Raw genomic sequence first — 71722 nt, forward strand, 5'->3', positions numbered from 1 at the left:
TTGTTTCAAACATCGTGCCACCATAGACCAACCCTCGAAAGGGTGTGCTAATGCCTCCCCGATTGCCTCAAGGGCGCACATGATTGTCCGACTTTCAGAGGGTATTCTCCACATCTTCTATCTCCTACGTAGCCTACATATGGAAACTAGGATCCGTGAGGAGGTCCACGACAACAACAACCTCCTTCCTTTAGTCAGTGGCGAAGCCACGTTAGGACCCGTGTGGTCAACTAACACTAGCTCAACTACGTCTCAAGATACGAGAGGACGCGCATCTTTAGCACCATCAACAGCTACAACCATGGATCGAGAAACTCATCAATGATGGTGTATGCTCCATTCAGCCCATTGGTTGGTAAATCATGAAAGTATGAAGAGAACGGATCTTCGTATGAGGTTGCCCATCGTCTCAACGAGAGATGAAGCCATCCTTGGACGATTGTGAAATATGGGTACACCTAGGTATCCTAGGATGCCACCACGACGACAAGATGACGCCCGAAATAATAGGCAATGGCTATCATTTCATGCATAAAAAAGCAAGCCAATGTATCTCATGTTGTTGGGCAGAGGATTGAAGATGGTTAGTCAATGTTGATAGTTGGCTAGCATGCGTATCGTTCTGGTTTTGCCGTAGCGCCTCATTGTCCCGCACCCGCCTTGGCTTGCATGCTCGCTACCGCTGGAGTTGTAGAGCTTGAGCTGGTAGTAGTAGAGCTCGCTTTCCAGGCCACCTTGCCCTGGTTGTTAGGAATATTGTTACATAAACTCATCAGACGGCTCATTTTACAATTATTTGTTTTTTAGGAAGGCCCACCATGGATCCATTGCCACCGCTGTGTGTTGTCACTGTCGCTTTCCATTGTCGATGCCTAAAGAATCCCACACGGAGGGCCAAGAACCATAGTGCATACATCGCCACGTCCGCCGTCATGTACATCCTCCCCCCCCCCCCTTGTCGTGCCGCCGCCGACAACCGCCTTGTCGCCCAACTCACGTATGTCTCCACCTCACCCTGCTCAAGCCACACCTACACACGCCCACCTCCCTCGTCCCTACCTTGATACCCGTAGAGGACGGACCTTTTATGCTAGTTGTCTTCATGGTTGAGAGACCTTTTATGCCCCGCCAGTGTTGATGGATTCCATACCTTGGGTTTGCGGTAATGGAATGGAGAGTGGGAGTCACACACAATAATGTTCATTGTGGCGATTGGTGGCTCCACTAGTCAACTTTCGGGGAATCATTGCTAGCAAAGGCTGAGGAGAAGGTGCCAGAGATTCTCCCCCTTGTTCCTTTTGGTCAAAGGCCATGATGGTGTCTCCTAAGGAAATGAGCAGCGTCCCGGTTATAAATGAGTCACGAACCAACTTGATATCATATGAACGGCATAATGGAGCTTGCTGATGCGCACCTTGGGGTGGTCCACGCTAGACTTGATCAAAAAGCAATGGAGTGGCACATAGCCATGTCGTGCCCAACAACATACGCTCCATCGGGCCCGGATACACCAAGGCGTACCTCACGGCCTCTCTCTCTGTGGTGCAGATAATCATCGGCTCTTCATCATCGTGAAAGTGTCGATGCTATTTGGCCTATCTAGCATATGTTCATGTTGTGGCCGAATCATAGGCTACCACCCCACCGTACGCATGCATGCATGAGGCACATACCTTTCGGAAAATTTCCGGCTCCAAAGAAGGTCATCTAGTCCCCATAAACTGACTTGTGAGTTTTATTGACATGCTAATCATGATTCACTAGATATTGGCAGACCCCTTTTAGGGTCCTTATTTTATGCCTGGAGATAGCTACTATCATTTCATGTGCCATCTCGTTGTCAGGGCATCATTACTTTACACATTACATATCATTTCGTGTGTCTTTCTTACATCTCATGTGATATAGCAACCAAGATACAACAAGCTTGCTGGGACCGCAGCACAACCAAGCCCAAACAAAAAGAAAAAGAAAGATAAGAGAAACAAATGCCGACTACGGCTGAGCAACGAACACGAAAACGACTCGCAACCTCTGCGCCCTCCGGAACAGTACCACCACGCTCCTAGCAGCCCGAATCGCCGCATACCAAGCAACACCTTCAACAAGGAAAACAACGATGACGTCGCTGCTGCCCGGACTAGTCCTAGGGTTTCCCCCGGTACGCGGAGGTGGTGGGGGAGAGGTACACGCGACACCCTTCAGGAAGGAAAGACGGCACCCGCAGGCGTCGCCGCGTCGGTGTCGGACAAGCCGACAAGGATTTCTCCCGACCCACAATCCGAACTGCTCCACCCCCTGTCGTCCACCAGCGTACGCCACGGTCTTGAAGCCATCGTCGTCATCGCTCAAAGGTCACCAACGCGAGGCCTAGAAACAGATAAGGCGAGCGCAAGGTCGGATATAGTAGCAGCACAACCACGCGGGAGGGAACAACCTCCACCGCCCGAACTGGCGGTAGTCGACCGGACGTAGTAGCGAGGCCAAGTCAGGCCCGTACTGGCCCGTCCAAGTACTCGCCGCCACGCTGCTACTGGCCGGATGTGTGCCACCGTCGCCAACCCCTGCCACCATACATCCGCTGCTTCCAGGGAAACGACGTTGAGCCAGGGGCCAGAGGCCCACCCCAGCCCAGATCGGGCCCAGATGGGCCCAGATCTGGGCAGAGCGAGCGTCGCCAGCCAACCGGCCAACCCCGCCGCCCCGCACCAACGGCAGCGCCGCCGCGTCACCTCCCAGCCGACCTGCGGAAACCATGCCGCCAGGTCGACCGCCGCCGGCCGAATTGCACCGCCGCTGGCACCGCACGGACAACGCCCGGCGGCCCACGCTGATGGCGTAGGCAGGAGAGAGCTGGGGGGAGGAGCTGAGGGAAGGGGCTAGGGTTTTCGCCTGTCGCCCACCGGGGGGAGCGAGCGAAGCGGGGGGGGGGAGGGGGACGATTGGTTCTGATTTCGACAATTCGGTGACCGGGCCGAACCTGACCCCTTGCATCTTGACTTAGGATTCACTCCACTACCACACCTTTTTTCTGATTTTTTGGCGTAACTCACTCCATTCCGCGTCAAGCCGTCAACGAGTTAAACAAACGACAGTTTTTTTGACAGCTTTTGGTGGTATTTCTGGGTGAAAAATAAACACTTGCCTTCATGCCCAGCCCAAACAACTGCAGACAAAAATTATCATCTCTCGGCGCACACTAAACCCAAGTGAACACGAGTTAGCCACGAAAGATGGAACCTCACTGGAAATCAGCCAACATAAGAAAGGGGTGTGTAGGTACCATGGTGCATAGCAGGATTCATCCGTCCAAAAGCAAATACGTACAAGTCTGGAAAACCAAACTTTCGGAGGGCTTTCAAACAACATCTTGATCGCCTCGGTCGAATGAAGAAGGTATGGCTCTCCCTAAACACTTCCGATCCATGAAATCTCCCGAGTAAAATGTAGGGCGCAAACATCCGTAAACTACGTGCGGGCTGAAACTTGGGCGGGACTATTGCTGAAAAGAGGTGGGAAAGCTCCCAAAACTTTAACCGCACGTCATAGCCTCACAGAAATAGGCCGATAGACTATGGAATCTTTGGACAACCGGAAACTCTAGCACGCGCGGCAAGATGTACACATGGAATTTCGTGCATGCAATAGTGACGGTCGCAACATTAAAAGGACTCATGAAATACGGTTAATAGCTACTTTAATACATTGTTCTAGATGACTGAGATCCCCTGCTGGGGTTGAGAGGCAGAGCGTCAACCTCTCCCTTAGCCATCATCCTTAGCCATCATCCGTCATCCATATATATGTTATCTAGAAACAATTTCATGATTGACAATGATCCTCTCAAGAGAGTGTGTTTCTACGTAGTGTTCCGTAGCATGTGTATTCTCCTCAAAATAGGCTTTCGCCCCGCTATATTAGCATAGCAACCAACCGATACAACAAGCACACTGGAGCTGCAGCACAACCAAGTCCGAAAAGAAACACAAGAGAAAACAAAGAGAAAACAAAGCCGTCACCGGCAGCTTGACAAGAAAAAAAAACGACTCGCAACCGCGGCGCCCTCCGGAGAATGCCACCACACTCCTAGCACGCCGAAGCGCCGCGTATCAAGCAACACCTTCAACAAGGAAAGTGACGATGACGCCACTGCTGCCTAGACTAGTCCTAGGGTTTCCCCCGATACGCGGAAGGGATTGGGGAGGAGGGACTACCGACGCCCTTCAGGAAGGCAAGGCGACACCCGTAGGTGTCACCGCGACAGTGTCGGGCCTGCCGACAAGATTTCTCCTGTCCACCAACCCACAAACCCGGACGATTCGACTTTCTCCACCAAACTTGCCGCCCACCAGCACACGCCACCGCGATCTTGAACCATCCTCGTTGTCTCGCTGTGGTCGTTGGAGCAGGGCCTAGACGTAGAGACGAGAGACAGCCGGGTCGGGGGTACCAGCACCTCAGCCGAGCGGGAGGGAACTACCTCCACCGCCTATGCGGTAGCCGACCGGACATGGCAGCAAGGTCAAACCCGCACAGCCAGACCCAAACAGGCCCGCAAAGACCCCACTACCATGTTACAGCAGGCCGACCGGAGCACCGCCGCCACCCAGCCACCGTCATCGCACCTACTCCACCTCCAGGGAGCACCACCGGCGCGCCATGCGCAGCCCGCCCGCCCAGCCCCTTCGGGTCCCGAACTGGGCCCAGATCTAGGTCGAGCAGGCCCTGCCATGGCCGTCCGCCTGCGCTGCTCCGCCGCCAACGGCCGCGCTGCCGCTCCTATACCCACCTGACGCACGGGTTCCACCTGCCGCGCTAGACCGCTGTCCGCCGAAGTGCACCGCCGCCCGCCAAGGTCCCCACGCCCCCAGCGCAGCGACGGGTAAAGACGACCCCGCCACCGCCGGCACCACCCAGGCAAGGCCTGGCGGCTCCTGCCGACGACGGCGGCAAGGGGGGAGCGCCGGTCAGGGAGAAGGCGCGGCCCGGCCGCCGCGGGAGGGGGCGGCGGCGTGGGTCGCGGGAGAGGGAGGGTTTTTTTTCTTCCTAGCATGTGTATTCTATGCGTGAGGGAGCGAGATTTGGTCTAAGATTTTTCTTTGGTGTGTTTTATTAATTGGGCATCCTTGTATTGGCTCATTCGAATCTCCACTGCACACTTAAAAAAAGATTGGACAATCCGAAACTTCTTAGTGTGGCGGGAGACGTACGCATTAGAGCTAGTACCATGCCGTACCTGATGCGCATGGGATACCCCTGCTTGTGAAGCAAGTGCCATTTCAAATATCTGTAATGCCTTCAATTATTCTCTAAGCATAATGTATTTAGTTTCGTAGGTGAGCCAATTGTTTTAGTTACACGCAAGAGGGAGAAAGAGAGACAAGAAAAAAAAGAGCAAGCTGGTATGTAGCTTGTGCCGGATCAATGTGGTTCAGTTTTACATGTATTATTATACGCGTCTGAGAAAGGAAGAAAAAAAGGCTGAGCAGGTGTACTACGTACGTACCTCTGAGAAAGGGAAAGAAATGCTGAGCAGGTATATGCATGCCACGATTGTTGTAGATGCACAGATTGGCGTGTGATCAAAACTTAGAGAAAACGAGAACAGTTGATGCCAATAGTTTAAGAGGTTAAAATTGTATTAATGAGGTAGCATAATAATTAGCAAGCATTTAAGGAAAAACAGTAGTAGGATAAGAGGTATTAGGCCGTTGAGAAGCGAGGCGCTTTTGCATTGATGGATTCCAGGAGTCAGACGAGACCTAGCCCAGTGAGAAGAAGTTCGATCACTTTAGTTTGTTTGGGCTGACCTGATCGATCCCGCTCCAGATTTGGCAAAATCAGGATCAGGGCCAGTGGTGCCTCGGCCTGTACGGCCGTTAGCTTCAATCCTTCATTCTCTTTTCAATAAGAAAACAATCTCCTCTAGCTTAATTAGCATGCAGAATTGAAAGGAGAAAACTTTGCCCACACATAATTTAGCTAACTCGTACGAAACAGAAGCATGGCGTAAGGATGGCCAAGTCCAAGAGCACAGAGGCAGTAGTTATGATAATTGATCAAGGGAAAATTTCGGCATAACCTTCCCCTTTTAGGAGGCTAACGTGACAGCAAGCAAATTCACAAATAAGAGGTTCACGTGACAGCAAAGCTAACGTGGCATTCCAAACAGACAGCCAAGCTTAACCAGACAGAAATACAACTCCAGGCCTTCTAAAGCTCTACAAAACTGAGCAATCTAAAGCAGACAGGGGCGCATAGACCAGTCAAAGAGGTTGTCCAAAGGAGCCGCGGGGGCTAGGCCAGGCCGCTCGCCCCTCCACTCCTCCGCACCATACATAAAGTGAAAGGATCCATCCTCAAGTCTCTCAATGGAGAGAACTGTGCCATATGTTCCCAGGCTTCTAAACCTTGCAAGTAAGAAACATCGTATATCAGCACAGGAAAGAAAATGCAGTAGCATTGCGAATTAAATCAGTACCACAAGAAGTGAAAGCATGATACAAATAGCAGTTGAATCCATAAAATCTGGCAGTATTAAAAAATGATCTAGATAATCCCAGGTATATCTGTACACAGCGGGGTGTTTGAGCGCATAAACATAGCATTTGAATTCAAATGACATTGCATTTGCATGGGATCATGAACCACTGACAAGTCAGGCCAGCAAAGCCGCACCCATCCAAAGAGCAGTGAAAAGGGTTACTTGGTTTCATAGACCAGTGCCTTTGTTCGCTGGTCTATAAATTTGGGGCCTGCCTCTACATGTCATAATCAAAGATGAAATGTGACAGAAAAAAGTGTCAGAGTGGACTGCCTGCCTATCATGACCAGCAGCAAACAGAAGGACATTGGCAAATTTAGATCAGGGGATTCATCCAAGTGAATAATGCATGGACTGGACCACAAGGTTACTCGTCACTGGACTACTGAACTGAAAATGCATTCGGTACAGTAAAAAAAAATTTACCATAGGCATGCGGAAAGAATTCGGTTCTATATCTGAGCGAAATGTCGATGTAAGAAATGTAAGTCTCCTTGCTGTTTCCCAACTGTGAAGCAAACATATCAGAATCTTAGTAATGGAGAATGCATGGTGCGCAGCATGGTAGTAAAAAAATGGAACCTTGATTTCGACGGAAGAATGGGAGAGGCCCCCAGTAGAAGAAGGGTGTGGCAGTAGGCCTTAGTGGACGCCAGCGGCAGCTCCAGATGACGGCAGCACCACCAGACTTGTTATTGGTCTTCTCATTGTCTAAAAGCCCCTGCAAAGCGAATTGGGCAACAACCATGAGAACATGTTGAGTAGTGCCGAATTTAGGAAATGAGAGCGAGTCTCCAACCTTGCTCTAAACTTGGCCAAGAACCTCACGTGCCTTGGCACCTTTGGCAGAGTGCGCACCACCCTGTAAGGCAGGGTGCTGACGCAGCGATGAGCTCCTTTATGTCAAGCTCGAAGCTTCCTCCGCGCGGCGTGGAGGAAGACGCGGGGAATTAATGGGATGTAGGAGAGGTCCGAGTTGAAGAAAACAGACAGGGGCAACTCGGACGCTGGCAGCGCCATGAGGAGCTGTGGTGGACAGCAGCAGCAGTAGCAGCACCGGGACAGCAGGGCCATCTCAATCTTCTTGTGTATTTGGTTGAAGTTGTAATGAAGCTACAGGGTGAACCTATTATCCAAGGAGCACTATTGTTGGTAGGTAATAAACGAAAGATTAAAGTGGAGGAGAAAGCAAAATGCAGATTGACATGGTCCGTACTGAGATGGTTAACTATAGCTAGGCATGTTGAGTGGAGCATCGGTGATGCAACAAGCTAGATGGCAAGGAAAAGCAGGATTTTATTCGGCAAGGAGGTGATGATTTTGCAAGCACATGTAGAAGCCGTCGCGAATCTGAAAGTGTCGTCCTAGCTAGGTTCCAAAATCGCAGTGCAGTGCAGCGTATTGGATTAGATTAGTTCTAGGGTTGGTTGGGGATGCAGTGGAGAGGAGAGGAGAGGTTCCTGACCGTCGGAGTCGGAGTTGGAGCGGCGTGGTGGAGGAAGACTTACGCGGGGAAGGGGATCCGGCGGGGGGTATGCAATATCCTCGTGGATGCGGCGGGCGGACCGCCATGGCCTGGTGCTTGGTGGTGGGCAACAGCCCCTCCGGAGCGAGCGCGAGGCGGTGGGCGAGCTCGACGGAGCGCCGCGCAGGGATGCGCGTGCGCGCGCGCCGGCGAGCCCGCCGCGACGGCGTCGGATGGCTAGGGTCTGCGGGAGAGGAAAGGAAAGGAAAGGGGATGAAGTCGATGGTTTGATTTGGATTTGGATTTTTGGGCTTCGTTTTGGTTTCCAGTCCATGTGCGCAGCGGAAGGAAGAAACAGGCGCTGACACGTACGCACGCACCGGCCGGCCCATGGGTCGTGTTCGCGTGCGTGCGTGCGTTTGAGGGTGGAATCGATCCGCGTCCTGTGTATGTGTTGCACTGGAACTTCTCACGTGAGCAGCCCAGTACTAGCTTGCCAGTACGTGCCCACTTCCCTTCATCTTCACTGCTGAATCGCAGCATACATACAGTTGGCATGAACCACCTACATCATTGCTTCATGGACCAAGCCAGATTGCTCAATCGTAGTCTACCAACACAGATCGACTTAAACAAACAACAATGTCTCTTCCAAAGGTTCCCACAATGGTGGTGGTGCTCCTACTGGCCAACCTGCTAAGGAGTCCGTGTATGCAAAACCGAGCAACGCCTTGAACACCTGGGCATCCATGTCGTGTATGTGCACCGTGTTGCCCTCCTTCATGCCGCCAAAGAGCATCGCGCTGAAGACCGGCGACCGGGCGGCGAGCACGCACCGGTGCGCTGCGAAGGTCTCGCCGGCAACCTCAAAAACCACGTCGGCGCCCTTCTCGCTCCTAAGGAGGTCGCCAAGGTGCTGGTGAAGGTCAGATGGTTCCACGGAGACGAAGGTTGGAGGAGTGCTCTCGGGCAGATCCTCAGCCTGGTAATCGCTGATGACGACGATATCGCATCTGACCGTGAAGGAATCATCATGGAGATGCTCCGACTCCTCCAGGTCTTCCCTTTTGACGAAACTACTAGTCCCCCAGCCCTGCAGACAAGTGTAGTTGTTTACCGTTACGGATGATCCTAGTGATGGAGCTTGGCCCTTGACCTCGCCGGCGAAAGAGAACTTCTGCTGCGCCTTCACCGCCTTGAAAACACTGTCCTCGAGAACAAGGAACAGGGATATGTAGTCCGCGTCCTCAGCGCTGCAGCCGTTGGGGTAGTAATCGATGTGCCATCGATGTCCGCCAAGGTCGAAAGAGCGGGATTCGATCTTCTGTCCGGTGGGGACGTCCTTGGTGAAGGAGTAGCCGTCGATCTTCAGCAGGTGGTGCCCGCTCCACGTAGGGGCGACGATGGCGGAGGCGGACGACATGGTGAGCCTACTGACGGAGATGGGATTTGTAGCTTGTCAGCCGCAGATCAGTCGCTAATTCCGGCGGCAGTGCTGCTATTAGTATGGTATGGCTAGCGCAGAATGGAGAAATGTTCCTTTTGTCTTTGAGATGAAGAATGGAGGCGACTGAACGATACTTGCTCCTACTGCAACTTGTTTATATTTGAGTAGAATCATCTCAAGCGATGACTTTCTTTTTTTTAAAGGGAAAATCATGTGGGAGGGAGGAGCATTAATGGGCCCATTACTCATACTGGAGAGGCAATCTAGCTGGCTACCATTAAGAAATGGTTTTGTTAGTTCTCAACTACTAGCAACTTGGTGCTTAATCAACTGCTACACCTTTCGATTACATCATGATTCTTGCATATGAGTTGCAAATTGAATTGCAACTATCTTTTTTTTGTTTGTGACTCCGCCTCGAAGAGCTCGATGCCGGCTGCCGAAATGTTTTGTTTCCTCTGTTTCCGAAATGGTGCTTCTGCTGAAAGAAAGTTTCGATCATGGCGGTGGTGCTCCTACTGGCTAGCCTCCTGATGGTGGAGGTGGTGGTGTCTAGCGTTGTCTAGCGTGGATCCTCTCGAGCCGGCCCAGTAAAACTTCAACATACTAGTCTTCTACTCATACATCCTTTTGAGCAGCGTTATGACTAATCTCACTATATCTCTGTCTCAGTTTCATCCTTTCCGGTACCAGCGAGGCAGCGACACCGCACCGGAGCGCACTGGCCACCTCCACCTGGCAGGCCGCGGCTCCGACAAGATCACCGTCGCCCTGCACGGTGACAACCTTCACGTCCCCCGGTTTGCCAGCCACGACGGAGCCTGGCATGCCTGGGCCGACGACCTCCACGTCCTGACGCCCCCGACGCCGAAGAGCGACGACGACGGCTACTACGCCAGCGTCGTCAGCGGCCACAAGCGCCTCAAGGACCTCCGCCGCCGCGACGGCCTGTTCCAACTCGCGGGGCAGGGGGCACACGGCGCGGACGAGGGACCACCGCTCCAGCATCATCTCCCTCATCCTCGATGGGCGCCGCGGGGAGCCCGCCGATATCTGGAAGACCATGTCCTGCGCGGTGCTCATCTCCACGCAGAACGGCGGCGCCTGGCGGAGCAAGGAGGCCGCGCAGCTGCGCTCCATGGGATACTTCACCAAGGAGGGCGTCCTCAAGGAGCTCCGCGTCATCGCCTGGCCTAACGACTGCAGTGAGCCCATCACTATCAAAAGGGATTCCCTCTGATTATGTATGTGCCTCGATCTGTCATCTCTTGCCATTGAGCCGATCACTATTCGTTCTGTTTTCTTCCGAGTATCTCTAATAGCTAGAGCTTGCTGTAGTTCACTACTCCACATGATTAGAATATTTGATGTTGAATCGATCCCCTTTAATTCTTCCCGCAATTATGTTGAAACGAATTCAGAAGTTACTTAACCGCTCCAATACTTGCATTTGTTCTCATACAAACAGCAGCCATGGCACAAATACAACAGCGCAAACTCCTGTCATGGGCCAACTGCTCCAGCCATGTGCAGCTGCTGGTCTTCAGTCAAGCTCAATTGTCCATGTTGTGACCAAGCAGCTGATGCAGAGCACAATTTTGGACAACAACCGTACAAAATTTGGAAGTAGAAAATCTGAAACAATTGTTAATAGTCAAATGCATACATTGGACATCAATCGAACAAAACAAAAGGTAATCCAGACTACGGTTAGTAGGTTGGTTGGTTGTGGGAATAGCTAATCCCTTCAGTCTTATTACCTATTGAGCATTGACATCAAAAAGAAGAAAACAAAAATAACATCAAAACATCCAAACAAAGTTCAATAAATATGGAGTTATTTTGTGGAACTCAAAAGAATCTGTGCTTTGTCTTATGAGTAAAACCATGAAGGATTAATATCATGAGAAGGTCAATAAGAGAGAAGAACTGAAGATATGGCTTCAATACAATATCAAAATGGACTCATATGTTGAGTTATGGTTGATCAAGGCTTAAAGCAAGCAATCGAGTGAAGAATTTATAGATCATGATAGAGCATGAAGATTACCATTTCATGACTCATGGTGAACCCCAACATTGGCCTTGAGAAAGTTGAGATTTCTGCGAGCATGGGATTGAGTGAAGAGCTCACTTTGTTTTCAAGACATCTTGTAATGAGAGGTGAAGTAAAGATACAAGGTTGCCCAAAACGGGGTGCAAAGGTTGGATTTGGGTTGATCAACACACAAAGCATAAATGATGTACCGTGTGGGATGAAATGTGATCTACTGGTACGATAAGGAATTGTGAATTGCACTTTACAAAGTAACTCATAATCTATGTGTTTGGTATTTCCACGTGAGTTAGGTATCTTTTCAAGGGTTTGCATCAAAATAAATATACTACCCACTATAACTAGTATCAGTTATTGCCTTAAAATTAGTATACTACCCTTATAAAAAAAACTGGGCTCAGGAGCCAAAACGCTGCACTAGGTCAACCCCCACTCTCTCTCCCTCACTGAATCATTCTATCTCTCCTCTGTGCTTCACACGAAAAACTGAGAAAGGTCCTATCTATATCTATCACTCAAAGTCAAAAGTTTATCACATGACCCCAAAGGAGATGTGAAAGCAGCCTCATACATGAGACGTCACGAAGCCATCCAGCAAAAAAATTGTCTCAAAAGAGAAAACATAACCAGGTAATTAAGTCAAACCAACAAAAGTCTTTTGCGTTTTGCGTTTTCGCGAGTACATATAACCTTTCTTTCTATCTATCAATGCATCGAAACGCAAGTCTTTTGCGTTTTCGCGAAAAAATTAAGTCAAACCAACAAAAGTGTGAAATGTAACATACCATTGGCTGGCTGCCAACAATTGGCATGATCTACAGGAACTTCTCTCGTGAGCAGCCCAGTACAAGCTTGCCAGTACTGCACCGTAGTGCCCACTTCCCTTCATCTTCACTGCTGAATCGCAGCATACAGTTGGCATGAACCACCTACATTATTACTTCATGGACTTATATAGCAAGCCAGAGTGCTCAATCGTAGTCTAGCAACACAGACTTAAACAATCAACAATGTCTCTTCCAAAGGTTCCGACAATGGTGGTGGTGCTCCTACTGGCCAACCTCCTGGCGGTGTCCAGTGCCGATCCTTCTGAGTCATCCGAGTAAGCGTCCGTCTTCAACTCATACATTCTTGTGAACAGGGTTGATAATCTAACAAACTCTCTCTTGTTTTCCTTCACTTCAAGTAGCAGCGACGGCGAGAGCGTGGGGCGGGCGACGTCAACAATAAACGACGCGATCAGTGAGGTCCAGAAGACCGATGACGGCGTGGGGGAGCCGCGGCGGGACATTCCTGAGCGCCCGCCATGTTGCGCTCATCGAAAACTATGACACCATGTGCTGTGCCGTGCTCATCGCGCGGCAGAACGGCGGTGCCTGGCGGAGCAAGGAGGCGGTGAAGCTGCGCTCGATCGGCTTGTTCAGCGAGGAGGAAGTCCTTAACGAGCTTGGCATCATCGCGTGGCCTAACAGCTGCAGTGAGCCAATCACTCTGGACAGGGATTCCCTCTGATTGTTATGTATGTCTGTGGCCACTGAGCCGATCATTGTTCGTTAGCATGCATCTCTCTTTTACTTGAAGCATCTTCAGTAGAGTTTGTAGTTCACTACTCCAATAACTAGAATATCATAGGAGATGAGATGATGAACCTATCACTTTCTTTCAATACGCCCGCGATTATGTCCAGCAAGGTGATCCCCAAATTTATAATCTTTGGCTTGCTGTGTCAGTTTGGTACTACATCATTGGCATCAACTGAATCCTGAATCACGAACTATAGAATGGCGGCTCCAGATTGTTGATATTTGCAGCATGTAGCCAGATATGCTGTATGCTTTAGTCTTTTGTTGCAGAACTACTGCTGTGACTTTTCTTTGAGATATTTGGACAAACAGTGGTACTCCGTACAATGAGAGTTGCCAGACATCACTGTAACATCTACCGTTTACTACTTCTCCAGCAGGTCAAACACCATCTCCTCGATTGGTTTTGATCAGCTTGTCGATTATGCTTTCAAGAGCCAGTGCAATGGCACTGCACCTCTGATCAACGAAGCATGACCTCCCTTCCTCGACTGCCTTGCACAGCTGCTGATCCATCGGCACCTTACCAAGAAAAGGGACTCCAATTTCAATGCACATCTTCTCCGCGCCAACCCTGCTGCTATCAAACACCTCGCTGCACGCGGCAACCGACAAAAGCTCGGGAGTGTCTCCTTGATATAGTTCATCACCAATTCTGTGGCGTCTGTCTCCCCTGCAGCACCTGGCTTCATGAATTCGAGATCTGAAAATGGCTGCCTCAAGCCACTCATGTTCTCCACAACACCCAACACTGGCACGCCAACCTTCTTGCAGAAGTTGATTTCCTTCCTGACGTCAATCAGAGACACTTGCTGTGGATTCGTAACAATTATCGCACCATCAACTCCTGTGGCTTGTAGATACGTACTGGACAATTGAGATGTGCTCATCAGATGTTCCAGGAAGAGCATCCACTACAAGATAGTCAATCTCCTCCCAGTCAACATCCATATGGAACTATTTGATCAATCCATTTTTGCGAGGACCCCTCCATATGAGAGCATCATCAGGGTTAGGCAGCATGAAACCAATCGACATGACACCAAGGTTTGACTCAACATAGATGGGCGACCAGCCAAGATTGTTCTGATGAATATCCTGGCCTTCAAGGCCTAACATTTTTGGGATGCTAAGGCCGCATATATCTATGTCAAGAAGGCCAACCTGAAAGTCCTTTTCAGCTGGGGCAAATGACAGCTGGGCTGGAAAGCGTGCTCTTTCCAACGCCTCCCTTTCCTGACAAAACCAGTATCTTGTGTTTCACAGTAGCCATCCGCTCAGCAATAGCAACCAAGTCTGAAAAAACAATACAGTCAACAGTTAGGCCATCTTTAATTTAAGAAATAGAAGCGACAGTTAAATATTATCTGAGCATGCATTGAACTCCAACGCTAACAATCTGATCAGCGTGGAGCACATGCCAAAATGGGTAGATCAAGAACGAGAACTAAGCTATGGCAATCTTAAGCAAGAGCACATATAATCTATTAGTTACGATCCTTTGATCCAACGCACATGTATCCTGAATAAGGCATGTCTTGTATGTCATAAACATAATCATCTACTAGTTGATAATTACTCTTGACTGAGACACACTGCAACCTTAGTCTGAACATGTCCACTTCATACCCACTCTCTTAGGCTTGAGCAGAAAAATAGATATGAAGAACTGAAGGTAGGCAGAGGAGGATGGAATCATGGAAGAGAATGACTATGACTAGTGACTACTGGGACACACTTTTGAAAAAATTGTAATCAAGATCTACTGGCTCCATATCAATGCAACATATCAAGAACACAAGATACATGCCACGCCAGGGCAAAGCCCAAAACAATGTGGTTCGGAGCGAGGAGGCAGGTTGGACTGATTTTGATAGTTGGCTAGTGTAAAGTGGACGATCTGGATATTTTTTGTGACTACACGCCCGTTGAGGGGGAGTGGACTTGTTCCATATAAAGGTATAAAACATGAAGGCGTATATGCTATGCACACCAAACTTGTCCATCAATCTGGAATTCTCAAACCTCAGCATGTTAGAAAGGCAAATGGTTCATGTGCAATTCTACACTAAAATGTTTTTTATTTAAATATTAAGAACAAGATATATCATTGAATTTGACCTGACATTGAAGCGAAGCATATCACTGTTAACATCTCGCAGTCGACAACAAATTTTCAACATCAAAACTGTGGCTAGTAACTGAAGAAAGTGTACAAATACCAAAGCAGCACGCCTACGTTCAGGTGACACATATCAAATTGTGTAACAACCTCCACTGTAGAAGATAAAACAGATGATGACAATCCCAAGGCGACTAAAATGTTGCTTCTTTGGAGTAAAATATTTGAGACGACAACAAGCAAAGGCTCCCTTCACCAACGAAATACAAGTTCTCAAGTGAAAGATAAGTTCTTTGGCAGTGGCAGAATGTTTCTATGAGACGACAACATAGCATGCGCTCCCAGACCTATACCAGATTGTGGTAATGACATGTCAAAGAAGACTTGTGTCTACTATCAAGGCATCCCACTCCATTGGAGAAAAGGGCACCAATAGCCTAGGAATTGCCCAAAACATGGTGTATGTTCCTAAATGCTACCATTATCTACCGTATTAAATACCCAATCTACTTGGTTATCCTCCTCGATTTGCACTTGAAGTGCTGAGGAATAAGTTATCAACCTTATGCTCCAAAAAGTGCAAAGACGACTTGTCAACGTCATAGAAGAATACCATGTTTCAGTGGCAGCAATTTTCTTCAGAACATAGACATCAGACCACATAATCTCGGAGTTCTTTCCCCAGATAATGGAAAGATCATCCTCCAGGACTCTACATTGTGCGATGCACATAACCAAATACAATCTCAGAGCTAATTTGCCAACAAAGAAAAAAATACTGAATATTCAGTTGCCGTTATCAAGTGTGCCAGAATGCAGAGGATTGATCACTGCTCCCCTGCAAAAAAATTACTAGCAGGAGATGCAATGCTCCAATTCTTTGTGAAAAACTATGTGATTTGACCTGGACTGCAGGGAAAGGAACAAGCAGGTACTGACAGAAACAAGTAGCTCAGAAATTCAGCTCACCACCTCATTGGTTCACGAATTAAGACACGCATAAGATGCTTATATTCTTTTTTTAAACTAAGATGGCTATCTGTAGTGACCTACAGCAGTGAAAAGGAAGCCAGTGTTTGGCTGGAGAACAGAACACAGCAAGCAAAGTTGTAAGAACAGATGCATTGTTCTGAATCAGCACACAGATGGTGTTTCTTTTTGGCTAGATAGTAGACAGGAACCAAGTGGTCCTTAAATGCAAGCTATGGCTTCTTTCGCCAAAGAAATGTATGTTGTCCAGTTACAGATACGTTCTTTGACAATGGGAGAATGTATAGCTAGAATTCCTGGACATGTCAAACAGGGTCTTCGGTCTATTATCAAGCCATCACACTGTAGTGTGGAAAAAGGCACCAATAGTACAGGAATGATCGAAAATATGGCGTCTGTTGCTAAATGGTACCAGTAACTATGTATTAACTAGTCTATCTACTTGGTCATCCTCCTCACTTTTCACTGGAAGTACAGAGGAACAAGTTGACCCTATGCGCCAAAAAGAAACGCCATCTCTGCCCTAGAGATGGGTCGACGGTACGACGGTGGTGGAGACTTCTGGAACATGTGCACGAGGTGCACATTGAGGGTCTGCTGGACCGTAAGTGTGCTCCCAATTTGCTATAGGGTGACTCGGTGATGCACCTGGTACCTAGCTGGTGGGGCGTTGTTTGTGTGTGAGGGCACAAGGCCCTGATGGCATGATCTTCCCATCATTGTCGGGTTTGTAGGTGTTGAGTGGTGGCTTCGGGCTGTTGATGTATATTTTTTCAGACCTTTGTTGAATAAATTATAATAAAGGCCGTATGCATCTTTTTGATGCAGAGGCTGGGGTTCAACCTCCTTTTCGGAAAAAAAACGTGGCATCACACGTTAATCATAAAACCTGTATCACTCAAACCTAGAAATATCAACCAACATCCATTATCACTAAGATCAAAACAAACCATACACACAGGATAGAACAACTATCAAGTATTAACCGATATATCTACTATGACTAGGATCAAAACAAACTATACACAGCAAGCAGAAGAATACTCACATAATGACGGCCAGGAAACAAGATCCTTTCGACTGATACGGGAATAGCTTCAGCTACATCCTTGTTGTAGCTGACTTGACGGCTTTCAAGATTCTACAATAGTGGTAGAATAAAGCAGGTTGCTCACCCTCCAGGCCCCCTATCACCAAGTCAAATCGACCAAATCTACCAATAAATGATGCAATTCTATCATTAGTGAGAGACTTCACATCCGCAATCTCAATTAGCGTGCCAGTTTGTGTCTGATCCCACCAACCCCTCAGAATCCTCCTGTTATCTTCACTTATCTCAACAGATATCACTGTTTTCATGTGGATTCCAAGCCTGTGCAAAGCTACCTCTCCTCCTCCAATACCGGTGAATAAGGATAGCACATTAACACCATTCGGATACATGTCCTTCAACACCGACAAGTGGTAGCCGACAGTATCAACTTGGAAAGAATCACCAAGACACTTGTACCTCTTTCTACTGGCCACTCCTCTCGTATGGTTTCTTGGAAAACCGTGTAAATATTCCATCTCATCTTGCTCTAGAGGGGCAACCTTGTTCTTTCCAACCCAAACAAGGTTCCATTCTCTGCACTGGTCCATTACATACTTCTGAACTGTTAGAGGTGGTGGATTACTTGACCTTACAAGAGCACATTCGATCTTTTTTATCTGTTTTGGACTTGCCACACGGGTCTCAAAGCAATTGAGCTGCTCTCTGTGGTCCCAGGTAGGCCACCACTTCTTATAATGAGGAAAGGCCTCAAATATGGTCTTTGGAGGGAGAGGACGGAGAGGTGACCTTTTCTCAATCGGCAAATTATGGACATAGCCACTTTCCCGAGCAGCAGCACAGAAGAATCTAGAATCCACAAATTCAGGTTCTATGTCATACAGGGATCTGGAAATTTCCTTCCATACATTTTTTGGAGCTCTAGCCATATTTTCATAGTAGAAGTAAGGTGGGCCACTAGCTTGTTTAGGAAGACTTCTTGTCACTGACCGTAGCCTATCAGTAGGTAGGTTGAATCCAACCATCGGATGTGGGAGCCACATTAGTTCACCATGGTTACCATCCAAGGAGGAGCGACTTCCTTGTGCTCCACTTCCATAATGTTTCATTTTTTTCTTGCTCTCCTCCATCAATCTTGCTTTCTTTCTCACTCCAAAGGAATCAAAGCCCCTATCAGTAACCTGCCAAATTATACACAAATTTCCAGTGTCATTACATCAAGTTAAAAGAGGAAATAGTTTTGTTATTCAAATGTGCAGTCAAACCAATAGTTACCTCATATTCAGATTGATTCATATAACTACAATTTCCTGCAGCTTGGGATGCATAGATCGAATCGACTAATACACACACAGAGGCATCCACACCTAGTTAGTTTTAACCAAAATATACAACATAAGGTGTTTTTTCCATGGAAGCATGATCACGAGGTAGCAATTTAAAAAAAAAAAACATACCACATCTGGTAATAGCCCTATTTGCTTCATCTTCAGCAAAACCCATGTTTACTAAGGACTTGATCTTGTTGTCCTTCTCTGACATCTCTTGTGGAAAATCCTGCGCAAAAGCAAAACAAAACCAGAGATTAGAAATGACTAGCTACATCTTACTTCCTTTTTAATGCTAAGTGACTAGTGATACGAAAGAGGGGGAGAGATCACGGAATACACAGAGCAGTAACCAAGACTGATCGAGAATTAAATCGATGACATAATTTAGGAACTCAACTTGTTATTCTCCAGTGCTGTTTGAGCAAATAGAAGACTAAATGTATGCATGAACACAAATGCTCCTCGCCTAGTCGCCTTACACTTGAAATAACTACCTACACTAGCAATAGGAAGCACTTCAGGTTGTGCTGGAATAAACTGAAGGCACATGTCCAAATCTGTAGCTTCATATGATGGTGTTGATGGGTGAGTGTAGCAGTGATTAAGCAAAATGCATACAAGCTGCAACTTATATTCAAATGCGTAAGAATTGAAAGGAATATGAGTGGAACGTAAATAGAACTATTCATTTTATTCATCTCAATCAAAGACAAGCAGGACAATAGCACAATCAGTTATATTCTTTTCCAGTTTGTTTGATTACTCTGTGAGAGGTATAGATTGATGGTATTTAACCTCACTTTCTCAATATATTGCACTCTTACACGATAAAAATTTAACACGATGAGAACTTTATGTAAACAACACAAGTGATCAAACTTCAAAATGCAGTTCTACACTGATGAAAGGCTGGGAGCAAAACAAACAAAGAGATCAAAAGATACGAAAAAGGGTGTTCAAGGTATGCATGGCAAAGATTTCACATGTATCAGCATACATGTGATAAAAGATTTCTCTGGTATGCATCGCAAAACTGAATTTCTTCATATCCTCGATATTGATTGTGAGGCCCTTGAAGAAAAATAAGTAGGTCTCCCTGCTGCCTTGGAAGAAGCACTACAGAGGCCTCTGAGAAGGTGTGTACCTCGGTGTTTTCTTTACTTAGTGGCGGGTGTGAAAAGAAGCTGAGTTTGGCAGGCGAGAGGTGTTTCTTAAAGTTGTGGCTCAATCAATCCCAACATACTCAATGAGCTGTTTTGCTCTTTCCAAAACAACATGTAAACACCTCTCTTCAGCTATGGCTTGCTACTTATGGGGAGGAGATGGTGACAATAGGAAAATGCATTGGCGTAAATGTTCTGAAATTGATCAACCTAAGTATGCTGATGGTATGTGTTCGATATTGCAATGCTTGGCAAGCAAGGTTGGCGGCTTATTACCAACCCAAACTCTCTCTGTGCTAGAGTCCTAAGGGCAAATATTTCACAAATGGGGATCTTCCCACACCTGGAGAGCAATCCTTAAGGGTCGAAAGACTCTGGAGTTTGGACTTACTAGGAGAACTGGGGGTGGACTAATGCTTGGCAAGACAGATGGATCCCTGATGTTGTTGGTGGCAAACCTCCTTTTAAACCAGCTGGGGCAGAAGTAATTCAAATGGCTAAGTTAATCTCTCATGATGGTTCCAAATGGGATGTTGAAGCACTCGATGTAAATTTTGTAGGCCCAGATGTACTTGCTATCAAGAAAAAACCCTTGGGAAAACTAGACAATGATCTATAGGCTTGGGATGCTAATCCGGTACATATAGCTGCAAAATCTGCATCCCTTACTAATCCGGTGTGTGTCTGGCTTGACCAAGTTCCTGAGTTTCTAGCAATGTGTATTCACCTTGACTGTAATTTTGCTGACATTTCGATATAAGCTTCATGTTCTAAAAAAAGGTATGCATGGCAAAGATGTCACAGGCATCAGCATTTATATGAACAAAAAAATTCCAGTTCCTGAACTAATGATAGGGAATCATCTACCTCATGACCAGAATCATCAGAGTTGGGTTCTCTCCCATCAGCATCGTCATCTCCATCCCAGTTTTCAAAATCAAAATCATCATCATCTTCAACACTCTGGGAGATGAGACCAGAAGTAGAGCAATTACCCGCAGCCTCATCTCCAAGTGCCTGCATTTCATATGACCAATTGTAATATGCAATCCTTGCGACCATGGAGCAAAAGAATTATAGGATAAATTAAATAACATAAGCACATATACAAGTACCTTCTAAAAAAAAGTACCTTATATGTGAGAAGTAGCTCAAGCAATGCATTTGAATCACTGTACCCTGAAAGAAAATACTCGGCTGAAACAGAAGTTGTAAATACGTATTACAAATGAAATGAAATTATTACTTTTACTATTACCAATCTGTTTAATGCCCTTCACGACCATCTCTCTTGTGAAACCCATTCCCACATATCCCTCGACTAAAGAATTAGGTGGTGCTTCCCCATTAGCCCGCCCATTAGGATCCTTTAGATAGGCAGATGAACAAATATCACAGTAAGATCATTATAATAACAAGTCATGACTAGCTCTTGTGCTGAAAGATAAAATTTTATGTCAGTTACTACCTGGTGTACCAATGTTGATGGACCAGCAGCATCCATGTTCCTCAAGGCCGGGGCTGATGAGGGTTCAGCGTCACCATCACTTTCCCACTCAAAACTATCATCGCTATCCTGTACCACGAGTTAAGCACGCCTTGGATCAATATTAAAAGAAAATCACCAGCAATAGAATCGTAGAGAAGAAAATTACACAAAGGAAAAAAATTAATTGCACCGTAAGACCAGAACAATTTCATGTTTTGGCTTCCTTTTATTTGTGCTGGGTTTCATATGTAGCCTACCCCAACTTGCTTGGGAAAAAGGCTTTGATGTTGTTGTTGTTTGTAAGACCAGAACAACCACAAGATCTCACAAACTGAAATCAGAACAGCAAGATTCAGTTCTAGAGTCTATGAAGCATTAAATAGAAAGAAGAAAAGTCCATATTTTTTATTGAACAAACCCCCTCCACCCTGGTCACAACAAAACATTAGGCTAATGCGCAATACATTTGTACAGTTAGAAATAGTTTAAGTTATGGTTATAGGAATGCCTAACTAACTGAAAGAACCTTCTGACTCAGGGGGGCTAAAATAGCCAGAAGAGAAGAGTTTGAGTTTCATTAAGGGATGCCTAACTAACTGAAGTATGCTAGCTTTTCTCTGAAATAGTAGAACACATTATGCATAACAGAGCTTTAATGGAGGAAAGCGACCAGGTTCGTAAATCTAAGAAGGTGATCAGGTTAACCAGGTTTGCCACATTGTGTCCACTGGCATAAGACTATCAAAAAGACACTACTGCATTACGGCTGGATGACACCTTGTATCAAATAGATAAAATGGCACTTTGCGGTCAAAATTAACTATTTAAATGCAAGATATGTAGTGCCAATGCAAGATATGTAGTGCCAGTGAAGTAAGAATTTTGGAACATATAGGTGGGCCATAAAACTAAAACCGCATAATTCCTTGTTAAAAGAGTCCCGACCTGTTAAATGCTTATGCCAGATCACAGTGTGTGAGTGTGTTGGTCATGAACAACATACGAAACGGAAGAACATTCGACGGTCGAAATCCCAAAGGAAAAAAAAATCAGCACAGCCTGATTCAACTCTAGGGTCCATAATGCATCAAATAATATCTGGAAAACATATATCAGACTGAACAGACCATTAAAAAAAGATACACATGAGAGTGTCGCCTGGAGTAAGGTTAACCAAAAAAGACACGGGTGCAGTACGACTTGTTGATGCTTTGTACCACATGGACAATTAAAAAAAAACGATACTTTAAGGTCAAAATTAACTGCTCAAATGCACGAGATGTTATCTAGTTTCAGCTGATGCCAGCTAATTCCGGCTAAATGTTATCTAGCAGTCTGTACGCATCTGCATCAGGACTCAGGAGGCCGTAGGAACATGGCCTGGTGGCCATGCGGTTTCTCTGTCCCCATCCGCTGGTACTTCCTAATCTCTGTATTTTGGCCATGTTCTGATGCTAGATTGCATACAGCTGCTGGTCCAGGACACATCGATGAAGTGGGGAAACATGCTTTTTTCGATCAGACAAAACCACAAAACCTGATTGCGCTATGAGAAACAAAGAACGAATCTTTCCGATTGTTCGAGTCAATCAACGGGAACTGAATGCGGCGCTAAAGAACTCTTAGAAAGACTCCTACGAAACACAAGCCTCGCGTAGAGAATTTACGATCTGTTGCGATTCTCTGTCAGTCCTAAAAGAACGGAAGCTCTTGAATCAGGGGGGTGTAAAACTGGGAAGCGGGGGATTGGATAAGTGGAGCACATACCACCATTGTTGATGTATGAAGTTACGCCCCCTCTGGCTCTCTGTCTCTCTCTGACTCCCCCCCTTCAAAGAGCGAGGGGGCGAGAGAGAACGGGGAAGAGCAGAGGCGGTCCAGGCGGCGGCGTAGGAGAGAGCGACGGCGGAGGCGAGCAGGAGAACGCGGCGGCGGAGGGGCGAGCAGGAGACGGCTACGGCGGAGAAGGAGGGGGCGAGTGAAGACAAGCGGCGCGGCGACGGAGTGCGGCCTCGTCTCTGCTTTTGACGATCGAGTCTGCTGCTCCTTGTGTGGCATGCAGTATGCACGAAACGGTTTTTCAGTTTTTCTAACGAGGGAAGAGAGCAGACGACCCAAAACGGGTGCGCTCCCTTCCAATGTAGGGCAGCACACAGGGCTGGTTACACAGATCCTGTGCGCAGCGTACATCTCAATGAGCAAGTAAAAAGGGGAGAAATGGAGAAGTGTGTAGATGCAATAGTGGCTACATTAATAAAGCTGGTGCTTAGAGATGTCAAGCATCAATACTTGACATCTTATTAACATGTTTGGTAGAAAGTAGAAATTGTTGGTTAAACTTGTATCGATTCGTCCATATTTATATACTTGTCACTACAAGGTTCAACTTTAGTTGTTATTTGGCCAACAAAGTGCGGGTTAAGGGTGTCCTAAACATTATGCCATTGGACTTGTACTCGACTAAAGCTTCTGACCGTATTTTACGGTATTTTTTAACGGTTAAAATTAGATCAGTTAAATAAGTATGTTATGTAATCCTAGACAACGAGGAGGTAAAAATAAGTATGTCTATCCATGTTTTGAAACTTTGTTGGGTACTTCTTTTTTTTCTAAACATAAAACAAATAATATTTTTATTATGTTTTCTTGCACTTATTGCCTTATTTTTTATGAGAAGATGTGGGGAGTGAGAGGTGGGATGATTGACCGCCACCAACTCTGATTTAGTACTTCTTTTGTTCGAAATCAATTGGTGTTGGGGTGAATCTAGACAGATTTTAGGCAACACTTTAACATGATCTGCGACAACTAATCGACCAACTCATTTGGTAAAGTTTTTTTTCTTGCAATCAAAGACAAACATTTATTTCATTTTTTATTGCCTTCCCTTTTTGGGGAGATGGAACTCAAATGAGAGGTCGGATTAATGACAGCAACCAACTCTTATTTAACATACTCCCTTTGTTCTAAAATGTAAGACAACACATTATAAATAATATAAATAATGCCAGCTAACTGAAACAATAACCTACAATATAAATAATGCCAGCTAACTGAAACAAGTTAGCTTGAACCCAATTTTAAAATAAAAGGAAGCTTAGATTAGAGTCAAACGTGATTATGTGACAACACATTATAGTGCCAGCTGCCAAATGCAAATTTTGTACATCCAAACGGCAACTCGATCTGTAGATTTTGCAAAAGCTTTTAATATGGTACTCGACATTCTAAAATGAGTAAAGTGCATTATAGGTCCTCGAACTGTTTCCCTAGTCTTACATAGGTTCTCGAACGTCGAAAATCATCATATGGTCCCAGGATGGCAAATTTCAAAGTTCTAGGACCGACATGAGACCGCAGAAATAGTTTTAGGACCTGGAATGCTCTAATATTCCATAATATGATTCTGTTTTACATATAGAAGCCTACAACACAAGTTGTCTACAAATGTAATCAACATAAGTATACACTGTCCCATGAGAATACTAGAGTCCAAATGCATCCAACAGGAATGCATTTATACAGTTTGCACCAAATGTACACATGAAGCATGGCAACATTACACAGATGATCAAATTTTGGAAACAGTTTACTGTACCTTGAGGGATGAATATAATGAAATGAAACAGGCCGGAGTTGATAATTATTGCCTGAGAGAACTGCAGTCGCGTATATCCAAGGATAGATACAGCACTATTCGCCTCTTTCATGCTGATAGAAATATTTAGCGTAATAGCATTATGAACATAACTCGATAAAATAAGGTGCTTGATCACATATAAATATCAATGGCAGAGTTAATAGATTGAAATACTTGTTTAAAAATTAAATTTGAATAGATAGGTATATGAGAACTCATTTCCCTGGATTGTAAAACACGATCAAGGAAAAGAATAGGGAATTACAATAAATATATTTTATTAGCTAATCTTTAATTAAACTCACTATACAGTACCCAAAGAAAAGATCTCCAAAGCCTCCTGTCGGTTTCAACACATACAAACAATGATGGGACTCACAAACTGCTGCTCTTACTTCATGCCTTTTTCTATGGAGATGGAATGGGGCAGTGGCCTAAAAAACAATGATGGAAAACTAGAAATGAAACAGGATAAACTTCTGCTTATTTATGATGTCAAAGGAATTGCTTCAATCAATCATCCATTGCGGCTATAAAGAGCAGGTGATAGGCTGAATATAGCTAAACCTTATGAACATATGCCAATAAATAGTAGTCCCTCCAATCCATAATAAGTGTTGTCGTTTTAGTTCAAATTTGAAACTTCCAATGGATCGGAGGGGATTCTTCCGAGTGGATATACGCAACACGATGAAAATTGATGCTGATAACTTAGACAACAGGTACTCAGAAACAGAATGCAAAGAACCTAGTCATATAAAATCCAGTTTCCCATACTACAAAGTTTCAAACATATCTTGTTTCTCTCCACACTTGTAAACAGATACAAGAAGCTGGGAGTGGTCGCATTCTACTGGTCGCTGATGGTCACTTCCACCTCAACGCCAGGCTCGATGGTGATTGAAGTGATCTGCTTGACAACATCAGGGGAGCTGACAAGGTCAATCACCCTCTTGTGCACCCGCATCTCGAACCGATCCCAGGTGTTAGTACCTGATTACAAAGAAGAGTGAAGTTTGTATTTTCAGTTTGTAATCGCAACTTCACATAATTGCCGTTAGAAATGACTGATTTGTGACAGGCTGTGTATAAGTTTTAAAAAGCTCCATTTTAAAACATCAAATGTATCAAAAGAGAACATATGGAATCATCATAATATGCTTAGCCAAACCACAAGTACAGCAGCTTCATTCTTATCAAATGGGATGTTCAACAACTAATGACAAGAAATCCTATTTGCAGAACAAGGCAATCATCACATCATAGTGGTAACCAATAATGTACAAGTAAATTCCAAATATCCACGAACAAGTCAATTGCAATGGACATAACTAGCAGGCACAAAGTTTTGAAAATACAAAGCATTAGAAAGGCTGATCATCAGTTTTAAAAAGCTCGATTTGTAATACCTCAAAGAAAATCTCAGAAATAATTTGGTTTATCATCATTTGATCAGCCGATCATAGAACTGAAGTATCCAAAAACTAACCAGAACTAACCACACACATCACTAGTCACTAGATACACAAGGACAAAACAGTACAGCGATGGCATGCTAAGCATCAGTTTTAAAAAGCTCGATTTTAGAGACATCCAAGGACCAGGAAGGCCTCAGTGATCTAAAAGTTTCACATCATTTGCTCAGCACATCATCATTACAACAACTCACAGTCATATGGCTGGAAGCTGTCATCCATCCATTTGCTGAAATGTTGGCCTATTTTCCTATTATTTTCAATCCCAAGGAACAAATTTACCACCCAGACAAGAAAACATATGAATAAAATCTCAAGTTATAGGAACACTTTATCCAGGTCCAAGCAAGTTTCCAGTCAGTAAGTTACCGATCTCTATTTTATCATCATTAATGCAAACTTCAACTCTGCATCTTCTCCTGTGCATGGCAAAGAGAAAACTTTGCCAAAGGCACAGATAAAATGATATAGAGGAGCACATCATAATATGATTTGGCTAACTTTCATCATTCCAGATGGTAAAAAGCTTTCAAAAAAAGGAAATAACAGAAATGAAACATGACTGCAACAATATAAAAAAGGCAATGACCTTTAAATAACAATTTATTGTGACGATTAGCATGCACCACATTATCATGAAACTTAACATCCCGATTTTTACAGGAGCAGATGCAAAGAACAATCCAAAGTGCGTTAAATGCCTTCTGACGCCTCATTCAACCAAATATATGTGTCGGCACAAACATAAACATTTAAGAGGAAGTACTTCCGAGACTATCTCCCCGCTAAGCATCGAGCTCATACAAAAGGAAGTATCGACTGTGTTTGATCAGTAAAGATATACGTTTACTTAAGAAGTTCAATGGCCAGCACTTCAACGGTGTAATTTTCCTTGGCTATAACAGTGTAACCCATTATTTTCTATATATACTGCTGGGTTTACGTTTGTAAATGGAAATCAAACAGCGCGAGCGACGAGAGAACTAGAGGCATCACCTTCTCCACAGGGGGACTTCCTGGTGGTGATGTTGAGCACCTTGGTGGGCATCCTGACGGGGCCCTTGACCTTGAGGCTCTTGTCCTTGGCTCCCTTCACCAGATCGGCGCAAACTGTCGCGACAAAAGAACAAGCATCAGATCAGAAATTAGAAGAGGACGAAGAGTCGATGGCGGAGAGCGGACGAAGGTGTCTTACCCTTCTCGAGGTTCTTGACGCTCTTGGAGGAGAGCGTGATGCGGATCCTGTGCTGCACCTCCTGCGTCCCCTGGAAGCCCTCCTTGCCGGCCTTCATCGGCGGGGCGTACGCGAGCTCGGTCGCCATGGCTGCTGGTGGCGGAGAGGAGGAGGCGGACGGAGTTGGGGCGTCGCGAGGGAGAGGGGGCGGCGGCGGCGCTGGGAGCTGGGAGCTGGGAGGGAAAATGAAAGAAGCGGCGCCGGGATTAGGGTTATGTATAGGGGTTGGGCTGAGTCGCTCTGACTAATAAGGCCCAAATTCTGAGTCGCTGAGTTGGGCCGAGTTGGCGTGATCGTCTTTACCCACGGGTGAAACGGGCAAATGCTATACACCGATCAGGTCGACGCGTACTGCGCACGGTACGGGGCAGCCCAGTTCAGGTGGTGGTGTTTTTTTTGAATCGTTTTGTCTGTTCTGTTTTTTCTTTTCTTTTTTTCTTTTCTTTTTCTTTAATAGAAATTGATAAAATCTTAAAAATATTTGAATTTTAAAATTGTTCAAATCTAAAAAATGTTCGAATTTGAAAATAAAACAAATCTGAAAATGTTCAGATTTAAAAGTGTTCAAATCTGAAAAATGTTCAAATTTGAAAATCGTTCAAATCTGAAAAAATTGCAGATTTTTCTAAAAATGATTTATTTCTTTCAAAATGTTCAAATCTGAAAATATTCAAACTTGAAATTTGTTCAAATCTAAAAAATGATCAAATCTAAAAATTGTTCAAATCTGAAAAAATGTTCACATTTAAAAAAATGATTTCTTTTTAAAAAATGTTCAATTTTGAAAAATATTTAATTATGAAAAATGTTCATATTTTCCAAAAAAAACAGAAAAAAGAAAAGAAAAAGAAAAAACGTCTTACCTGATGTTGGGTCGTGGCCAGTTAGTAACCTAGGGCGCACGGGGTGTGCGGCAACCGCATCAACGCCGACCAACTCGGTGGATTAGTGGATAGCACGTGAAACGCGTCTTTCTCAATGCCTTGAATGCTTACGAATGCCTTCATACAATCAGAAGACAACATGAAAAAAGACCTTACTTGCCTAAATATTGATATGATGAAAAGCGTACGAGCATGTGGAATAGGATTATCTACATGGCCATAGGAAGTTGTGTTTCGCACCTCAGTGGATTGAAATGGTCACGAGAAGCGTCATGAATGTTCGTTATGCGGTCTGGGTTGATGGGGAGCTCACTTTGTCGATTGTCCCATCGAGGGGAATATGACATGAGATTCAATCAGTCCTTATCTCTTCCTACTTTGCAACGAAGGTTTGTCAAGTTTGTTGCATATACGGTTCAAATCGGTGGGAGGTGACCAAATTTCTCCCCCGTCTTTTCGGAGATGCGCACGTAATCCCGCCATCACCGAGCTTACACAGGTGGGGCGCAGGTTTTCCCTTTTCGCCCGATAAGAGCTTGGCTCACTGGAAACGATGGAATCAGCATGTAAGGGGGAAATGTGCTTTAAGAAGCGCACGGGCTGAGATTTTGATACGGGCCGGGTAACTAATTGGCCGTTTGTTGACCCGCAGGATACGAGAAACGGGGTCGGAGCAACCAATCTAGTGTACACGAGCCCCACCGGCCATATCCTCTACAATGGATCCTTCATGCGAAAACCTCTTTTTACAGGCACCAGTACCTACATCAGTGACATCAACGGTGACATCAGCCATGTGATGACCCAATTTTCTCACAAAATTGTGAAACAAGACTGAAACATAATTAAAACGTGTGAAATATACCACAATGACGTCACCATGTACCAGTCCAGTTTCATAAAATTTCACTTATATTTTAGTTATTAGTTTTATATTACAAATGTCAAAATGCTCACTCGTAGTAACTGAACTTTTTTTTAGGTAAAAGTAGTAACTGGACTTAGAGCATCTCCATCGGCGAGCCCCATAGCGGCCCGATAGTAATTTGTTGGTCGGGAGCGAAAATGGGTTCACACCGACATGCCCCAAATAGCGCCGACGCTTTCCCGAGCCCAATAGAAGCGTCGGCAACCCCGTGTCGGCCCCTTGGCCAAGGGTGTGAACCGGGCGCGCCGCGCCTCGCGAGGTGGAAAATTTTGGGCGTGGGAGCCGCCTATCAGCCACACATCCCAAAAGTCGACGCCAGCGCGGAGTAGCGGGGCTGACACGTCAGCGGCACATTCAGTTTTAACCTAACCATCGCCTACCTCGTGACGGGAGTTATTAGCACGCAGCGACGATGCAGTTTCCGCAGACGCGCAGCGAACCGTCCCGTCGCGCCTAGCTCTCCGTGCCGGCGTTAATGAGCGCCACCGCTCCCCCGCCTTCCTCCGGCCTATAAAAAGGGCGCTATCGCATCGTCCCTCCCACACAAACCCTAGCACCTCTCTCCCCAATCCTAGTCGGCGCCATCTAAAGAGACGATGCCATGTCTGGTCGAGGCCAAGGTCGCGGTCGTGGTCGTGGCCGCGGCAGAGCTGCACGCTCGTCGTCGCCTGCGACGCCATAGTCTTCATCGTCGGACCTGCAGGAGGTGGAGCGGCAAGTGTTGTTCGAGTTCGTCGTTGTCCTCAAGTGAGGCTTCCGGACAAGTTCGAGTTCGTCGTTGTCCTCAAGTGAGGCTTCCGGACAAGTTCGCCGACTTCATCGCCTGCTGCTGCCGGTGGATTGTGGACGTGATCCGCGACGCGCGCGGCAAGATATACCTCCATATCGGCTGGGAGAAGTTCGCACGCTACCACCACCACCTCAAAGCCGGCTTCGTGCTCACGTTGTCCTACCTTGGCGAGGCTGACATGAGCGTCAAGGTGTTCGACGAGACGCGCTGCCGCTGGCACTACCACGGCGACAACGCCAAGGAGGACGACGACTGAGTGTTATTTCTTCGCAGCGAAAATAGACACGCATGGTTTTGGATGTTCTTTCTCGAAAGAACCAACAGGGGTACCGTCACCAGCTGGATTTTCCAGTTTAGGTGACTGGGTGTGCCTGAGAGTGTTCTTTCTTGGCAGCGAAGACACGGAATCTACGATGCCAACACTAGTTAGGTTTCGATATTTTGCAATGTTTTATATTTGTGTCAACCATGTTCCAAATTATATCTTCATATAAACTATGTTCCCAATTATGTATTAGTTTGTGTGATGTTTTTTCTCTTTATTCAAATTTCTATGCTTTTATTTGAGATTTTAATTCAAATCATCTATTGGGACAGTCGGTTTGGGGTCGCCGGTGTGAGAACAACATCCAAAAAATAGAGAATGCAGTACCGACGGCCCATACAGAGTGCCAGGCTGCCAGCGCCTCTACCAGCGACTATTTGAGGGACGTATGTGGAAATGATCTTAAAGCAACAACGGACGATGGATATAATTCCGGCACCTAAAGCGCCTGTAAAATCGCCGCTCTTCATGTCCATGTACTCGCCGTGCCGGGGCCGTTTTCGCGTCCGGCCTGCTCCGCGCTATCCACTATTCCACGTCCTGCAGCTCCACCGGAAGGTCTTGGCCCGGGTGTCAAGATCGTTGAGCCGTCCATCTATCTGTGTGACGCCGTGGCCCGTGGCCCGTGGCCGAGGTCCTCAAGCCGGACCCGTATCTGGCCTCGTTCGTCGCAGCGTAGTGCATCAAGGATGACTGGGAGGGCCATACCTAGACGTAGCCGTTCGTAGACGTTGCCGTTGCGATGTCATACGTAGACATAGCGGTTGCGAGGCCATACGCAGACGTCGCTGTTGTGGTGCTGTACGTAGACATAGCCGCTGCGATGTGTTCACATTGAAAGCTTTTTAAATTCTGAACGTCTCAATTCCATACGTGTCCTTGCACCCTGCCACTTCGTCAGCCTCCTCTGCGGCTGTAGTGTACTTGGCGATCGCATGGGTCAACAAACTTCTCAATAAGAAGCAATTACTAATATAATGTACTTAGTGTGAAATTGTATGCTCTAGCTAGTTTAACTAAAAGATCAATGTGATGGAGAAGGATTAGGCAATTGTATTTAACACATCTTCTCAAGTCTAGGCCGCTAAGCCGTTTTCTTTATTATCTCCCATGGGCCTTAGCAGTGTATCCTTGGATTTTTTTTTGAAAGGCCGCAAATACTATTTTAAATACTGTGTTGGATTGGATTTAAACCTAGGACCTTGTTGCCCAGATACCATGTGGAATTACATGTGCTCTAGCCAGTTTAACCAAAAGACCGATCTGATGAAGGAGGACTAGACAATTATATTCAACACTTAGCTGTGTGACCGTCCATACATGTTGTACTAGATCATCCGACGGTGGCGGATGATGCGGTGGATCACTACCACCATGGGACTGACCTAATATTATCCTATCATTTTCTTATATTTTGGGAATGCACTTGTACAAGTTTTCCAAAAACAAGTTGTAGTAAAAACTTATATCTTTAAAGTGAAAACTTGTAACAGACTTATAAGGTGTCAGCTGTCAAACCAACCAACCCATACAACAAGACGGAAACACAAATCAGCTGCTAGTAACATAAAAAGATGCCTAGAATTGGCCGCCGAGTTCATACAAATCTGTGGGTTCTGCAAAAGTCGACTATCAAATAGCATGAACTTATACTTCTAAAAAATAAGAAGAAAAATGCTACTTGCACGGAAAAGGGCATGCACGATAAGCAGATCTCCAACTTTCTTTTTTAAACATAAGGCCATAGGCCCGGCTTTATAGATAAAGCCACAACGGCAAGCATAAGTTCGATACAACCAGCAACATCAACTGGTGCCTAGCACCCACGCACACACTAGAAAAGTAGCTCATACATCCGCCCCTTGGGCACACCACAGAAGAAAACCCAAGTGAGAGAGCCGCAGAATCGGCCGTCAAGTGGCCTCCCTCCTCGTCCTCGCGTGTAGTCGCCTAAGCTCGCCCAGCGCCGCGTCCAGAAGTTCCCTGTCCCGCTGTCTGACCAGCACCCTCCAGCTCTGCATATGGATAGACATGGTGAAGAGCACATCAGCAGGATGTCCGATCACCTTCCCTCAATCGCTAGCTTGTTACGTGCGTTCCAGAGCGTCCAGCCTAAGGCTGCGAAAGCAAACCAAGCTAGCCTACGGAGAGGTCCGGAAAGACCTTGGACTATGGCGATGAAGTCGCCGACCCCGGTCGGATTCCAAGTACATGGAAGGAGTTCCCTCACCCCCGCCCACATAAACCTTGCAAGATGGCACTTGAAGAAGATGTGATCGCAATCCTCCAAAGACGCCACACATTGCGCAGCCTTCCGTCGATGGCCCTCGCCTCTTAGCAACCTCGCTCTCGCCGACGGTAGCTTCCCCCCGATCAATTGCCATAGGAAGACTCCGATCTTGGGCGGGACCCTTGTGCGCCGGACTTCCTTGAAGTACGTGACTGCCGCCCCTTGTGACGGCCCGCAGTACATAGAGTGTGTGGAGTAGACCCCCAAAGGATCCGAGTGCCCAAATCACTCGGTCCTCCCCTCGTCGAAGGGGTGCGGATCAAAGATTCCGCAGAGGTTCTCCCATTCAACCATCTCGTCCGTACCGAAAGCTCTCCGGAACCTGATGCGCCATCCCCCCTCCGATCTCACCCCTGCTACCGTGGCAAAGTGGTTGTCACAGCACGCGAAGAGTCGAGGGAATAGCCGGTGGAGGGGTCCCCGCCCCGTCCACCAATCCAACCAGAAGTAGGTTCGTCTCCCATCATGAACCCGGTGCCGTGCCCCAAGCTTGAAATACCATTTCACCTTTTGGATCGCATTCCACACTTGGGACCCTCTGGTTGGAACCGCTGGGGAAAACAAGTCATTGTCGCCTAAGTATTTAGCCCTCAGGAGGTCAGCCCATAAGCCATCCTGTCGCTGGTATAATTTCCAGATCCATTTGAGCATAAAGGCAATGTTCATGGATTTTGTATTGAGGATCCCCAGACCTCCATACGCCTTAGGCTTGCACACAGTAGCCCAATCCACCATGTGGTATTTGCGCTTGTTTCCCACCCCTTCCCAGAAGAATCGGGCTCTCGCAGTATTGATCTCCAACTTTCTCATACTTCTTCCTCCGGAAGATCTAACACTCACTCTCACCCAACCAACTATCAAGTCTCAACTCCCTTTATTCTGCAAAAGGAAGAACGAACCATGGGTCAAAACCGGCAGGAGTTTCTCCGGTATTGTAAAGTCACATTTTTATTTTCGTCAACATAAATTGCTTCCTAGTCCTAGGTTAGCTTTTCAGAAAGACAAAAAGAAGAGAGAGAAAAAGAGTGGGAGAGAGAGAGAGAGAGTTGCATCCATCCAACAACTACTATAAGTAGAGCTCTCTATCAGCTACGTAGCATGCATCGATCCAAATTCCAAACCCAAGCGACTAAGCACAATTATCAACACCCGACCGACCGCCACCGCCACACACCATGATGAGCATGAAGAAGGAGGCGTCCTCGCTGTCCGAGCTCGGCTTCGACGTGAACTTCGGCGCCGGCTTCTTCCGCCAGGTGCCATCATCCGTCTACGACAATGGAGAAGGGACCCAGCGCCAGCGGCGACCCACCAAGGTCTCGGTCATCGGCGCGGGAGACGTGGGCATGGCCATCGCGCAGACGATCCTCACGCAGGGCCTCGCCGACGAGATCGCCCTCGTGGACGCCGACGCCGCCAGGGTCCGCGGCGAGATGTTGGACCTGCAGCACGCCGCGGCATTCCTCCCGCGCGTCCGCATCGTCGCCGGCACCGACGTCCTCGCGCTCACCAGAGGCTCCGACCTGGCCATCGTCACGCTGCCCGGGGCGCGCCCAGTGGGCCACCGTGGCGTGGAGCTGCTGCGGAAGAACGTGGCCGTGCTGCGGGAGATCGTGCCGGCGGTGGCGGAGGGGTCCCCGGAGTCGCTGCTGCTGGTCGTGTCGAACCCCGTGGACGTGCTCGCATACGCGGCGTGGAAGCTGTCGGGGTTCCCGGCGAGCCGCGTGATCGGCTCCGGCACCAACCTTGACTCCTCCAGGCTTCGGCGCCTCCTCGCCGACCACCTCGGCGTGGGCGCGCAGGACGTGCATGCGTACATGGTCGGCGAGCACGGTGGCAGCGCGGTGGCGCTGTGGTCGAGCATCAGCGTCGGCGGCATGCCGGTGCTGACCTACCTCCAGAAGACCCACGCGTCGTCTTCTTCGTCCTTCGACGGGGAGGCCCTGGAGGGGATCCGGCGGGCCGTGGTGGGCGGCGCACGCGAGGTGATCGGGCTGAAGGGGTATGCGTCGTGGGCCATTGGCTACTCGGTGGCCAGCCTTGCCCGGTCGCTCCTCCGTGACCAGCGGCGCGTCCACCCGGTCTCTGTGCTCGCTAAGGGCTTCATCCCCGGCGACGATCACCAGGTCTTCCTCAGCCTCCCAGCAAGGCTCGGCAGGGGCGGCGTGCTTGGGGTCGCGGCGGAGCTGGAGCTCACCGCCGACGAAGAAAGCACGCTCCGTCGGTCGGCGGAGACGCTCTGGGAACATTGTCAGGCGCTCGGGATATAGCAAAGATGTAACGCACACATGAATCATGAAGCTTCAATTCCAAGACTGAATAAAGAAGATTGTCGAGATACAAATTACAAATACAGTACATTGTTGTGCTGATAATTGTGCCTCCACGGTTAGGTTCTAGACCTGAAGCTATTCTTCAGGATCTAGACCGCAATAGACATGTTACATGTAACTCATCAAGCTCAACAAAGTTCCTATTTTACCGGTAAAAAATATACTGTATATCTTTCTATTAGAGGAGAATGTCGCTTTTTATTGGAGCAGAAGTAGTACATGTTTTTTTGTAAAATATCCTTGCATCTATTAATAATCATCAACCAGAGAAGCACCCGAAAAGAGCTCTAAAAGTATAATAATTACAAATAGATTCTTGCATCACCTACAGAACACCACAAGCACTAGAGCGAGCCAAAGTCACACCACCGTCCTCACACCGTCCTCACTAGAGCAAAGCAAAGCTTATCGTAGCAGAGCTTGCTGTAATAGACAGGCGAAAAGTCATCGTGCTTAAACCTCAAAAAGCTATTGTAGAAAAGCAACAACCATCGCCTAAAGACAAGAATCATAAGTCGGAATGAGCACGCTTGCAACCACACCAACTAACACGAACACCAAACAGATCACAGGAGATCCAACGAGAAGACAACTTCACACGTCCTCCGTCGGTGCTAGGTGCACTACCGAAATGAGGATAAGGCAAGGGAAGGACCTTACTCTAACTTTAGAGCGTAGCCGCCGCCTCACCGCCCAAAACAAGACACTGCAAATACCTTTTTTCGAGAATACACCCTAGAAGGTGTATCAAATATCATAGAAGAAGAGGCTAAGACGAATGAAAAGCGCAAATAATGGTTGCACGATACAAACACGGCTCACATGGTTTACAACACAACCCACACCAGCCGGAAGACAAACTCGCTTTGCACTGTCTTGAGGAGGCGATGCACTAAGCTACTAGGCCGCGTCACGACCAACGAACGGAACTTCGAGGGGAGGAGGGTGATACGTCGCAAACGTATCTATAATTTCTTATGTTCCATGCTACTTTTATTACAATACTTGAGTGTTTTACACATACTTTACAGCGTTATTTTACATTTTCCGGCACTAACCTATTAACAAGATGCCGAAGTGCCGATTCGTTGTTTTTTCGCTGTTTTTGGTTTCAGAAATCCTAGTAAGGAAATATTCTCGGAATTGGACGAAATCAACGCCCAGGGGCCTATTTTTGCACGAAGCTTCCAGAAGTCCGAAGAGGAGACGAAGTGGGGCCACGAGGTGGCCAGACACCAGGGCGGTGCGGCCCTGTGGTGTCGGCGCCTCGTGACGCCCTTTGACCTACCCTTCCGCCTACTTAAAGCCTCCGTCGCGAAACCCCCTGTACCGAGAGCTACGATACGGAAAACATTACTGAGAGGCCGCCGCCGCCAATCCCATCTCGGGGGATTCAGGAGATCGCCTCCGACACCCTGCCGGAGAGGGGAATCATCACCGGAGGGGCTCTACATCATCATGCCCACCTCCGGATTGATGCGTGAGTAGTTCATCCTTGGACTATGGGTCCATAGCAGTAGCTAGATGGTTGTCTTCTCCGCTTGTGCTTTCATTGTTATAGATCTTGTGAGCTGCCTAACATGATCAAGATCATCTATTTGTAATGTTACATGTTGTGTTTGGTGAGATCCGATGAATAGAGAATACTATGTTAAGTTGATTATCAATCTATCATATATGTGTTGTTTATGTTCTTGCATGCTCTCCGTTGCTAGTAGAGGCTCTGGCCAAGTTGATACTTGTAACTCCAAGAGGGAGTAATTATGCTCGATAGTGGGTTCATGCCTCCATTAAATCTAGGACAGTGACAGAAAGTTCTAAGGTTGTGGATGTGCTGTTGCTACTAGGGATAAAACATTGATGCTTTGTCTAAGGATATTTGTGTTGATTACATTACGCACCATACTTAATGCAATTATCTGTTGTTCGCAACTTAATACCTGGAAGGGGTTCGGATGATAACCTGAAGGTGGATTATTTAGGCATAGATGCATGCTGGATAGCGGTCTATGTACTTTGTCGTAATGCCCTGATTAAATCACATAGTAATCATCGTTGATATGTATTGAATCTCCATTTGTCAATTGCTCGTCTGTAATTTGTTCACCCAGCATGTTAGTTATCTTATTGGAGAGACACCACTAGTGAACTGTGGACCCCGGTCCATTCTTTTACATCTGAATACATTCTATTGTTTTTACTGTTCTTTGCAAACAACCACCATCTTCCACTCGATACGCTTAATCCTTTGTTTTCAGCAAGCCGGTGAGATTGACAACCTCACTATTACGTTGGGGCAAAGTCCTTTGATTGTGTTGTGCAGGTTCCACGTTGGCGCCGGTTTCACTGGTGTTGCGCCGCACTACATTCCTCCACCAACAACCTTCACGTGCTTCTTGGCTCCTACTGGTTCGATAACCTTGGTTTCTTTCTGAGGGAAAACTTGTCACTGTGCGCATCATACCTTCCTCTTGGGGTTCCCAACGGACGTGTACATCTACGCGCATCAAGACCGTTTTCTGGCGCCGTTGCCGGGGAGATCAAGACACGCTGCAAGGGGAGTCTCCACTTCCAATCTCTTTACTTTGTTTTTGTCTTGCTTTATTTTATTTACTACTTTGTTTGCTGCACTTAAACAAAACAAAAAAAAATTAGTTGCTAGCTTTACTTTATTTACTGTCTTGTTCTCTATATCAAAAACACAAAAAAATAGTTACTTGTCTTTACTTTATTTGCCTAGTTAATTTACTACTGTTATAATGGGTACTCCTGAAAATACTAAGTTGTGTGACTTCACTAGCACAAATAATAATAATTGTATATGTACTCCTATTGCTCCACCTGCTACTACAGCAGAATTCTATGAAATTAAACCCGCTTTCATCGAATCTTGTTATGAGAGAGAAATTTTCCGGTGTTAGTACCGATGATGCTGCTGCCCATCTTAATAATTTTGTTGAACTTTGTGAAATGCAAAAGTATAAGGATATACGTGGTGATATTATAAAACTGAAATTGTTTCCTTTCTCATTAAGAGGAAGAGCTAAAGATTGGTTGCTATCTTTGCCTAAGAATAGTATTGATTCATGGACTAAATGTAAAGATGCTTTTATTAGTAAATATTATCCTCCTGCTAAGATCATATCTTTGAGAAGTAGCATTATGAATTTTAAACAATTTGATAATGAACATGTTGCTCAAGCATGGGAGAGAATGAAATCTTTGGTAAAGAATTGCCCAACCCATGGACTGACTACTTGGATGATCATCCAAATCTTTTATGCAGGATTGAATTTTTCCTCAAGGAACCTATTGGATTCAGCTGCTGGAGGTACTTTTATGTCCATCACTGCGGGCGCCGCGACTAAATTACTTGATGATATGATGATCAATTACTCTGAATGGCACACTGAAAGAACTCCTCAAGGTAAGAAGGTAAATTCTGTCGAAGAAACCTCTTCCTTGGGTGATAAGATTGATGCTATTATGTCTATGCTTGCAAATGGTAGATCTCATATTGACCCTAATAATGTTCCTTTAGCTTCATTGGTTGCTCAAGAAGAAAATGTTGATGTGAATTTCATTAGGAGTAATAATTTCAACAACAATGCTTATAGGAATAATTATGGTAACAACAACTTTAGGCCATATCCTTCTAATAGTAATGGTTATGGTAATTCTTATGGTAATTCTTACAACAATAATAAGAGTGTACCCTCTGGTCTTGAAGTGATGCTTAAAGAATTTATTAGTACACAAACTGCTTTCAATAAAACTATTGAAGAAAAGCTTGATAAAATTGATATTCTTGCTTCTAAGGTTGATAGTCTTGCTCTTGATGTTGATCTTTTAAAATTGAAAGTTATGCCTGAGAAAGTTGAAGATGCTAGGTTTGCTAAAACAAATGCCATCCAAGTTAGAATTAATGATAATATTAGATTGTTGGCTGAATTGCATGCTAGGTGGGATAGAGAAGAAAAAGAAAAACTTGCTAAAGAAAATAATGTAGCTAAAGTATGGACTATTACCACCACTAGTAATGTTGATTCTTCAAATGTTGCTGCACCTCCTACTATCAATGGTAAAATAATTGGTGTTGGCAATGTTTCTACTCCTAGTGCAAAGCGCACAAAATTGCCTGGCTATCTGAAACAATTGTTTGTGATAAAGCTGCTGAAATTTTTCAAAATATTGGTGACAATGATTCCATTGCTGTAGAACATAATGGTTTAGACTTTGATGATTGTCATATTACTGAAGTTATAAAGTTCTTACAAAAACTTGCTAGAAGTCCCAATGCTAGTGCTATAAATTTAGCCTTTACAAAACACATTACAAATGCTCTCATTAAAGCTAGGGAAGAGAAATTAAAACTTGAAGCTTCTATTTCTAGGAAGTTAGAAGATGGTTGGGAGCCCATCATTAAAATGAAATTCAATGATTTTGAGTGTAATGCTTTATGTGATCTTGGTGCAAGTATTTCTGTTATGCCTAAGAAGATTTATGATATGCTTGACTTGCCACCATTGAAGAATTGTTATTTGGATGTTAATCTTGCTGATAATGTTAAAAAGAAACCTTTGGGGAGGATTGATAATGTGCGCATTACGATTAACAATAACCTTGTCCCCGTTGATTTTGTTGTCTTGGATATCGAATGCAATGCATCTTGTCCTATTGTGTTGGGAAGACCTTTTCTTCGAACCGTTGGAGCTGTTATTGATATGAAGGAAGGTAATATTAAATATCAATTCCCTCTCAAGAAAGGTATGGAACACTTCCCTAGAAAGAGAATGAAGTTTCCTTTTGATTCTATTATTAGAACAAGCTATGATGTTGATGCTTCGTCTCTTGATGTTACTTGATTTGCACTTTCTGCGCCTAGCTGAAAGGCGTTAAAGAAAAGCACTTCTTAGGAGATAACCCATGTGTTTATTTTACTACATCAATTTTTGTTTTGTTGAGTCTTGGAAGTTGTTTAATACTGTAGCAACCTCTCCTTATCATGTTTTTGTGCCAAGTAAAGTTTCTATGTTAAAGTTGATGTTATATTTGGGATCGCTGCGCAGAAACAGCATTGCTGTCTGTAACGAATTCTGGCACAAGTCTCTGTAAAAAATTCGAAAAAACCTGCAAATTTACGAGCGTGATCCTCAGATATGTACGCAACTTTCATTAGTTTTGAGTTTTTCCATTTGAGCAAGTTAAGTGCCCAGTCCAGATGCATCTTTACGGACTGTTCTGTTTTGACAGATTCTGTCTTTTATTTCGCATTGCCGCTTTTGCTATGTTGAATGAGTTTCTTTGTTCCATTAACTTTCAGAAGCTTTGTGCAATGTCCAGAAGTGTTAAGAATGATTGTGTCACCTCTGAATATGTGAATTTGTGGTTATGCACTAACCCTCTCATGACTTTGCTTGAAGTTTGTGTGAAGGAAGTTTTCAAGGGTCAAGAGAAGAGGATGATATACTATGATCAAGAAGAGTGAAAGGTCTAAGCTTGGGGATGCCCCGGTGGTTCATCCCTGCATATTTTAAGAAGAATCAAGCATTTAAGCTTGGGGATGCCCAAGGCATCCCCTTCTTCATCGACAACATTATCAGGTCACTTCTAGTGAAACTATATTTTTATTCCGTCACATTCTTATGTTCTTTACTTGGAGCGTCGGTTTGTTTTTTGTTTTGTTTGAATAAAGTTGGATCTCGCCATTCTTATATTGGAGATATTACGCTCCGCTTTTTCTTATGGAACACTTGTGTTCTTAATTGTGCTTTAATGTTCATGGCGAAAGCTTATTGCTTCGTTAAATTGTTATTTGGTTGGAATTGGAAAGTGCTGCATATGGTTTGGCAATTTGGCAATTGTTTGAGCTCTCATAGATCATGTTTAAGCTCTTGCATCATGTAGTTTAATCTATTAATGAAGAACTACTGTAGAGCTTGTTTAATTTGGTTTGCATGATTGATCTCTCTAAGTATAGATATTTTCGGGTAAAGTGTTTGAACAACAAGGAAGACAGTGTAGAGCCTTATAATGCTTGCAATATGTTCTTGTGTGAATTTTGCTGTACCTGTTCATACTTGTGTTTGCTTCAAACAACCTTGCTAGCCCAAACCTTGTACTGAGAGGAAATGCTTCTCGTGCATCCAAACACCTTGAGCCAAACTCTATGCCATTTGTGTCCACCATATCTACCTACTATGTGGTATTTTTCTGCCATTCCAAAGTAAATTACTTGAGTGCTACCTTTGAATTTCATTCCTCTACCTTTACAATATATAGCTCATGGGACAAATAGCTTAAAAACTATTGTGGTAATGAATATGTAGTTATGTGTCTTAATTCTTATAAGTTGCTTGTTGAGCGGTAACCATGTTTTCACGGGGACGCCATCAACTTTACCTTTGTTGGATATCATGTGAGATGCTATGCATGTTCGTCTTGTCTGAAGTAGTGGACTTCACGATCTAATGGTTTGAGTATGCATATGTTAGAGAAGAACATTGAGCCGCTAACTAAAGCCATATATCATGGTGGAAGTTTCAGTTTGGACATACAACCTCAATCTCCTATGAGAATATTAACTATTGTTGAATGCTTAAGCATGAAAAAGAGGAGTCCATTATCTGTTGTCTATGTTGTCCCGGTATGGATGTCTAAGTTGAGAATAATCAAAAGCGAGAAATCCAATGCGTGCTTTTTCCTTAGACACTTGTACATGCGGCATAGAGGTACCCCTTTGTGACACTTGGTTGAAGCATATGTTATGCGATGAGAATCCGTGTTTCCGAGATAGTAGGACAAGGTGCGAGCACTATTGGTACTCTATGCATGAGACATGCAACTTGTAGGAAGTATTATGCATAGCACATATGAATTATTACTACCGTTGACAAAATTGTTTCTATGTTTTCAAAACAAAAAGCTCTAGCACAAAAATAGTAATCAATGCTTCCCTCTGCGAAGGGCCAATCTTTTACTTTATTGTTGAGTCAGTTTACCCATTCCCTTCTATCTTAGAAGCAAACACTTGTGTTAACTGCGTGCATTAATTCTTACATGTTTACTTATTGCACCTGTTATATTACTCTATGTTGACAAATATCCATGAGATATACATGTTACAAGTTGAAAGCAATTGCTGAAACTTAATCATCCTTTGTGTTGCTTCAATGCATTCTACTATGAATTTATTGCTTATGAGTTAGCTCTTATGCAAGTCTTATTGATACTTGTCTTGAAAGTATTATTCATGAAAAGTTTTGCTATATGATTCATTTGCTTAGTCATTATCTTTGTTAGCAATCTTTTGTTTAGATCATTCCATTCATCTCATATGCTTTACAATAATGTTGATCAAGATTATGTTGGTAGCATGTCAATTCAGAAATTATTTGTGTTATCGTTTACCTACTCGAGAGCGAGTAGGAACTAAGCTTGGGGATGCTTGATACGTCGCAAACGTATCTATAATTTCTTATGTTCCATGCTACTTTTATTACAATACTTGAGTGTTTTACACATACTTTACAGCGTTATTTTACATTTTCCGGCACTAACCTATTAACAAGATGCCGAAGTGCCGATTCTTGTTTTTCTCGCTGTTTTTGGTTTCAGAAATCCTAGTAAGGAAATATTCTCGGAATTGGACGAAATCAACGCCCAGGGGCCTATTTTTGCACGAAACTTCCAGAAGTCCGAAGAGGAGACGAAGTGGGGCCACGAGGTGGCCAGACACCAGGGCGGCGCGGCCCGGGCCCCGGCCGCGCGGCCTGTGGTGTCGGCGCCTCGTGACGCCCTTTGACCTACCCTTCCGCCTACTTAAAGCCTCCGTCGCGAAACCCCCGTACCGAGAGCCACGATACGGAAAACATTGCTGAGAGGCCGCCGCCGCCAATCCCATCTCGGGGGATTCAGGAGATCGCCTCCGGCACCCTGCCGGAAAGGGGAATCATCACCGGAGGGGCTCTACATCATCATGCCCGCCTCCGGATTGATGCGTGAGTAGTTCATCCTTGGACTATGGGTCCATAGCGTAGCTAGATGGTTGTCTTCTCCGCTTGTGCTTTCATTGTTATAGATCTTGTGAGCTGCCTAACATGATCAAGATCATCTATTTGTAATGCTACATGTTGTGTTTGGTGAGATCCGATGAATAGAGAATACTATGTTAAGTTGATTATCAATCTATCATATATGTGTTGTTTATGTTCTTGCATGCTCTCCGTTGCTAGTAGAGGCTCGGCCAAGTTGATACTTGTAACTCCAAGAGGGAGTAATTATGCTCGATAGTGGGTTCATGCCTCCATTAAATCGGGACAGGTGACGAAAGTTCTAAGGTTGTGGATGTGCTGTTGCTACTAGGGATAAAACATTGATGCTTTGTCTAAGGATATTTGTGTTGATTACATTACGCACCATACTTAATGCAATTATCCATTGTTCGCAACTTAATACTGGAAGGGGTTCGGATGATAACCCGAAGGTGGATTATTTAGGCATAGATGCATGCTGGATAGCGGTCTATGTACTTTGTCGTAATGCCCTGATTAAATCACATAGTAATCATCGTTGATATGTATTGAATCTCTATTTGTCAATTGCTCGCCTGTAATTTGTTCTGTAATTTGTTCACCCAGCATGTTAGTTATCTTATTGGAGAGACACCACTAGTGAACTGTGGACCCCGGTCCATTCTTTTACATCTGAATACATTCTACTCGTTTTTTCTTGTTCTTTGCAAACAACCACCATCTTCCACTCGATACGCTTAATCCTTTGTTTTCAGCAAGCCGGTGAGATTGACAACCTCATCGTTACGTTGGGGCAAAGTACTTTGATTGTGTTGTGCAGGTTCCACGTTGGCGCCGGTTTCACTGGTGTTGCGCCGCACTACATTCCTCCACCAACAACCTTCACGTGCTTCTTGACTCCTACTGGTTCGATAACCTTGGTTTTCTTTCTGAGGGAAAACTTGTCACTGTGCGCATCATACCTTCCTCTTGGGGTTCCCAACGGACGTGTACATCTACGCGCATCAGAGGGCGACTTCAACTCCAAGATGGTACAAGCCAATGCCCCGCCCGCCCATAAGTGCCTAGATTCAGTGAGGGAATAACGAGGTTGAACCATACAAAAGAAGGCATTGAACGAGAAGTGTCGGTGATGGTGTACATAGTGCCTCGGAAGCCCATGCTCTTTCAACCAGCAACGACTCGAACTGGTGCACCGAGGACTCCCCGAACCACCTAGGCTACACCTCCAAGAAGGAAACGACACAGCCTCACTAACACCGCCTGGTTCGAAGACCGAATCAAGGTTTCCCCTGGTGCTCTAGGGAGGGAAGAACGGGCAGAGCCATGACGGCGCCTCCAACAAGGTGACGACGCTCGTGGGTGTCGCCGTCATTAGCTTATGAAGGGATTTTTACCCGGCACTGTCGTCAACCCTAGGCCCATCGGATATGCGGAGCAAGGAGCCGCCTTTTGGCCTCACCGCCGTCAAGAGCGCCTCACTGCCGTCAAGAGGTGATCTCTGTCGTCATCAGAGCAGGAGGTGCCGACCACTGTCTCACCACAGCCGTCACAGGAGTAGAAATGCGAGAATCCAGCCCGCCGCCACCAGGCCGGCCGCCGACACCGCCACGCTGCCGAGCAACCGACGCCTAGATGCGACAACGAGTCTGCGTGCAACCGTGGATCTATATCTGGCCCGCGAGCGAGCGCTGAGTTCCAGTCCGTCACCGCATGGATGCGTCCAACGCGAAGGAGATCATCACATCCATTGTCATTGACGGGATGCGATCATAGCCGGAGCCCCGCAACACTTCATTGTGGGACATTCGTCGCGCAAGGGTGAGGCCTCGTCGCTGCCCGAACTTTACCCGACGGCTGCTGGCGGCAGAGGAGAGGGGGCGAGGGTGGGAGGGGCTCGAGGCCGGTGGCGCGGGTCGCCCTCGTGTAGCCTAGGGTTAGGCGACGCGGGGGTAGGAAGTTTTTTCCATTGCAAATACCTAAAAAAAGAACAACTAAAACCTCCGCCGACGAGAGGTTGTGGTCTGCCGCACGTCCAAATCCCCAAGGCCACCGAAGATATATAGGGCGGACTAGGGACGTCACCGGTGCTGAGGAAGAAACTCTAGATTGGTTTTCTTGAATCACCTCAACATCATTTGAAAAAGGAAAAAAAAAAACACGCTGAACGTACACCTTTTTATTCCAGGAAAATGTCGCTTTTACAACGCACGCAGCGACACACACAACCTCGAAATTAACACGGAGGTATACGTACGTAGATACGGGGTGATACATACTGTATGAATAATAGAGGGTACACTAGCAGTCTAGTACACATCTACTTGCCCATCCATGAAAGCACGAGCTAGCTAGCCTGCTCGATGACTGATGACTCAGGCGCAGGTGAAGCCCTTGGGCACCTTGCAGCCGCAGTAGTTTAGCAGCAGCGTGAGGTCGACATCGATGTCGAGGTTGATGCCGAGGACGTTTGCGTTGATGGCGAGGCAGACGCAGGCGGCGGCGTCCAGGTCGACGAGGCCGGAGATGAGGGAGCAGCAGGGCTCCTTGGCCGGCTGCGGCCCCAGCACCACGTGGATCAACCCGTCCAGCACGTCGGCGCACACCGCCAGCTTCACCGCGTTCACCGGGCAGTGTCCCGCCGGAGAGGGGCACGGGTGGCCGTTACACGCCTCCGCCGGCCGCGCGCCGCCCAGGCACAGCGCGGCCACGACCACCACCGCCACGATCATGCTTGTCTTCGATGCCGCCATTGCTCGATCTAGACTACGCGCGTGAGTAGCTAGCTAGTTAGCGATAGGACCGGTGATGGAGCTTGTGTGAGTGTGGTGCATATGGAAGAGATTTTGGAGGGTATTTATAGGAGACTACTGGTGTTCATCCATGGCCAGATATGATTTGTCTTCTCTGGGGGCTTGGGGCCATCATTGATTTTGCTTACTGACGTGACATGTTGTAAGATCGCACCGCTAATTGATATGTTGAGCGAAAAGAGTGTCAAATTCATGCAAATCGCGTATATTCTAATTGGCCGGCCATCAGGTGAGAAGAGCTATAAAATTGATCTAGCCTAGTTTCACACTAGCTAGTCGCGGCAAAACGATTTCTGGTAGCAACGTACAAACACCCGTGAGCCTTCAGCCGGCCAATGTCAAAATCAGATGATAAGTTTTACTTATACAAACATGTCGGTCCAATTTTTGTCAAACACACTGACACGGCCGCTTCGGAGCCTAATTTTGACAATAAAATCAACGTAAGATTACAAAGTCCAACGGCAGATTGTCGTGTCCCGTGACACTAGTCCTTCACAGAAGAATTCGTTTTACTTGCACTGTGATTTGTGTATTTGAATTACAAATTAGGTTGCAACTAAGAGTGAGTTGCAGCAGGTTGGGTTACACCTAAAAAAATTCAGTCACAAGCAAATACCACTACAGCTCCTGTGTGGCCTCTTGTCGAGGACTGCACATTCATGGTGCAGTGTCGCGTAGTTCCGTGAAGAGACATGTTTTAGCTGCCCTTACGTGCGGTTGTACAAACTACAAACCTACAACTTCTTGTTTACAGCTGAAGTTACTTGTTGATGTCGTCTGTCAATTATATTCACCATGCCATTACGATGTTCCAACCTGCTTACCTGCACTGCTTGGTGTGACAATTATACCATGTCACCCACTTAGGTAAGGAGACATATTTCGGCCTGCAAGTTATTGTCGATAACCGAATATGTGCGTTGATTGTGCCTGTAAGTAATTCAGTTCTCCATCGTCTTGTTGATTATAACTGACACTGCATGCTGTATCCAGCAGAATCTAGTGCACATCAATGTAACTTGCATTACAAATCTAATTCGATGCCGAGGAAAATAAAGTTGGTCACGCCATTTTTTCTCTCGTCGAAAAAAGGCTCAACCGACCAAAAGACACAAAGCGGTGGGTATGACAATTGTCATTTTTTTTACCTGTATGTATGGAGGCAAGAGCAAGTCACCAACTTGAAGGCGGACATGAATATATGAGACACCACATCTAGCTTGCCATGCCAGGATGATGATTCCAATGTGTTGCACCCTGATGAAACATGAGTTCCGTGACCCCCCCCCCTCCACGCCGTCATGGGGTCACAATATTGTTGGCGCACCCACTGTTCAGTGCTTCTGTTGAGTATCTTGTTGTTATTTGGTGGATAAGTTATATTCTTAAATTGTGTTGTATACCATATGCCACTAATAATTGCCATATGTGTCACTGTTGTAAGTAGTTTTCCGTGTTCCTGGGGGCATAGATGGATTGCCTATGATTTTTATATAGTATGTCACGACTATTTAGTCAAGTTTTGGACTTTATATATATGGTTCTATGATGGTAACATACAAATGCCGATTGTGTGTTAATTCACCTATATGATATCGTAGGGCCGCACCTTAGTGTAATGAAAAGGAATATGTATGACAGGACATGATAGAAATCTTGTCCATATCTTTAGAGTTGAATTAGGGGTTATATATGATCGGGCACCTTGGAACTAAAGAAATGCTTGTACATTTATGTCTTAATGAATCCCTAGTTGGCTCATGTAAATGGCTTAGCAACCAATCATTAGAGGTGTGTTTTCTCATACTTGTGGCTGCACCTATTTTAGGCTCTGTCCAACAAGAATAAAACTTACTAATTATTTGCCATGCTTTTCTAGAAATCCTTATGCCATAAAGTCTGTGTCGCCCTTGAGTATGCTTGTCTTGTATAAGAACACATCCAAGCTTGTTCTCTTGTTGAAGAGAGGATTGAGGTTTCTCTGAAAACAGCATTTAAGTTACTTGCAATTTACTTTCCCACTATCTCACTTTACTTGGCATTTACTTCCCGACAAATTATAATCAAATAAATAAAAATCCTTGCATATTTTTTTTTGAATTTGCTAACCAATAACTTTAGCTTCTCATGGGTTCAACAACCTTTTCTATTGGAAAGGTACTAGAATTGACCTCCTACACATGTGGGTTACTAAGATATTTTTCTATCGTAATTGCCGGTGAGCGTAGTGCTACTGGTAAGTTGGTCGGATAAGGAAACATAGAAGATGTTTTTAATATTTCAGTTTTTCTTTATTATTATTAGTTTTTATTGGTACTAAAGTTGTTAAGGCTTCTCTTTTAAGTTACATCCATCATGTTACTGATGATTCTGCTAGACCTCTGGAGATATGGGAGGGGTACGAAATACCACATAATGCTACACATTATGTTGGGAGCAACTCTTTTGCAGAAGTGTTGAAGAAATTATTATTTATGTCTCTTATTGGTGATGCACGCAAATTGTATGATTCTATGCTGCACATAGATAGAGATAATTGGAATTATGTGAAGAGGGCTTTCTCTATAAAATAGTATACACCTCTCAAAGCTTATGGTACTCGCTATCACATTCATTACTTTTGGCCTCATTTTGGAGAAAGTATAACTCAAACTTGGGGGTGGTCGAAAGATCTCCTTCGCAAGAATAAATCTCATGATTTTTTTAAATGCATCATATTGATTAATTTATACGTGAGATTTCCTCAGTGGCATAAGGACTTCTTGGATAATTCTTCTGGGAGGACTTCCACTCATAAAAGTAATGATGAAGCATGGAGTCTATTAGACAAAATTTCTGAAAACACCGATAATTGGAATCTGGACAAATGTAAGATGTCTAGTTGGGAATATTTTTTTGAAGGTACTAGTTTGGAATATGAATATACTTGTGTGGAGAATTTATACTATTTTATTTTATTTTTTAACTGAATAATAAGTTTGGTCTTGATTCTCTTGTTTTTATTGAAATTCCTAAAGCTTTTGCTTCTTATGTATCACTTCCAAAAGAAGGAGTTACTGGATATGTTGTACCTGGTAAAGTTGTTTCAATTGTGCGTAAGATTGTTAAGAAAGTTGCGGTTGTCTCACATGAGGAGCCTAAACAATATGTTGAAGATCCTCCATTCCCTAGTGGAATGAAAGAGAATCTTCTTAGATCGTCTATAAGAGCTCCTAGAGAGATTGTACTCCATATGAACAAATTGAACTTTGTCATCAAGTTTCTCCCATAAAAGAATTAAATGAGGAAGATCCATGTAAAGTTCACTGATGTGAATACTCAACTAGAAATCAAGCATAAGCGTAAGCGCAACGTGCGGGAAACGTTTTATATCCGTCACTGTTGGTACTACTTGTTATGATGGCCTTGGTCATTTGGGAGCAAGCATAAACGCAATACCATAATCATTATATTTAGATATCAAGAATGATATTGATCAAATACAAATGGAAGAGACATGCATGACTATCTAACTGGCTACTAAAGAATATATTTCTCCTATTTGTATGGTTAGAGATGTTGAAGTAATTGTCGGAAATATTAAATACCCTGCTGATTTTGTATTACTTGGTTGTCCTCTAGACGAAATTTGTCCTCTCATATTTGTAGTTACATACAGTAGGCGCTGAAATTAACTTGCCTAAAGAAAAATTCTTCATAAAATATGCTGGAGAGAAACTGAATTTTAATTTTTCTAAATTACTGATAAGAAAGTTAGTAAAGAACTTCAAACTAAAGATGAAGTGAAAAATCTACCTTATCTAGTTGTCGCTTCATCATACGCGGTGGAGAGGTATATGATTAATTAAAAAGAACCATTCTCTAATGATGAAAGAGATGCAATAGAACACAGACTATCACAACAACCACGTGTTTTTCAATTAAATATTCCACCTGAAATTTTGGGAGAGCTACCTCCGCGAAAAGGAGATCCTAAATTTGAAAATAAAATATATCATGACATTATCAATGCTAACCCTTGATGTGTTACGAGCGCACATGTTTGCCATTGGATACTCTCTTTATGATTTGAAAGGTATAAGTCTAGCCTTATGCAAGCACAAATTTCATTCGGAAGAAGATGTGAAGCATGTTGTTGCTTCTCAATGGCGTCTTCATCATAGATTCAAAGAAGTGGTAAGAAAAGAAGTACTTAAGTTAATTGAAGGAGGTATTATTTATCCCATAGCAAATTTAAATGGTGCAGGGCGTGCCCAAAAAAGGGATATCACACTCGTTGCAAATGATGAAAATGAACTATAGCACACCAAACTGTTACCGGCTATAGAATATGGATAAATTTTAGAAAATTAAATAAAGCTACTCGCAAGAATTCAATCCACTGTCATCTATTGATCAAATATGAGAAATATTTTCTAAGCATTCTCATTCTGCTATCTAGATTATTATTATTTACTTACTATATTAAAAAAATTATGGAACTATTCATGAACGATTTTGTTGTGTATGGCACATGTTTTGATAATTGTCTTTTCAATCTTAGCAAAATTTTGTAGCGATATGAGAACCAACACTTTAATCTAATTAAGAGAAATTTCACTTGATGGTAACTAAAGGTGTGCTGCTTGGACGTCGAATATTTGGAAGAGGAATTCAAGTAAGTGGCACGGGTCCGTGAGGTCAAGGGCGGACACATACACACATACGAGGATGATGAGCGTGGATGAGGCTAATAACTAGCTCGTTTGATCAATTGTTTGGCATAATTGATTTAGCGGCCAACTCACTCTTTTGCTACATTATGTATCAATTAACATGTACATGTATAGCTAGTGCTTCATTTGAAGTAATTCGGATAAATTGGGAGTAATTTGGGATAATTTGGGAGAAAATTTGGATTCTTATTTGCAATTTTGAATATGAGGTAAGTGTGGTGCTATATTTTACATCACCTGAAATTGCACATGAGAAGTATTTTACATCACATCCAATAGCAAAAAAAAAAAAGATGTAAAACTAGAAACACACACAAATAGTTGATGTAAAACTGCCTTTTGCGTGTACTAGTAAAGGTGCGCGTGCCACACACGTCTAATATGCCAAATATATTACAACTATAAAATTTAAATTGTTTCTATGAGTTCAATTGTAGAGCTCGTCCCATGATTTATAAACTCTGCCTTAGAAGGATAGTTTTTTTAAACTCAAGCATCCACATGCCGACAACAAAAACCACCTCGAGATAAATAATAATCACAAGAGAGAACTGGAGAGACCCAAGATGGTAAGATGCATCGAATAACATTCAGAATTGGGAAGAAGAATCATATCAGCTTTATATTCTGAATTGCAACTGAGAAATGCTTGATCCCTCTTTCTCGGAACTGCGAACACAACAACAATCAGGGGCCTCTTCTTCTGCAAAGCACCGTAGAAATAAACCATTGCATTTGAGGCTGGCGGCTTAAGCTTTCTTAAGAAAAAAAAACTAAATAACTGAATTGCAATGCTCTAATTGGCAAATACCATTTCTACTGGAGTTTACCTATATATCCAAAAGATAAATGGCACTCATTATATTGGAAACGATAACATATACAAAGTGAAGGTATCCGGACATGAAGGTTTACTTTGTTGCTCTTGGCAACGGAAACAAAAGATAGAACACCATGCTGCGTGAGTAAACAACACAGTGAGAATTAGTATTACTGAGGTCAGGGGATACATATGAGCATGCAAGCTATGCTCCAGTTGAGATTGAAGCATCTTCAGTAACCACAAAATTATGGTTTATATAGACTGTTTGAACGATGGAATATACACAATGTTTGTCGTTAATACTACCAATATATAGAGTACAAAAAGAGAATTTAAACAACATATAGCGTACCAACTTCTTATACATGAACATGGAGTAAATTGAAGGTTTTTATAAACAACCTTAATTTCAGTTTCTTTGCACTAACTTGGAGTGTTGTAATCATACTGCTGAATTTAAGGTCCTATCATGAGCTGGAGTGACAAGTTCATGTCAATAGTATGCACATGGAAGAGGAATTGAAAAAAATGATAGAATTAAGTAGAATATGCAGGTCAGCAGGTGTAACCCAAGTTGATCCTTCTGATTATCAATTCACTGTAAATCTGGAAATTCATATGATCTTTTCTACCTATCGGTTGAAAAGATATAAGCCAGACTGCAAATTGTGATAAAAATTAACGGTTGTAGATTAACAGACAAGGTTCTGTCTTGGAGGCTGGTAGTTAGAAAAATAATGATCATGTATAAAATGTTGACAACATAGTTTTTCTTTAAATATTACCAACATAGAATTGTGCCCATCATTCTTACGTTTAGAAATACAAAATTAGTAACCATTTTACTTCTATCATCGTTTAAAGAAAGCTTTCTACTATTACTTTTGGAAATAGAAAAATAGTAGTCCTTGCCCTTGGTATAGATCTAGTTCTCATTTCCAACACCTATACCAGTCCACTTCAAAGGGAGAAATTTATCAAGCACTGCAAGAAAGCAACTGACTTCCTTAGGTGCAAAAGGAAGTATGCTATGCGATCATCATGCCTCAATTCAGTTTTGTTACCAAAATTAGGCTGTTTTTTTTTGCGAGGAAACCGCTGACTGGATTGGAAGATGGAGCAGGACGTGCCGATGGCGTGCCGCCGCTGCATCTCCACACACGTCTTGGATTGGAAGATGTCCTCCTGCGGACGGGAAGTCGTCGGGCCTCGAACTCCGGAGAGCCTCCACCCTACTCCATCAGCAACACCTCCGAGCCCACCAACAGCAGCTTCAAGATCCACAACTGGATGCGCCGCCTCGCGATCCAGAGGAGGAAGAGACGCACGGCGCCCGACCGCTCCGAGGAGCCTCGAACGCCGACAAGGAGGTCGCTCGACGGCTGAGCTCCACAGAGCCACACCGCCGGAGAGGGGAACGACCGCCTCAAAACACCAAGTCAACCGCGCGGCCACCTCCACCACGCCGCCAACCGAAGACCTCCGCGACCCTAGACTATGTGCACGACAGGATCCGATGTTTCCCCATTGTCCCGCCACCGGACGGTGAGGAAACGACCGGATCGCCGCCGGCGAGTTTGCTCGGGAGGAGGGGTTCAGAAAATCGCCTTCACTTTAGCGGAGAAGGGATAAGGACCAAGGCTCCTGTACCAAAATTAGGCTGTTAACGTACTATACATAGGATTCAAGGCAATGGCAGCATATAGCATGCGATGCCCAATCTCAATACTTAGTGGTTAGCCTATTTTATTATGGGAACATTCTGCACAAAATATATAACCACTTTAGATGACTGCATACTGGCAACCATTATAACAAAAACTAAGAGATCCAATCAAAGTGATTACCTTGACAATCTCTCCTGGTAGGAGGTAGAAGAACCCCCGCGGAGTCCTTAACTGGTGAATTTCCCTTTCTTCATGGAAGCACACCATGTGATGATCGCCTATCATATCACCTTCTTCTACCTGCTACTGACACAGATGCAAGAAGACTAATGCATGCGCTTCCTCCACACTCTATCTGGTCTCAAGATGTCACATAATAAAGAAAAAAATTAAGATAGATGGCAATAGAAAGTAAAGAAAGAATCACTTGACCAGTAACCCACAATTGAAACCAACAATATAACTAAATGATAACATTCAAACATAGCGAAGTGGGATCTTTCTTTCGCTTACATGGTAAAACCGACTTCATGATTGTATTATATGTTGCGGCAATATTTATCGATAGTGGAGAGGTGGCCGGTTGGACAATCTCTATCAATTCTCCCCACTTGTGCACTACCTCTTGTTATATTAGAGTGAGAAAAAAAAGCATGAATACAAAATTCAATTAGAAAGGGAAAACATATAAAGAGTTGTAGTATCGAAGACAACTAACATAAAAGGAATAAAATCCATATAGACGAAGAAGTAATATAGCAATGCACCAAACTTATTCCATTTCCTTGCACTCTCGTACCAATCTATAATACTACAACAATCACATTAAAGCAGCAGTAAGCACCTAGTGACCAAAAAGTCCAATGAACTTAGAATTAGTTCTCAAAGCCAAAAATGTGATGAAGCTGATCTGGATACTAACTTGTTGAGCATGCATTGACTGGTGAGGCATGAACCAGAAAGCTGCATCATTGCACGCGATCGAGATGTTGCCACGGACAGGCTATCTCCCTTCTATAAATCCCACAAGAAAAGCACAAAACTTTCAGGAGTACTTGAACCAACAGAATCACAATTTGATGCCTGAAAGTACCTACCACATCCAAGATGTTGAAGGCAAGCTTAAATATAAAAATGAGATATTGCATTGCCTGGAAAAGAGAAAACAATGTATTCTCTCGAAATAAACTATGCCATGGAACAGAGCATACTCTTGCGGAAATTATATATCATCAAATTTTAAAAAGCAAAAAATTGTAGGTATATAAAAATGGAAAAACAAATGTAGAACCATCTCAGTTGTAGTTATAATTATTTTTTTATATCTGATCAAGTATTTTAAGGGAAGAGCCAAGAAAGGAAACCAAAGCAGATGCAAGCATCTCCAAAAAAAAAGAGCTTCAGCAAACCTTCCTTGACATCGTCTTAATTAATTTACATGACCAAAGAAACTAATGCATGGATTAGACCTCAAGAAAACTTATTGGACCCTGAAAAGTTTAAAGGAAGATTTTTTTTTTCCATTTACATGCATATGAGATGAATAAACTCAACACCAGTGTGTACCTTTGTAAACTGAAAATGGTTCTTGCAGATATTGCATATTAATCATAATTTTAGGCTCCATTATTGCATAATTCATATTGTATGGAGAAAACCAGAGGTAGATGATGATTTGGAATTACACTGGAATAACTTGCAAGGGCAATGATTATATTTGTAAGATGCATCGGTGTATTGATAGAAACCTCCAAATTTCCGTGAACCTGACAAAAGTAAAAGATCACTAACTTTCTAATCTTCTTTGTATGCATCATGTGTATCGAAAAGTATAAGCATGGCAAAACACTTATCCATTTAGGCATATCACATATTCCCAAACCAATTATTTGGAATTTAATTTGATACAATTGAATTTACCCTTACATTTAAATCATGCCACCAGTATATTTGAATTTTCTCTGCAGTGAACAACTTGAAGCTAACTTTGAAGAACAAAATATCGTGAACAACAGAACTAAAGTTTAATAGTTGACCCATAGAATCATAATCAGGTGCCAATTGAACTCCAGATCGGACGTAGAAAAAAATTAGACCATTTTTTCTTTTGCAAAGATGACATGCAGATATAAGCATATCTATTAACACAAGAATTTCAGTAATAACCTTGTTCTACTGCACCTCTTCTTCTTGTGCCTATCTATTTCTTCACTCACTCCATGAACCTAGAAGAAAAAAATAGAATCAAAATTGTTCTCAGTCACACAAGTGATCAAACCCGCCAAATAGATAATTTCCAAACTCACTTTAAAAAGGAAATATGCATACTTGACTGACTGTATAGAACATTTATGTGCAGCATTAGTGTTCTCCAACCCAATACCGTAGTTGATCTGCCCTTGCCATTTTTTCCACCTCCTTATTTTTTGCTTATCCCGCTCGGCAATTATTTTTAACCGAAAATGATCATAACTAACATCAAAAGCATAGATAACTTGTGCTTCGTATCTTGGTCTCCCAATGCTGATTCCGATATTGCGTCATTGCAAAATATTGCCTACAGCAGAAGAAATGTGACCATATGAGTCTAAGGATGCATCTTTCCTTAGACTATAAGATACATGGTGCGAAGAAAAGGTTTCTAAATCAAATCTACTTAAAACAATGCGGAAAGTAGATAATGCCAGAGTAGTTCAGATATCATAGAAAATGCTGCAACGAAAAATTGTACAGATTCCGAAAATGTAAGCAAAGAAATGCGCATGTATCTGATTGCAGCCATGCCTCCTTTTTTAAAGACCGGCATACTTAGCAATAATTGAATATACATTCAGGAAAATCATGAAACACTCTATATTTACAATCTTCAAATGTATAGAGGAATATAAAAATTGCACATCTATGGAATTCTGCTGATAGTTCTTGCTTGAGAACGATGGAGGATATGTTACTGAACAACTCCACCATCAAGCACCAGCAGATCTATGGAACTCTCAATTTAACAATTAAATAACAATTGTAAATCAATTCACAATGAGATAGTTCATTTCATTGAGGACATTACTACAAGCAAAATAGGGTACTGCATTCTTATAGATGAATTTTGATTATGGGTCAAGATACTACTGTCAATGATAGGGCAACCAGATACTTATTGGTGTTAAAATTTAATAAAGAATGCTCTTCAGGTTTGTACCTTTGTCAAGAACATACCGGTACTCACTACCAAGGTCTCCCGCCTTCCTGGGCTGCCGAGACGTCGTATACGAATCTGATATATATAGGATTAGGTAAAAATATAAGCAGGCTAAGATTAGATTAGTGATTTACAAGAACATACCACTGGGCTGACTTACGAACGTAACGTAAGGCAGAGTAGGAGAAAGCGGCAACAATATGGGTGAGGACACCATGATCGGCCAGATCAGCTCCTGCTGGCCCTGAGAAGTGAGAACGATGTCCACCGTGTCTTGCTAGTTGCGGCCATGACGACCAGATCGTGCCGCCTGTGTTGCTGGATGCGCCGACTTACGGGGAGAGAAGGACGGCGTGATGGTGGCGTCGACTGAGCTTCGATTTGTGGGAGCGGTTAATGGCGTGCCGGCGGCGACGACCGGGAGCGAAAATGGCGTGCCGGCGGCGGAGACGATGGGGAGGGGAGTGCGAGACTACGCTGGCTACGGCGACGACCGAGGGAGCCGGGAACGATCTGGACTCCGAGGGAGCCGGGAACGAAAATGGCGTGCCGGCGACGACCGAGATTCTGGAGGTTTGGATCGTGGGGCGATGGCAAAGAGCCAGAGGCAGAGGAGGCGTTGATAGAGTGCGGTTGCTTTTGGTGAGATCGTGGGACGAAGCGATTTGCGGGACGTCTGACAGTGTTTTACGGATAAACACGGGAGTGATCCTGATCATTGATCGCAAGTTGTACGGCCACGATTTTATGGATCTGCCCCCTTCTGGGTCTTTTTATATTATATATAATATATATTAGTGGAGATTTTACATCACGTGTTGGAGATGCTCCTAGTGGCCAGACCTAGATAAATACAGAAATTTTGATCCAAGATTGTTTGATACAACGAAAAAAACGCTAAAGAATTCTACTCAAGATCCAAACCATTCCTCAAATATGTTACGTGGCCACCACTGAAATCCTGCATTGCCGTTTGACTCAAAGTCCAAGCCACTTGGGCGGCTCATCTCTTAGTGCATCTTCAGTGGTCCAACACAAACGGACGGAAAGCAATTGTTTGCGTTCGTAGGTCGAAAAATAGGTTTGCACCCCAGCCAAACAGTTCGACGGAAAATGTTTGTTGTATCTGCAGGGACACAAATACGGCCTAAATTTGTGCCGCGAATGTCTCTGTGTGAACGCTGAGTGTGACCTTGCATTTCTAGTCGGCCCCGCACGCCTAGGGACATCGAAATCGAACAAAGTTCGCTCGTGTTCCTTGATGGCGCGTGACGGGGCTTGATGGAGTGTTTTAATTCTTCCTCGGTAACAACGCCAGAAAATCTTGATGGCGTGCAGTTGTTGGGGGAACCCCAAGAGAAAGGTGTGATGAGCACATCATCAAGTTTTCCCTCAGTAAGAAACCAAGGTTTAATCGACCAGTAGGAGAAAGACGTGACTTCTGAAGGTGTTGCTAGCTGACTATTAGCAGGGCGCACTACCGGTGTTAGCAACAACGTGAAACCTGCACACAATACAACCACAATATTTTGCCCCAACTTACAGTGAAGTTGTCAATCTCACCGGTTTGCTGAACATAAAAGATTAGACGTATCGAGTGAAAAGATATGTTTGCAGTAATTAAAGAGAACATGATTGCCGAAATTAAACATAACAAGATTGCAGTGGTTGAATTTACCAGTGTAAAGGAAAGGAACGGGGTCCACAGTTCACTAGAGGTGTCTCTCCATAAAGATAAATAGCATGCTGGGTGAACAAATTACAGCTGGTCAATTGACAGAATATCGATCATACATGACAAGATGATTACTATGAGATTCGTTTGGGCATTTGATGACCCACAAGTATAGGGGGTGTATCGTAGTATCTTCGATAAGTAAGAATGTCGATCCCAACGAGGAGCAGAAGGTGTTGGCAGCAGTTTCGATGAAGGATTCACTGTAAATGCTCACAGACAAGTATTCGGGGGTTTTGATATTGCGGATAAATAAAGTACAAGTAAATAAAATGCGAGAGAAATAATTGCAGCGAGTGGCCCAATCCTTTTTAGCACAAAGGACAAGCCGGTTTGTTTACTTATAATGACCAAACGTTCCTGAGGACACATGGAAATTTTAGTCTAGTGCTTTCGCTACATACAGCTGATTAATCTTCATTGTTTTGATAAGTGTTGCGTGGGTGAACCTATGCTAATGCACCGCCCTTCCTAGGACTAATACATACTTGTGATTATACCCCTTGCAAGCATCCGCAACTACAAGAAAGTAATTAAGATAAATCTAACCACAGCCTTAAACTCGAGATCCTGCGATCCCTCCCGCATCGATATACTAACGGGGGCTTAGGTTTCTGTCACTCCGGCAACCCCGCAATTAGCAACCGAATACAAGATGCACTCCCCTAGGCCCATAAATGGTGAAGTGTCGTGTAGTCGACGTTCACACGACACCACTAGAAGAATGACACCACAACTTAAATATCATAACATTGAATATTACTCAACCATAATTCACTACTAGCATTTAGACTTCACCCATGTCCTCAAGAACTAAACGAACTACTCACGAGACATCATATGGAATACAATCAGAGGTGATATGATGATGAATAGCAATCTGAACATAAACCTTGGTTCAATGGTTTCACTCAATAGCATCTACAACAAGTATAGAATAACACCGGGAGAGTTTCCCCTATCAAACAATCAAGATTTAACCCGTATTGCTACAGCGATGACGAGGTGCAGCGGTGGTGATGGCGGTGTAGATGGTGGAGATGATGATGATGATGATGGAGATGATGTCCCGCTCGATGACGATGGCGATGGCGTCGATTTCCCCCTCCGGGAGGGAATTTCCCCGGCGGATTCCTGCCCGCCGGAGAGCTCTTTTCTCTCTGGTGTTCTCCGCCCCGCAGAGGCGGCTGTAACCCTTCGTGAGGTCCTCTCCGTGGCTTAGGTTTTCGGGACGAAGGAGTACGCGAAGAAAAGGAGGCGAAAAGGGTCGTGGGCCCCCAGAGCATAGGGTGGCGCGGCCGAGCCTTGGGCCGCGCCGCCCTATGGTCCGGGCCCACGATGGCCCCTCTCTTCTTCCCCTTCCGGCTCCCTCCGTCATCTGGAAAAATAGGAATTTACGTGAAATTCCCTTCCACGATTGATCTTCCGAAATATTGCGTTCGACGGTGCTTTTCCGGCGAGAATCCCGGCTCCGGTGCTTGATCCTCCAATGATGATGAAACATGCAAAATAGATGAAATAACATAAGTATTGTGTCCCAATATGAAATATATCAATGAATAACAGCAAATTATGATACAAAATAGTGATGCAAATTGGACGTATCAACTCCCCCAAGCTTAGACCTCGCTTGTCCCCAAGCGAAACTGAGCTCGATAAACAAGACCACGTGTTTATGGAGTGAAGAGTCGATAAATAAAATACGGACAAGAAGCATCATATTCATTCACACAAGACATTCTAGTAAACAACTTCCTTATATAACTCATCTCGAAATAAGTAAAGAGAAATCACAAGTAAAGGTGCATAAGAAATCATAATTGGTGATGGCAAACTTTGTTCTTGGTCAGAGAACTACTAACGGATTGTACTTCTAAGCAAAGCTTTCATATTAGAATTTATAGCTGAGCCTTCATATTTAAGCATGACAATCTCTTTATAATCATTGATAACTTCAAAGTCATATTCATTCAGATAAAATTGGTACTAAACAAGAAAGTGTAAAAGACATGATTAACTGAATCATAGCATAAATGATTGGTTCACAACAACTCAATTGCTTGCTTGAGATAGAGGGAAATAGGTTTACTCGACTCAACATAAAAGTAAAAGACAGGCCCTTCGCAGAGGAAGCGAGGGATTAAATCATGTGCCGGAGCTTTTTAAGTTTTGAAATCATATAAAGAGAATAAAAGTAGGATTTTAAGAGGTGTTTGTTGTTGTCAACGAATGGTAGCGGGCACTCTAACCCCCTTGCCAGACAAACTCTCGAAGAGCGGCTCCCATTTTATTTTTGTTTTTGGGTGGCACTCCTTCCAACCTTTCTTTCACAAACCATGGCTAACCGAATCCTCGGGTGCCTGCCAACAATCTCATACCATGAAGGAGTGCCTTTTTATTTTAGTTTTATTATGTTGACACTCCTCCCCACCTTTGCTTTCTCAAGCCATGGCTAACCGAATCCTTCGGGTGCCGTCCAACAATCACAAACCATGGAGGAGTGTCTATTTTGATTAATTACTTTGGGACTGGGAATCCCATTGCCAGCTCTTATTGCAAAGTTATTGGATAAGCGGATGTGCCGCTAGTCCATTGGTGAAAGTTGCCCAACAAGATTGAAAGATAAAACACCACATACTTCCTCATGAGCTATTAAACATTGACACAAATAAGGAGTAGTGGTTTGAATTATTTAAAGGTAGCACATAAAGTATTTACTTGGAATGGCAGAAAATACCACGTAGTAGGTAGGTATGGTGGACACAAATGGCATAGGTTTGGTCTAAGGTTATGGATGTATGAGAAGCATTCCCTCTCGATACAGGTCTTTGGCTAGCAAGGTTTGATAGCAAGCATAAAGTTGAGGGAAACAAACAAATATACATATGATAGAAACAATCATGCATCTTTCTCATAAGCACAAGCAATTTTAACTTTAGAATACTAAGCATAGAGATAATAGTAATATATCTAATTGTATTTCTCTCTTTTATTAAACATCAAGATGTTGTTGCTATTGACCAATGCTAAGTTTGCCAAAACCAAATAGATTTACTTAATGCTCCCAAAGTGATATCAATACTCATGTCAAGAGTAATCATATAATGGAGATTGCAAACTAAAATAAGGTGTGCAAAAAGTAAATGATAAGACTTCTCATTAATATTCCATAACGATAACTCACACCAATGGATACATAGATAACTAAGAGAGATACTTCCACATTGCATACTATTCTATATAATAACTTCCCTACTCATGATATGACACTACTTGATAGTAAAAGATAAAGGTGGTGGTGATGTGATACCGCGGCACTCCCCCAAGCTTGGAACAAACCAAGGGGATGCCAATACCGATGATGAATTACTCCTTCGGTGATGGTGGTGATGGATTCCTCTCGCGCTTCATAAGGATCTCCTTCAGCTTCAGCTTCTCAATTTTGTAATTCTGCACCAAAACCCGAAGAGACTCATTGTTACCCGAGTGTGGCGGTGACGGCCTTGTGCTCGAGGTTTGAGTAATATTCCGACGATTCTGCGAAGTCGCCGGTTCTCCTCCTGAAGTATTTCCACTTCCCTTTTGAGAGCACGATATTGATCACAAAACTCATCAGCAACCCGTATTGCTTCCTCCACACAAGGGAAAGAGTCGAGGTCCAGAGCAGGCGGAAGGGCTCCCTGCAAGTTATGAGAAAAAGAACGCCCAGTATTAACCGATCCCACCAAAATTGGCTTACTCCTCGTAGCTTCCCACTCTCCTTTTGCTGACGCTATCTTCTCCTTCTCCTTGTTGATCCTCTCATCCATCTCTTCCCTCCAAGGCCCCTTGTCTTTGTTGTTGGAGGCCATGGTGCTTCTAGATCAAAACAAATCTGGCAGAAAACAGCTCGAAACAAAACACGACGAGAAAACGATATTACGGACCTCCAGGGGTCCGGGGGATTATATAGCAAATATTTTTACGACAAAAGGAAGATTCCAGGTCGAAAACGAGTCGGAAAGGGGCAACGAGGCGGCCAGACCATAGGTCGGCGCGGGCCCAGGTCAGGCCGCGCCGGCCTATGGTGGCACGCCCTCGCGCGTCTTTTCCACTCCGTTTCGATTCCGTAATTTTTCATATTTTCTAAAAACAGCAGAAATAATGTTTGGAAAGGTAAACGCAGACTTTTTATTACCTATACTGTTACCTATTCAAAGTCCAGTTACGGCGGATCGTCAATTTGTCCTTTGATGAAAGCCTCCGGTGTTTCCACTTGAATAATATCAACATCAACATTATAAGAATCACCCGAGATATAATGCTTGAGTCTTTGTCCATTCACCACTTGTGTGGCATTGCCTTGGAGAGAGCTAATTTTAATTGCTCCTGAACGATACACCTCCTCAACAACATATGGTCCTTCCCACTTCGAGAGTAATTTCCACGCAAAGAATCCGAGACGAGACCGATACAATAGAACTTGATCTCCAACATTAAATTCTCTTTTGATGATCCTTCTATCATGCCATTTCTTAACTTTTTCTTTAAAGAGTTTAGCATTTTCATAAGCTTCACTTCTCCATTCATCTAGAGAACTTAATTGCAACAACCTCTTATTACCGGCTAATTTAGGATCTTTATTTAGTTCTCTAACAGCCCAATAAGCTTTGTGCTCTAGTTCTAGAGGTAAATGACAAGCTTTTCCATAAACCATTTTATAAGGTGACATTCCCATAGGATTTTTATAAGCAGTTCTATAAGCCCATAGTGCTTCTTTCAATTTGCTAGGCCAATTCTTTCTAGATTTATTAACAGTCTTACCTAAAATAGCTTTAATCTCTCTATTTGATAATTCTACTTGACCACTAGTTTGAGGATGATAAGCGGAAGCAATTCTATGATTAATACCATACTTAGCAAGAGTTTTTCTAAAACCTCCATGAATAAAATGAGAACCTCCATCAGTCATAATATATCTAGGTACTCCAAATCTAGGAAATATAATATCTACAAGCATTTTTATAGAGGTCTCACCATCAGCACTTTTTGTAGGTATAGCTTCTACCCATTTAGTAACATAATCAACGACGACAAGTATATGAGTGTTACCGTCTCGAAGAAGGGAAAGGACCCATGAAGTCGAATCCCCAACAATCGAATGGTTCAATAACAAGAGTATAATTCATAGGCATCTCATTGCGTCTGGAGATATTACCAACCCTTTGACATTCATCACAAGATAAAATAAATTTCCTTGCATCTTTGAAGAGTGTTGGCCAATAAAAACCTGATTGTAGAACCTTCTGCGCGGTTCTATCTCCAGCGTGATGTCCTCCATAAACACTTCCATGACATTTATTCAATATCTCCTGTTGTTCATATTCAGGAACACATCTTCGCATAATACCATCCACTCCTTCTTTATATAAGTGTGGGTCATCCCAAAAATAATGCCTCAAGTCATAAAAGAATTTCCTCCTTTGCTGAGCTGAAAAGGTTGGAGGCAAATACTTCGAAACAATAAAGTTAGCATAATCCGCATACCAAGGGCTCTCTCGCGAGCTCACCTTTATTACAGCCAATTGTTCATTTGGAAAACTATCATTAACGAGAACAGGATCATAAGCAATATTTTCCAATCTAGACAAATTATCGACAACAGGATTATCAGCACCTTTCCTATCTATAATATGTAAATCAAATTCTTGCAACGAAGTACCCATCTAATAAGCCTTGGCTTAGCATCTTTCTTTGTCATAAGGTATCTAATTGCAGCATGATCGGTATGAATTGTAACTTTCGAATCAACAATATAGGGTCTAAACTTATCACAAGCAAAGACTACAGCTAACAATTCCTTTTCGGTTGTAGCATAATTTCTTTGAGCAGCATCAAGAGTCTTACTAGCATAATGAATAACATTTAATTTTTTATCTACCCGCTGTCCAAGAACAGCGCCTACAAGTAAAATCACTAGCATCACACATAATTTCAAAAGGCAAATTCCAGATCGAGAGGTTCGACTATAGGAGCAGTTGTTAAGGCTTTCTTTAGAGTTTCAAAGGCTTCCTTACAATCATCATCAAAAACAAAAGGTACATCTTTTTGAAGAAGATTAGTAAGCGGCTTTGAAATTTTAGAGAAATCTTTAATAAATCTCCTATAAAACCCCAGCATGACCAAGAACACTACGAATACCTTTAACATCCCTCGGATAGGGCATCTTCTCAATTGCTTCGACTTTAGCTCTATCAACTTCAATACCTCTTTCGGAAATTTTATGTCCCAATACAATTCCTTCATTAACCATAAAGTGGCATTTCTCCCAATTAAGAACAAGGTTAGTTTCTTCACATCTCTCGCAAAACTTTATCGAGATTTCGCAGGCAATTATCAAAAGAATTTCCATAGACAGAAAAATCATCCATGAACACCTCTACAATACTTTCGCAAAAACCATGAAAAATAGCAGACATGCATCTTTGAAAGGTAGCAGGAGCATTACATAAACCAAAAGGCATACGCCTATAAGCATAAGTTCCATAAGGACAAGTAAACGTGGTTTTCTCTTGATCTTTAGCTTTAACAGCAATTTGTGAAAACCCAGAATAACCATCAAGAAAGCAAAAATGAGTATTTTTAGACAACCTCTCTAACATTTGATCAATAAAGGGTAAAGGGTAATGATCTTTCTTAGTAACTTTATTAACTTTTCGAAAATCAATGCACATTCTATAACCTACAACTATTCTTTGAGGAATAAGCTCATCATTATCATTAGGCACAACAGTCATTCCTCCTTTCTTAGGAACACAATGAACAGGACTAACCCATCTACTATCAGCAATAGGATATATAATACCAGCTTCAAGGAGTTTTAATACCTCGTTTCTTACCACTTCCTTCATCTTTGGAATTAGACGACGTTGATGTTCAACAACAGGCTTTGCGTCTTCTTCCATATTAATAGCATGTTGACAAATAGAAGGAGAAATCCCTTTCAAATCATCAAGAGTATAGCCAATAGCTCCCGGTGTTTCTTCAATATTTCCAATAACCTTTCTTCCTCAATCTCCGAAAGCTTAGAACTAATAATAACAGGATATATTTTCTTATCATCAATATGAGCATATTTAAGATTATCGAGTAAAGGCTTTAAATCAAAAACGGGATCTTCCTTTGGTGGCGGTGTTGTACCCAAATCTTCCACCGGTAAATCATGCTTGAGAATAGGTTGGCGACTGAAAAATTTCCTCAAGCTCATCTCTTTCTTTCCTAAAAGCTTCACTTTCACTATTCTCCAAATGTTGCTGCAAAGGGTTATTAGGAACAAGAACAATAGATGCACACTTGCTCCATTTTAAAATCATTACTAGGCAAGTCGAGTTTTATAAGGAGTTTTGGTAAATTTAGAAAAGTTAAATTCATAAGGTTCACCAGCAAATCTAGTCAAAATTTTCTCTTTCTTACAATCTATAATAGCTCCACAAGTATTTAGAAAAGGTCTACCAAAAATGATAGGACAATGATCACTAGCAACAGAACCAAGTACCAAAAAGTCAGCAGGATATTTAATCTTACCACATAGAACTTCCACATCTCGAACAATACCAATTGGAGAAATAGTTTCTCTATTAGCCGGATGAATAACCACATCAATATCTTCAAGTTCACAAGAACCAATTTCGTGCATAATCTCCGTGTAAAGTTCATAAGGAATAGCACTAACACTTGCACCAATATCACATAAACCATAATAGCAATGATCACCAATTCTAACAGTATAGCATAGGAACACTAACTTGTTTGGATTTATTAGGATGTGAAACAATATTAGAAGCATCTTCACAGAAAATAATATGACCATCCTCCACATTTTCAGTCACAAGATCTTTAACTATTGCAACAGCAGGTTCAATTTTAATTTGTTCTTCAGGTTCTTTAGGTTTCTTTTCGCTTTTATTAACTGCACTAGATATGACAGAGTACTCCTTCATTTTAGCAGGGAAAGGAGTTTTTTCGATATAAGCTTCAGGAATAACATTATCAACAGTTTCAACCACTACACATTTGTTTACAGATGAATCAATTTTATCTTTATACGGTTCATGATACTTATCAAAATTCTTCTTAGGCAGTTCATAATGAGAGGCAAAAGCTTTATAAAGATTTGCAACAACTTGGGAATCAAGACCATATGTAGCACTCATATTACGAAATTTATCGAGTATCCATAAAAGCTTCAATGCATTTATAATCATAAATTATACCCGATTCTCTATCTTTGTCGTTCTCCCATCCTTCGGTATTTTCTTGGATCCGATCAAGAAGGTCTCTTTTAAACTCTTCATTCTTGCGTGTAAATGATCCGAACAAGAAGTATCCAGCAAGGTCTTGTCTTGAAAAGAAAGTCTTGCATAGAAATTATCAATAATAACATTACCGAGAAGCTCATGAATGGGGCATTTGAGCATTAAAGACTTCAATCTCCCCCAAGCTTGGGCAATACTCTCTCCATCATGAGGCCAGAAATTATATATGCGGTTCCGATCTTTGTGAATTTCACTTGGAGGATAAAATTTGGAATAAAATAAAGGCACAATGTCCTCCCAATCAATAGAATCACCATTCTTCGAGTAATTTATACCAGGTGCGCCGCTTTACCGGACAGCGATATAGTGAATAGTTTCTTCCTAACTTCATTCATAGCAATACCCGCACATTTGAATAACCCGCATAATTCATGCAAAAACAGTAAATGATCACCAGGATGGACAGTTCCATCCCCTTCATAGCGGTTATCCATAACACGTTCAATAATTTTCATAGGTATTTTATATGGTACTACTTCCTCACCTGGCGCTTCATCCACTACCGTTGCGAGTAGTAGTAGATTTCCCAAATAGAAATTGAAGAGAAGATCTCTCCATAATGATTTATAGCAGCGAGCGAGAAATAAAATCAGCACAAACAGTAAATTTCCTTACCAATTCCACTTACCAATAGCGCTTCACTCCCAGGCAACGGCGCCGGAAAATAGTCTTGATGACCCACAAGTATAGGGGGTGTATCGTAGTATCTTCGATAAGTAAGAATGTCGATCCCAACGAGGAGCGAAGGTGTTGGCAGCAGTTTCGATGAAGGATTCACTGTAAATGCTCACAGACAAGTATTCATGGGGTTTTGATATTGCAGATAAATAAAGTACAAGTAAATAAAATGCGAGAGAAATAATTGCAGCGAGTGGCCCAATCCTTTTTAGCACAAAGGACAAGCCGGTTTGTTTACTTATAATGACCAAACGTTCCCGAGGACACATGGGGATTTTAGTCTAGTGCTTTCGCTACATACGAGCTGATTAATCTTCATTGTTTTGATAAGTGTTGCGTGGGTGAACCTATGCTAATGCACCGCCCTTCCTAGGACTAATACATACTTGTGATTATACCCCTTGCAAGCATCCGCAACTACAAGAAAGTAATTAAGATAAATCTAACCACAGCCTTAAACTACGAGATCCTGCGATCCCTCCCGCATCGATATACTAACGGGGCTTAGGTTTCGTCACTCCGGCAACCCCGCAATTAGCAACCGAATACAAGATGCACTCCCCTAGGCCCATAAATGGTGAAGTGTCGTGTAGTCGACGTTCACACGACACCACTAGAAGAATGACACCACAACTTAAATATCATAACATTGAATATTACTCAACCATAATTCACTACTAGCATTTAGACTTCACCCATGTCCTCAAGAACTAAACGAACTACTCACGAGACATCATATGGAATACAATCAGAGGTGATATGATGATGAATAGCAATCTGAACATAAACCTTGGTTCAATGGTTTCACTCAATAGCATCTACAACAAGTATAGAATAACACCGGGAGAGTTTCCCCTATCAAACAATCAAGATTTAACCCGTATTGCTACAGCGATGACGAGGTGCAGCGGTGGTGATGGCGGTGTAGATGGTGGAGATGATGATGATGATGATGGAGATGATGTCCCGCTCGATGACGATGGCGATGGCGTCGATTTCCCCCTCCGGGAGGGAATTTCCCCGGCGGATTCCTGCCCGCCGGAGAGCTCTTTCTCTCTCGGTGTTCTCCGCCCCGCGAGGCGGCTGTAACCCTTCGTGAGGTCCTCTCTCGTGGCTTAGGTTTTCGGGACGAAGGAGTACGCGAAGAAAAGGAGGCGAAAAGGGTCGTGGGCCCCCTGCAGCATAGGGTGGCGCGGCCAGGCCATGGGCCGCGCCGCCCTATGGTCTGGGCCCACTGTGGCCCCTCTCTTCTTCCCCTTCTGGCTCCCTCCGTCATCTGGAAAAATAGGAATTTACGTGAAATTCCCTTCCACAGTTGATCTTCCGAAATATTGCGTTCTGACGGTGCTTTTTCCAGCAGAATCCTGGCTCCGGTGCTTGATCCTCCAATGATGATGAAACATGCAAAATAGATGAAATAACATAAGTATTGTGTCCCAATATGAAATATATCAATGAATAACAGCAAATTATGATACAAAATAGTGATGCAAATTGGACGTATCAGCATTACAACGTAATACATAGACAATACTTCAACTGCGTCTATGACTAATAATCCATCTTTCGGTTATCGTCTGAACCCTTCCAGTATTAAGTTGCAAGCAACATATTATCTCATTAAGCAATGTGTGTAAAGTAAACAATAGAATTACCCTCGGATAAAACATTGTTGTTTTCTCCCTAGTAGCAACATCACATCTACAATCTTAGAAGTTATTGTCACTCTCCCAGAAAACTAGAGGCATCAACCTACTATCGAGCATAAATAGCCCCTCTTGGAATCACAAGCATTTACTTGATCAGAGTATTTACTAGCAATGGAGAGCATGCAAGATCACAAATAACATATGACAAGAATATATAATCGATCTCAACATAGTATACAATATTTATCGGATCCCAGCAAACACAACATGTAGCATTATATAAAGATAATCTTGATCATGTAGGGCATCTCACAAGATCTAAACAAGAGGCACAAATTGGAGAAGACAACCATCTAACTACTGCTATGGACCCATAGTCCAGGGATGAACTACTCACGCATCACTTTAGAGGCGGACATGGCGATGTAGATGCCTCCAGCGATGATTTTCCCCTCATACAAGGTGTTGGGAAGAGCTTCAGAACCCTCCCGAGATGGGTTCTGCAATGGCGTCCACGACGGAACTTTTCGTGGATGGAGGCTCGGGTCTTTAGGGTTTTCCCGAGATCGTGATTAAATAGGCGGAGGGGCAATGTCCGTGGAGGCCAGGGTGGCCAACACCACCCCTAGGTGCGGGCCAGGGCTAGGCCGCGCCTAGGGCAGGTGTGGCCGCCCTGTTGGCCCCCTTCGACTCCCCTCTGGACTCTGTCTTCGTTACGGAAAAATATTGACTTCGGCTTTTGTTTCGTCCAATTTCGAGAATATTTCCTGTATAACTTTTCTGAAATACAAAACAGCAGAAAACAGGGAACTGACACTATGGCATCTTGTTAATAGGTTAGTGCCGGAAAATGTATAGAAGTGCAACGAAGTATGAGAAAAACATATGTGAATTGGTGTAAAACAAGCATGGAGCATAAAAAATTATAGATATATTTGAGACGTATCATTCCTTCCTTTCTTTGCAGCCCTTGGGTAACACCGCCACTCCATCGCCGCTGCATAACGCCGCCATGGTCGACTAGGTCTCTTCGTGCCACGTCTTCTCCTCGGTCCAGGCTTGGGGCTAGGGTAGTGCAGAGGACCTGTCCGCATCGCTCATATCCTTGTTAGCTGCGCATCCGCAGGGAGCGCATGCTGGCCTCCACGCGCATAACATGTTCGATAAATTGCCCGGTGCGACCTTGACGTACTTTTCGGATGCTATTTCCGGCTATTCTGCGTCAGCTTGACTCTTTATTGATCCACTGGTGGTGCCTGGCAGATGCATCAGGCAGTCGCTTGAGATGCTCCGTAGGTAATGCATCCTCCACGAGACATCGCAACACATGGTTGCTGCAACCTCCATCCTCCACGAGACATCGCAACACATGGTTGCTGCAACCTCCATCCTCCACGAGCACCATGACAAGCAAATGCCACGGAACATGTTCTCGACGAAGGGCTTCCGGGGCAACTTGCCCGCGCAACTGAGTCGGCGGGCATGCCCGGCTCTACAAAGACTCCTCACTTATCCGGTGTACAAGGAGCACATGTTCCGGCGCCGCTACCGGATGTCAAGAGACATGTTGATGGTCATTCTACGGGTCATCAGAGACTACGGCCCCTACTTCCACGCAGTCCCGATGCTACCAATAAGCTAGGCTTTGTATGCGCAACTTGTTCCATATATTGCACATTTTCGATGGAAAAAACCCAAACCGGCCTCGCCGGACAAAATGCGTTGGGCCGCTAAGTCACCTCGGACAACCGTGGTCCGGAAACCATTTTTGCGTCCACGACCCAACGCAAACAATCGCCCTCTAGTTTTGGTGTCAAAGCCAAAGTTGGCAATGGAGGGCTTGAAGTACAGTCCTTTACCCTATTGGCCACGATCCAAACCACTCCCCTGCATTCTTTTCCTCTGCTGCAAGCCTGCAAGTGTGCTTTTGACCAAACTGACACTGCGTGTTCTTCATGCTGCTAGAGACAATTGACCGGGTCCTGTGTGGGCTGCACATATAGCAAAGCTTTACAGAACATGGAGCAGGGAGATACTACGTAGTACGTCGGATCCGTTCAAATTCAAATACTCCATTCATTCAACCTCTCTCCCGCTCTTTATCAGCCCCAAAGCCAGCCGTTGGACGCTGCGCTCCATCAGTCCATCTCCCTGCCAGTAGCAAGCAGCGAGCGCCATGGGGATGTTCGAGCGCGTCGCGACGGCGGGGCTCGACAGCCTCTTCTACGTCCTCCTCTACGCCAACACCTTCCGCGCGGTCCCGGCCAGCCCCGACAACGAGTGCGGCGCCGATCTCTACCCCCGCGTCGTGCTCACCCTGTCACCCACACCTACCTCCTCCTCACCGCCCTCGCCACCGGCACGCTCTTCCTCGCGGTCAGGACCGCGGTCTGGGCCGCTGGGGCCGGCGCCCTCGCCGCCGCTGGGTGGAAGAGGCGCTTGCTGCGCGGGATGCTCCTCCTCGCCGTGGCCCTCTCCTTCGCCGCGTCCATCCTCGCCGAAGTCACCTTCGAGAAGGGGTTTCTCCACCGGGCCGGCTGCCACCCCTACCACGTCGCGTACGGCTTGGGCTCGCCCACGGGAGCGCACGGCATGGGGGTGGTGGTGATGGGCATCTTCCTGCTCCTGCACGGGCTCCTCGCGTGGGTGGTGGTGACCAAGAACTAGCTACGGGCCGCCCATGATCCATTTCTTGTGTCGAAGCCGGTGGATGTGGATCTATAGCTATTTACCTAGTGTTAAATCAGGATTCAAGGATCGTACTTGCTTAATTAGGTGTCGGGTTTAGAGGCGTTTTAGTCTCCAGATCAATAGATGATGTGTCTGGCCCTCTGTGTGGAAGAGACGTCTACTACTACTACTTATGAACAAGAGCCATCATTTTTCTGTGGAAGAAACATGTTGCTAATTCGATTC

At 44.1% G+C, this 71722-nt stretch overlaps 5 protein-coding genes, 2 non-coding genes and 2 pseudogenes across 7 annotated transcripts; 1 reads left to right on the top strand and 8 right to left on the bottom strand.

The window, feature by feature from the left end:
- Positions 1–8637: 8637 nt before the first annotated feature.
- LOC124661306 (BTB/POZ and MATH domain-containing protein 1-like) lies at positions 8638–9434 on the bottom strand. Its single transcript, XM_047199174.1, has 2 exons — positions 9253–9434; positions 8638–9204 (listed from the first exon to the last, which is right to left on the bottom strand). The coding sequence occupies exons 1-2, from the start codon at positions 9430–9432 to the stop codon at positions 8638–8640; spliced, it is 747 nt and encodes a 248-aa protein (XP_047055130.1). The 5' UTR covers positions 9433–9434.
- Positions 9435–12800: 3366 nt separating this feature from the next.
- Positions 12801–14630, bottom strand: LOC124661317 (annotated as a pseudogene).
- On the bottom strand, positions 14278–23099 carry LOC124697572 (DNA (cytosine-5)-methyltransferase DRM2-like). The gene is made up of 9 exons (XM_047230146.1): positions 23009–23099; positions 21221–21328; positions 21011–21119; positions 20885–20931; positions 20620–20769; positions 18716–18815; positions 18534–18625; positions 17256–18439; positions 14278–14391 (listed from the first exon to the last, which is right to left on the bottom strand). Exons 1-8 carry the CDS (start codon positions 23012–23014, stop codon positions 17309–17311), a joined length of 1743 nt encoding a protein of 580 aa, XP_047086102.1. The 5' UTR covers positions 23015–23099; the 3' UTR covers positions 14278–14391; positions 17256–17308.
- Positions 23100–25569: 2470 nt separating this feature from the next.
- LOC124684113 (40S ribosomal protein S20) lies at positions 25570–27727 on the bottom strand. The gene is made up of 3 exons (XM_047218507.1): positions 27552–27727; positions 27353–27466; positions 25570–25874 (listed from the first exon to the last, which is right to left on the bottom strand). Exons 1-3 carry the CDS (start codon positions 27676–27678, stop codon positions 25732–25734), a joined length of 384 nt encoding a protein of 127 aa, XP_047074463.1. The 5' UTR covers positions 27679–27727; the 3' UTR covers positions 25570–25731.
- Positions 26257–26334, bottom strand: LOC124685478. The gene has a single exon (XR_006997471.1). It is a non-coding gene; the product is annotated as a small nucleolar RNA SNORD36 (small nucleolar RNA).
- LOC124685490 lies at positions 26438–26524 on the bottom strand (annotated as a pseudogene).
- On the bottom strand, positions 26709–26871 carry LOC124685560. The gene has a single exon (XR_006997545.1). It is a non-coding gene; the product is annotated as a small nucleolar RNA snoR127 (small nucleolar RNA).
- Positions 27728–33982: 6255 nt separating the features above from the next.
- Positions 33983–35077, top strand: LOC124684114 (L-lactate dehydrogenase B-like). The gene has a single exon (XM_047218508.1). The coding sequence runs from the start codon at positions 33983–33985 to the stop codon at positions 35075–35077; it is 1095 nt and encodes a 364-aa protein (XP_047074464.1).
- Positions 35078–45548: 10471 nt separating this feature from the next.
- Positions 45549–45926, bottom strand: LOC124684115 (lipid transfer protein EARLI 1-like). The gene has a single exon (XM_047218509.1). The coding sequence runs from the start codon at positions 45924–45926 to the stop codon at positions 45549–45551; it is 378 nt and encodes a 125-aa protein (XP_047074465.1).
- Between the last annotated feature and the right edge of the window lie 25796 nt (positions 45927–71722).

The sequence above is a fragment of the Lolium rigidum genome, chromosome 1 (assembly GCF_022539505.1).
Source record: "Lolium rigidum isolate FL_2022 chromosome 1, APGP_CSIRO_Lrig_0.1, whole genome shotgun sequence".
NCBI lineage: Eukaryota > Viridiplantae > Streptophyta > Magnoliopsida > Poales > Poaceae > Lolium > Lolium rigidum.

Excerpts from the sequence above, each read along its gene's own strand:
- LOC124661306 (XM_047199174.1), bottom strand. The coding sequence starts at position 9,432 with ATGTCGTCCGCCTCCGCCATCGTCGCCCCTACGTGGAGCGGGCACCAC. Across the intron at positions 9,205-9,252 it reads ACGGCTGCAGCGCTGAGGAC|GCGGTGAAGGCGCAGCAGAA; the intron begins GCGGACTACATA and ends AGTGTTTTCAAG.
- LOC124697572 (XM_047230146.1), bottom strand. Across the intron at positions 20,932-21,010 it reads GAAGGGCATTAAACAGATTG|GGTACAGTGATTCAAATGCA; the intron begins GTAATAGTAAAA and ends ATTTTCTTTCAG. Across the intron at positions 20,770-20,884 it reads AGCTACTTCTCACATATAAG|GCACTTGGAGATGAGGCTGC; the intron begins GTACTTTTTTTT and ends TATGAAATGCAG.
- LOC124684113 (XM_047218507.1), bottom strand. The coding sequence starts at position 27,678 with ATGGCGACCGAGCTCGCGTACGCCCCGCCGATGAAGGCCGGCAAGGAG. Across the intron at positions 27,467-27,551 it reads CGTCAAGAACCTCGAGAAGG|TTTGCGCCGATCTGGTGAAG; the intron begins GTAAGACACCTT and ends TTGTCGCGACAG. Across the intron at positions 25,875-27,352 it reads GAAGTCCCCCTGTGGAGAAG|GTACTAACACCTGGGATCGG; the intron begins GTGATGCCTCTA and ends CTTTGTAATCAG.
- LOC124684114 (XM_047218508.1), top strand. The coding sequence starts at position 33,983 with ATGATGAGCATGAAGAAGGAGGCGTCCTCGCTGTCCGAGCTCGGCTTC.
- LOC124684115 (XM_047218509.1), bottom strand. The coding sequence starts at position 45,926 with ATGGCGGCATCGAAGACAAGCATGATCGTGGCGGTGGTGGTCGTGGCC.